This window comes from Oncorhynchus mykiss, chromosome 30, assembly GCF_013265735.2.
Source record: "Oncorhynchus mykiss isolate Arlee chromosome 30, USDA_OmykA_1.1, whole genome shotgun sequence".
Lineage (NCBI taxonomy): Eukaryota > Metazoa > Chordata > Actinopteri > Salmoniformes > Salmonidae > Oncorhynchus > Oncorhynchus mykiss.
Window position 1 is genome coordinate 38,829,573 of NC_050570.1, and position 72,089 is coordinate 38,901,661.

The window sequence follows — 72,089 nt, forward strand, 5'->3', positions numbered from 1 at the left end:
GAGGCCGGTTGGATGTACTGCCAAATTCTCAAAAACAACGTTGGAGGCAGCTTATGGTAGAGAAATAAACATTCAATTATCTGGCAACAGCTCTGGTGGGCATCCCTGCAGTCAGAATGCCAAATGCACGCTCCCACAAAACTTGAGTTACCTGTGGCATAATGTTGTGTGACAAAACTGCACCTTTTAGAGTGGGATTTTATTGTCGCCAGCACAAGGTGAACCTGTGTAATGATCATGCTGTTTAATCAGCTTCTTGATATGCCACACCTGTCAGGTGGATGGATTATCTTGGAAAAGGATAAATGCTCACTAACAGAGATGAAAACTAATTTATGCACAGCATTTTAGAGAAATAAGCTTTTTGGAACATTTCTGGAAACTTTTATTTCAGCTCATGAAACAGGGGACCAACACTTTACATGTTGCGTTTATATTTTTGTTCATTGTACAGTACCAGTCAAATGTTTGGACACACCTACTCATTCCAGGGTATTTCTTTATTTTACTATTTTCTACATTGTGGAATAATAGTGAAGACATCAAAACTATGAAATAACACATATGGAATCATGTAGTAACCAAAAAAGTGTTAATCAACATGAAGGTCAGTCAATGCGGAACATTTCAAGAACTTTGAGAGTTTCTTCAAGTGCAGTCGCAAAAACCATCAAGCGCTATGATGAAACTGGCTCTCATGAGGACTGTCACAGGAAAATAATACCCAGCGTACCTTGCTGCAGAGGATAAGTTAATGAGAGTTAACTGCACCTCAGATTACAGCCCAAATAAAAGCTTCACAGAGTTCAAATAACAGACACATCTCAACATCAACTGTTCAGAGGTGACAGTGTTAATCAGGCCTTCATGGTTGAATTGCTGCAAAGAAACCACTACTAAAGAACACCAATAAGAAGAAGAGACTTGCCAAGAAACACAAGCAATGGACAATAGACCGGTGAAAATCTGTCCTTTGGTCTAACGAGTCCAAATTTGAGACTTTTGGTTCCAACCACCGTGTCTTTGTGAGACGCAGAGTAGATGAACGGATGATCTCCATATGTGTGGTTCCCACCGTGAAGCATGGAGGAGGAGTGATGGTGTGGGAGTGCTTTGCTGGTGACACTGTAGCGATAAGCCATCCCATTTGGTAAGCGCTTAGTTGGACTATAGTTTGTTTTTCAACAGGACAATGACCCAACACACTTCCAGGCTGTGTAAGGGCTATTTGACCAAGACGGAGGGTGATGGAGTGCTGCATCAGATGACCTGGCCTCCACATTCACCCGACCTCAACCCAATTGAGATGGTTTGGGATGAATTGTAACGCAGAGTGAAGGAAAAACAGCCAACGGTGCTCAGCATATGTGGGAACTCCTTCAAGACTGTTGGAAAAGCATTCCAGGTGAAGCAGGTTGAGAGAGTGCCAAGAGTGTGCAAAGCTGTCATCAAGGCAGTGTGGATTTGTTTAACATTTTTTGGGGTTACTACATGATTCCATATGTGTTGTTTCATAGTTTTGATGTCTTCACTATTATTCTACAATGTAGCGGAAACACTGATACTGTTTATATAACCGTGTGTGTGTGTGTGATGGGAGGGGGGGTTCAGGGAATTTATGTAAATCACGAAGCTCATCTGCATTTTCTCAGCAACAAAAGAGTGATCAAATTAAGATCCCACATCTGTACCTGGCAAATGTTTAGTTTAGTTTTTAAACTGGATTGAGCTACTTACGTTTCATGAGTAGTTAGTAGGGGCCAGGGGTTAGTTAGGGCAAATAAATGGTTGTAAAATATTTGATTTCACCTCACTTTCTATTTGTCAGTGTGCTTGTTGTTGTGCAAATTTGTTATGCAATTTGGAACATGTATTTTCAGCATCCAAAGCAGAGTCCTGTCTCAGAGTGGATGATGCTGGCCAGAGTTGCTTGCAAGGTAATTGGTACTCTAATTGTGCAATGAACTTATAAATAGTGTTTAGGGGAAACAATACTTTATTGACACAATTATATTGTCTCAGAATATTTTCTTCAAAGATTGTTCGGGGGGCTGTTTACAGCTTTAATTAACATTTTATGATCAGATGATATGTTCTGGGGAAGGACAGTAGGGCCAAATCATTAGCAGCATTTTCAAATAAAAAATTATAACAGTGTGTTGGCGCCTCTCCTTTTGACCAATCAGATAACAACACCTATAACATTAATAGTTGCATTGTCTCTAATGTTCTTGTCCATGACATTCAGATCAGTTACGTCCTTTACTGAATTGGTTCAAATTAGATTGTTATTATGATGGTGACCTGATTCCATAAATGAGGGGACAGTGATTTTTTTGGGGGGGGGATTCCACTGACTGATGACAGGGGTGTGATGGTTTCGAATGCAGTCAACTGGACAGGCTGAGGTTTCCAAGACATGATCTACTGGGCCTTGATCTGATCTATTACTTGGCTCAGTATTAATTTAATCCCAGTATGTGTTTTTCCTTTTCCAATAAAAAAATAATCTTTGGAGAAAAACAATATTTTGTTTTCATAACACAAACAAGTAATTTGCTGTTTGTCATTGTCGATTTCCCAGGCAGATAATTCATTTGGTTATTAGGCACACATTATATTATGCCTCCGGAAAAGCTATACTTGTGCTCCAATCACATAATGGTGATTTGTGGAAAATGAATAGGGGGATTGTCAGGGAAGTCAGGCTTGTTTTCCGATAAGGTCATTAGAAATTGTTTTAATTATTAACAGTGAAGAAGTCTAACATACACTGTATACACAAAAGTATGTGGACACCCCTTCAAATGAGTGGATTGGGCTATTTCAGCCACATTCATTGCTGACAGGTGTATAAAATCAAGCACACAGCCATGCAATCTCCATAGATACAAACATTGGAAGTAGAATGGACTTACTAAAGAGCTCAGTGACTTTCAACGTGGCACCGTTATAGGATGCCACCTTTCCAACAAGTCAGTTCGTCAAATGTCTGTCCTGCTAGAGCTGCTCCGGTCAACTGTAAGTGCTGTTATTGTGAACTGGAAACGTCTAGGAGCAACAACGGCGAAGTGGTAGGCCACACAAGCTCACAGACCGAGACCGCCGAGTGCTGAAGCACGTAGAGTGTAAAAATCGTCTGTCCTCGGTTGCATCACTCACTACCGAGTTCCAAACAGCTTCTGGAACCAACATCTGCACAAGAAGTGTTCGTCGGGAGCTTCATAAAATGGGTTTCCATGGCTGAGCAGCCACACGCAAGCCTAATATCACCATGCTCAATGCCAAGCGCCGGCTGCAGTGGTGTAAAGCTCCCCGCCATTGTACTCTGGAGCAGTGGAAACGGGTTCTCTGGCAGTCAGACGGATGAATCTGAGTTTGGTGGATCCCAGGAGAACGCTACCTGCCCCAATGCATAGTGCCAACTGTAAAGTTTGGTGGAGGAGGAATACAGTTTGGGGCTGTTTTTCATGGTTCGGGCTACACCCCTTAGTTCCAGTGAAGGAAAATCTTTACGCTACAGCATACAATGACATTCTAGACAATTCTGTGCTTCCCACTTTGTGGCAACAGTTTGGGGAAGGCCCTTTCCTATTTTAGCATGACAATGCCCCCGTGCACAAAGCCAGGTCAATATAGAAATGGTTTGTCGAGATCTGTGTGGAAGAACTCGACCGGCCTGCACATAGCTCTGACCTTAAACCCATCAAACACTTTTGGGATGAATTGGAACGCGAGCCAGGCCTAATCGCCCAACATCAGTTCCCAACCTCACTAATGCTCGTGGCTGAATGGAAGCAAGTCCCCGCAGCAATGTTCCAACATCTAGTGGAAAGCCTTCCTAGAAGAGTGGAGGCTGTAATAGCAGGGGGGGCCAACTCCATATCAATGCCCATGATTTTGGAATGAGATGTTCGACAAGCAGGCGTCCACATACTTATGGTCATGTAGTGTATGTGTTGCTTTGTCAAATGTAAAACAATAAATATATCATATGGTGGAGCATGACGCTTATTGTTTGTGCATAAACCCCCTTATAAACAACAAAGTTTACAACGTCAGAGTTGATAGCTCAGGGAGGAGAATCGCTCCTCTGTTGCCTTGAGACACACATTTAAAATAAACAAGCTGTTATTCAAGTCAGAGGAAGAGGAGTGCTGGCACATATCTGTGCTGTGGAGAGAGCATGAAATCCAGACAGATGATGGTGATCGTGTCATGGAGCCTGCCTGACGGAGGCATCGTTCTGCTGCCCAATGTAAAATGTTTGTTTAGACTTGACGCTTGTGGCATTCAGGCGCTGGGTTCACGTGCTAAATGCATGGAGAGGTGTAAGAAGCTGTGTTGAAAAGGGTAACTGCTTTGTCATGCTGACTGCGTTCTTCTGGACCTGCATCACATCTATAGCTATTTTTACTTATTTAGCAGACGTGACTGACAACTCAGTTATGACCAGTAGGCTACATTTAAGAGTGCACTCAAGCGCTTTATATTTAGTCAACTGGGCAAAACTGGTTGAATCAACGTTGTGTCCACATAATTACAACAACAAGAATCTACGCGATGACGTTGAATCAACGTGGACAACCAATTGGATTTGCAAAAAGTCATCAACGTAAGGGCCTTTCGTCTTTTTATCACCCAACTATTAACCTAAGTCCAATTTTGTTTGTTTGTTGTTGATTTCACATTGAATATTATGTTAGTTGACAAACTCAACCGAATGTAAATCAAATATAGGCGTTGATCTGACGTCTGTGTCCAGTGGGAGAGATGGCAACTGCTGTGACAGATTGTTAACTTGAGAGCCTCTCACGAACATCCTTTCTTGGGTTACTGAAGGTTTGCGTATTTGTTTTTCAGGAAGAGATGGGTAAAACACAGTACTTATAGCAGTAGTATTAGCCTGGCAAGCCACTGATCCTGTAAGCTTACATGAATGTTTTCTGCATGGATATCCACGCGGCGAACATTCATGTACGCTTGCGGGATCAGCGGCTTGCCAGGCTAGGTGAGTAAGTCAATGTGACGTAATGTCAGCTTTCCCTGAGGACCTCGCCAGAATGATTGATCTCCTCTAATTACCTGTCAGCCTTTCATGTCGTCAGTTAGTCCACAATGAATACAATGGCATACAAATATGATTTGGTGAACCGATTATTCCGCCTGCACTTTCCAGGAGAAGCTGTTGGGCTGCTATAAAGCAAACAAACAGTTCTAGTGAAGAAGAAGAAACGGACCCATTCGGGTCAAAACACACGTTCCGTTAACTCTCGGACTAATTCACATAACCGAGGGCCATATTGGGGCTAGGAAATGCCCACTGAGTTCAGTAAGCTTAGTTAGCTCCCTGTCTTATGTAGGTACACTGAGTGTACAAAACATTAAGAATACCTGCTATTTCCATGACACAGATTGACCAGGTGAATCCAGGTTAAAGCTGTGATCCCTCATTGATGTCGCTTGTTATAAATCCACTTCAAATCAGTGTAGATGAAGGGGAGGGAGACGGGTTAAAGATGGATTTTCAAGCCTCGAGACACGGATTGTGCCATTCAGAGGGTGAATTGGCAAGACAAAAGTGCTTTTGAATGGGGTATGGTAGTAGGTGCCCGGGCGCACCAGCTAACTTGACACAACTATGGGAAGCATTGAAGTCAACATAGGCCAGCATCCCTATGGCACGCGTTTGACACCTTGTAGAGTCCATGCCCTGATGAATTGAGGCTGTTCTGAGGGCAAAAGGAGGTGCAACTCAATATTAGGAATAAGTATATGTTTGATATACTCAGTGTATATCTACAGTGTGACAGAGAACCCTAGCCAGCCCTGGAGACGAAGAGTCACCTCAGTGTTACCTGAGCCGTGTGGAGATGACACAAGCTCTTCTTAGATCTGGACTGTAAACCCTGACACTGTCTAAGGGGCCAAGCGAAGCCTCAAGCAGCTCAGTGCCAGGGCAGGACATACATACTGCCATGGCAGCCGGGTCAATCGACAAGGATATTTTAGCATTGACGGCCAAAACCTCTGAAGCCACTTCACTTCCCCCATCTGGTCCATCCTCCTTCCCTCTTTAGTTACAGACAGTAGCAAGCAGCACCCTTTAAAAAAAAAAATCTTTCTTCAAAGTGCCCCGGGCCCGTGGTGTTGAGAAGCGCTTAACGGCCATTCTTTTTAAAAGGTTAAAGAAAGTTTCGTAAGCACTCTGGAGAAGTCACTTTCCGTGAGCATTCAGGCTCTGCCCAGTCTTTTACAAATACACCAGGAGGAGGGACACCTGCCTGTACTGTATGTGCTGACAGCTACAGAATTGAAAAGAGAAGGCCATAATCATGTTGAGATAAGTTCCCCTCAGCAGAAGGTATTGATTATTTGTGTGTGGTTAGATTTGGAAAATTCAATTAAAGGAGTTGTGCAAAGGATGAATAAATTCTCCCCCTCCAACCCATACAGACACGTTGTGTTCTGAATCAATGTTGCACTTCACAATATATTTTCTTAGGAGGATAAAAAAATAAATAACATTTAAACAGTTCTGCTTACGACAGAAACACATTTTAGTTTCTCAGAAACATTTAGTCACGGGCAACCCCCCAACGTGTGGACATCTTCTGGGCAGTAACCGATTTTTACTGTCATTTTCCCCATAAGAAAACCCTATATAATATGAATTTTCAGATGACAAAATGAGGAGAAAGGGGACGGCTCAGCAGTATAAAAATTGATCAGGCCATAGATGGGTCCATGTTGAGGAAGATTTGTATGTCAGCAGTAAAGGGGTGTATTAAAGAAAGGATTCCCTAAATGTAATAAAAGCGATGAGATGGGCGGGTGTTTCCAGGCCCAGGCTTCACCACTATCTGCCACATCAATCCTCTCTCCTCCTCCTCAGACCCATGCCACCTGTTTGGGAGGAGTTTTATGCTTTTTGATTAATAAAAAGGCTGCAAAAAGGAGCAGAGCTGTATATTATTTTAGTGAAACTTTAAGCCTGCTTGCAGAGCTGTATATTATTTTAGTGAAACTTTAAGCCTGCTTGCAGAGCTGTATATTATTTTAGTGAAACTTTAAGCCTGCTTGCAGAGCTGTATATTATTTTAGTGAAACTTTAAGCCTGCTTGCAGAGCTGTATATTATTTTAGTGAAACTTTAAGCCTGCTTGCAGAGCTGTATATTATTTTAGTGAAACTTTAAGCCTGCTTGCAGAGCTGCAGCCTTTAGTTCGATCGCCCCCAGAGGCTTCAGGCTACGCACTCCTTCAGAGATGATTTCTGACACAGACGATGTCGTTGTATTTTCCAGTTCTCCATGTGAAGGAGAACTATGATTTTACTTTATTGTCAATCAATTAGGTGAGTATTTAAAAACAAAAAAATTAAGATATTTATCTCACTGCTAAATCAAACCACTTGGGCCCTCAGATTTGTCCGTTTGGGATGTGAGTTGCAGTGTCAGTTGTAATTTTCCTCTGAAAGCGGTAACTGTATTTAATCTCTAAATGTGAAGTAGTATCTAATAACTTTTTTGTTCCTTACAGATATTGTCTGGCAGCTCCTCTGATTTGATGAAATCCATAATGGCCTTATAAAAGTAAGTTATTATAGAGCCTACAACTTTATCTCAATGTGGTGATATTGCTGTGTGACAGACAGCAGGGTTACGCTCATGTTTTCCTCTCTGATATCCTCTTGTAGGTTACCGAGGGCAACTGGAATAGCTACTCTCTCCTCTTCCTCGGAGATGGCCGGTTGATGAATATAGAACCCAAGCTGTCAGTTGTGAGGCGGAGAGACGTCTCGGAGGTTGCCTGTCAGTCATTGGGGGAACGTGTCAGAAAGTGAAAAGGCAGCGTTAAGACGTCAGACACATTTACATTGAGCCCTGTCTGCTGGAGAAAGCCTCTCCCTCGCCAGTGACAAATGTTGATTCTACAATAACGGCCGAGACGCAGCGCTGCAAAAATCTTTTTCTTTCAGCGAGCGAACCCCCTCGTCCTATTAGACCTGATGCAGTGTGAAATCCACCCTCACCATTTCCTCTAGCTTCCTGGAAAAGTAAAGTAACATGAATATGGGCTCCGAGGAGAGGCTACAATTTTCACGTACGTGTACACACACTCAGGCACACACTTCAGTCTCCGGCTCTTTATTTGTCTGTGCCTGGGAAGGCCGAGGCCTCTTGCAGCCCAAGCGACCTAAGCAACAGCTGGTGTGCACAGACACATTTCCTATTTCTGCCCAAGGTGGATCATATAACTCTCACTTTATCACCCTTGGAGGCCATGTGAAGGACAAAATGAGCACGCCCATAAACAAAACTAATGTTTTCATACTGGCCCTCTGGAGGTGGTAGAAGGGGCCCTTGGCGAGCCAACACCCCCCCACCACCACTCCCGCTAATCCAACCCACCTCCGGCTTGGCTCCTACCCATATCAACCTAGACCTCGACCCCACCAGCCCTTTCCTCCTCGAGGGTCCCACTTTCCTTCGGTCTCACCCCCGTCTCCAGCCCACTACCCATCATGACACAGGCCACTTAGGCCAGCACTATGGCGATGCTTTGAATGTGGTGCCTGAATTTATGAATTTATACAATTTTCTATGTCATTTCTAGTCATAAATGCAATAGGCCTAGTATGCATTTATGAAAATGACAGCGTTTTGGTAATGGCCATAGACGTTTGTACTTGTTTTTTTTAACTCCACATCTTCATCTGTTGTCCCCTTCCTACCAGTCCTTCCACAGTAGTACTTCTAAAGGCACAGGCCTCTGGATATCTCGCCCTTCCCTCTCCTATCTCGAGTGTTATTGGCTGCAGAGCCAGCGGCTGCAGATACACAGCATAGCAGCCGGCCCTCAGTGACCCGATAACATTTATCGTTGTAATGGATTTTTTTTTATGCCTGTCATTAACTCACAGGCAGAGGGGGAAAAAGATTGCTTGTACCATTTTTTTTCTGTGGTATTTCGACTTTATGACATTATGTTCAGATATGTAATCTTCCATCATCCTAGTTTTAGGGCCTGTCTGACCTGTCACTGCTTTCTGTGTTTAAATGCATAGCCCTTTGTGTGCTGTGTGGACTCTCCTTGTATCTAGCTATTGTAATGAATATTTTATGAAGCTAAATTAAAATGGTTGAAAGACATGGTTTGGCTAATTATTGTCTGGCTACGACACAGTGCAACACTATTACCGCCAGTGATTTAGCTAGCTGAAGACTTGGAGAAGGTGGACACTTTACGAGGGGCTTATTTGAAACTGCTTCCGACGGATCTAATATATGTGCTGGCAATACGGCTGTAAAAATCGAGGTTCATCGAAAAGTCATATGAGGTGATTTTATTTTTCAAGAAAAATACAATTTGTACAAAATAATTGTAATGATGGAACAAACATTTGGAAATATTGAAAAACAATTAAAGTTAAAAAAAACAACATAAAAAATGTAAGTTTGATGTACATAATTAGGCATTGACAAAACACCAACCACTCATGTTGACAGGAGGGTTATCCCTAGAATAAAGATTATAGACTAGTAGCATTTCTCCACGAGTCCTATTGGTCCTTGGTGGTCAGTGACTGAGGCACTGTGCATAGTTTGCTTTTCAGTAAGTTTTCTTTCTACCGGGTAGCGACTACTCTGATTCTTACTCCCAGGTGGAGGCGGCTCGGCAATCTGGACAAGGTTGAAGTAGAAGAGGAGGCCCAGGAAGTGGTGGAAAAGAACACTGACACCAGGAGGGGAAACAAATCAGGCAGCCTGGCCAGAGGGGCCAGCGCCATGCTCATAAAGCACAAACCAGCCATGGCCACGATGGAGATGTAGAACTGCAGGAGAGATTGAGAGAGAGAGAGAGATGGAGAGAGATTTTTCAGGTCTACAGTTTTCTAAGAGAGTTAAGCCGTAACAGTTAGACCACGAGCCAAGGCCCTCTCATAGCCCAGTCAAATCAGAAACTGAATTTGACATGCCATTCAAATTGATAATGTCCTAATGACATTTTACATGAATAGATTTTAGATTAATTAAGGGCTGGATTCTATCAGATCCGCGAAAGCCGATACCAGCATAGCAAGGTTTTTTTGGGGTAGTGTTGGAGGTGGAACTGGGTTAGAGCGGTCAAATCTACAAGTGGCACCCTGCATTATACCTAAAGCAGACATCGCAATTGGCTGCACGGAGTAAGTACCACGAAGAGAAATCTCCATTCCAGTTCGAACACTGGAAGGTGAGACGTAATCTACAACTTGATTAGGCTGGTAGACATCCTCATTACTTCATTTAATGATTTTCAATTTCAAATATTTCTGTATAGCCTACACTTTCTCGTTCTGAACTGCTAACGTGAGTGGGATGGGTGTGGCTTAGTCATAATAACTATGCAAAGTAGACAAGATCAAAAATAAAATGAAGAGGCATCGCATGACGATCCCGCATCACAGGACACTCCCTCATCACAAGCTGACATTTATGTTGCCTCGGCCGGTGCGTCCCGAACAGAAAGGCAAACAGTGTTGGTAGCAGGATCAACATTAACATGTCTATTTGGGACCTACGGGCCAAGGGATCAGTGAGGGTAGGTTGCGTAAGCGCCTCCGTATGAGACCAACCCTATTAAACCCTAGCCTCCTTATTTATGCCTCTTGTGTAAATAAATATATCTAGGCAAAACTTGTGTTAATGACTCTATAAAAAGACACCACTTCCTTCTCATGATCTCCCACACCGCACAGCACCGCCCAGTAGCGGTGTCACTGGCTACGTCCCAATCTCAAATGGCACCCTTTTCCCTATACAGTGCACTACTTTTTTTTACCAGAGCCCAATGGGGCCTGGTCAAAAGTAGTGCACTATAGGGAATAGGGTGACATTTGGGATGCAACCCATTTCTGTGGCTAAGGGAGGGGAGGGTGCAGCTGTAGAGCTGGGCAGGGCCAGGAAGCCATGTCAGACGCCTGTATCTTAAATAAGTGATAAATAATACGTGGGGCCTGGCAGTGGCTTTCATCCCAGGCAGCTTACACAGCTTACAGTCCGTGGCACATTATATTTATTTATACAGTTGCAGAGATATGCATCTTCTCACGTTGATGCAATTCAGGCTATGAAATTACTGTAGCTAGGTTTCCATCCAATAGGTGACAGATTTTCATGCAAATGTTTAAAAAAATCTGCATAAAGTTCGGTGCGTGATGACGTAGTGCACACAACATGTACTGTTTCACTTCATTTGTCATGTACGGAAAAAAACTATGTAAAGTTCAATGTGTTTCCATTGGACCAAAACATTGTTAAATAGCAAATGTGCCTACTCTGGTCTTGGCATGTGCATTCTAGCCAACAGCTTGCTGATACTGTGCGGGTAGGCTAGTCTACATGATGAGATTACTATGGATAAGAGACAGAATATTTTTTATTTGTCAAACGGCAGTCAAGCATCGATCATCATGTCACCAGAATAAGACCCACCAATCTTCCTGTTTCCGTCACAGCTGTCGTGATTTTTTTTGTTTTATACGGTATGACTCTACATAAAAACTGTGGATGGAAACGTGGTTAGCGACAACAACCTTCTGAAATTACTATGAAATCCCTGTGACAAAAACCTCCAGCTCATCTTCGCACCGGGTGGCTGTGAATTATTTTTTTTTTACTTATCTGAAGTAACTTGAGTAAGGTAAAGAAAATATTGGGCAACCCCTGCCCTACCCACTACTAGAACAGACAACATTGCAACTATCTGCCTGGTAAAGAACGCAATCTGTGTTGTCTTTGCAATCGGATAAATGTTTTGCGATGAATTAATACTTTAGCCTTTCCTTCTATCACAGAGAGACATAGAGGTGGTGCAACATGAAAGGGTATATGTTTACACCTCTAGGCTACGCTTACTTTCCACTTGGTGACCCTTCCGAGGTCCATGCTGGGCATACGGATGGGGCGGTGGTAGGGCCCCAGACGCAGCTCGTCTTCTGAGCAATGCTCCAAGGGTGGAAAAGCAGGTATACGCTGACGAACAGGAAGGCCAGGGAGGTGACCACGTACGGCACCAACAGACCATCCTTCAGTAACAATGGCAGCATACTGCGGAGGAAAGATAGAGGGGGAGGGAGCGGGGGAGAACAAGAACAATGTAGTCTCTCAGAAACACATCTCTCCATCCAATAAACTCTGACTATGCCACATAAAGACGTGTGTTTACAATTCAGACAGCCGTAGTAGGGCCTTCTTAAATCCAACAAGACCCCATCTATTCATTGGCAAAATAAATACCCATCACATTTGTTTTTTAAATACATACTTCGCCAGTTCAACAAAGCCAGTACATTCAGACTCTCTTACAATAACTGTGCTTAAGAAACCATTTGACTAAATTACGCAATTATGTCTTCAATTTACCCAAACAAAAGATGTATGTCTCCATCAATGGGTGGAGTGGAGATGCACAATGCGGGCCCTGTCAGTTAGACTGTACTAGAGTTGATACACAGAATACCTTGCTGTCCCTATACAAGACATGCTTAGAGGAGAGGTATGCTGGCAATGCAGTGTAATCCACAGACATCCCTATACTAAACCACACGCACAGCAATTAGTCCTGCTGGAAGAAGTTAATGACAGCTGGTGAAAGTTAGTCCGTTTCGCTTCCTCTCCGACTGTTCCCTTCATACCGACTTCATTTGAATCTGTACATGACTCTTCCGGGAATAAAACCGTCCATAGAACATCAACACAAACATTCATCTGACAAAGCATCCTATACTTTCCGAGGATTTGTCCAACAGCGATGTTAGGAGTTTAAAATCAATGGACAGGATTGTACTTTTTTTTTTTAATAGTCCTATGACCTTTAACCTGGTCTGTTGGTCTGCTATTATTGGCCAGTATACTTTCTGCATCAGTGGGTCCCCCTACTGTAGCTTCTTACGTGAACAGGGAGACCTGTAAAAAACAGATGGCTGGCAGAGGGAGGTCATTCAGTAGTAGGCATACTTGGTCTAGGGGAAGACAGAAAGAATTGGAGGAGAAAAGGTTAAACACCCCTAAATTATACACACTTCATTGAACAATAAACACCCTACCGTCCCTGGTCAAAAGTAGTGCACTACATAGGGATTAGGGTGCCCATTTGGACGCAGGCCATCCCTCCCCGATTGTATAACCACAGTGGTACTCTTTGCGTATCCAGTTACACTCCTTCCTATAGCCCCGAGAATTGATCAACCACAAACAGCGGCCCTCCTCTGCTCCACATCCCGGCGTTCCTCCCTAAGCCATGGACATTGCATTACTGATTGATCCGGGGACAGACAGGTGGGAGATAGAACTCAATCGTTAACGCAGCAACAGATCAGCAAAATCTGAAACCAAATCCCACTGTGCAGTAAAACCTAGATAACCTAGCGCTTACAGTTGCCTGTTTCTTTTTATATACTGCACTGCGGTTGGTGAGGTTAATGATTAGCAACCGCATGCAGGCAGGAAGGCACACACACACATGCATGTGAGCACGCACACCCCTACTCCCCTCTACTCACAAGGCAGGCAGGATGATTGATTTTTCGTGAACTTGGAAGGAGAAGAGGAAGAATGCCAGAGAGGAATTTACCTCAAATGGAATCAAACATCAGAAGACAAGAATACTCACTTACCAAGGGAAGTTTGAACTGCCATAGAGTAGGGTTCACCAATAGTTTGATTGACATAGGTAGGATAGCCAGGAGAGTGGTGGCCAAACTGAAAACAAAACAACAACAGAGAAGAATGAAGTAATCTATCATCATTCATAGAAACAATGCTATGATAAATCGGACCAAATAGTGAATGGCCCAGCCCAGAAACCTAAACCTCATGGTGAAACCGAACTGTGCGGCTGCTGGCTCGTTTTAACCCCAGCATGGTCCACCCATAAGACCACCAGCTATGTGGGAAATGTATCAAATACTGGCCCGCTTAGGGCACCCCAGCATTAGTTTAACCCTTCAATTGTCACTCACTGGGGATAGACAGAGAAAGGGAGGGGTGAGAGGGGAGGGGACCAGAGGGGTACCTCCACTCCGGCTGAAGGGTTAGGGATAGGGTAAGGTAGGGCAGCACATGAGTGAGAGGTGAGGGCAGCTGTGTCATGGGCCCCATTAAGGCCTAAAGGGCCCCCAACATGGGGCAAGAGGAGTGCTTAGAGGGGTAATGGATGGGTGGGCTATGGAAGTGGGCTGGAGGGTCAGGGTGATTTAGAGTACAGTTCACAGATCATTTTCTGGGGTTGTTGAGAACCATTTAGTGGTATTCCACATCCATAAATAGTCAGCACAGTAGTTCACATCAACTGTAACAGTAAGGTGACCAGTGATACCAGGCCATAGAAAGACGTATACCCTTCCTCCCCTCACAACATACAGTTATTATAATATTCACCCATGACCAACAATATCTAGTGTTTTCATTTGTGTTAAATACGCTGCAGTCACAGAACTCCCAGTTAATCCCTGGTCTTAACAGTCTGGCAGGAACTCGTCCATCCTGTTCAGAGTGCACACCCCTAAATATAGCCCCACGGGTTATTCAAGCACACGCCACCATGACGATGAGAGAAGGGTTCTATGACTGACTGTAGCCTCTCCTCATTCATGTGGACCTTAGGGGAGAATAGTCTTTGACTGGCATAACATTTCATGTCGCCACAGAAAAGTTAGCTGTATCTTGCTCCCCCCCCCCCAAACAGAAATGGTTCAAATAGTTTATTGTGGATTTCCAAATCTGAAATCTCATCAGCAAATTGCCAACAGTTGTCAGAGGGCCGATAAAAGCCCATAGCAGCTGGTAGTGCTCAGTATTCAGAAGCTGCTCTCGCATATTATTACAAGGGATAATCTTCATTTCACTCTGCTATAACACAGAGGCTCTCGTGTGAGGCTTCTCAGAGAGCGAGAGAGAGAGAGAGAGAGAGAGTAGGGACAGAATGAAAGATAATGAAATGGAGTGAGAGAGAGAACGATAAAGAGATGGAGAGGGGGATTACCCGAGGTAGAGCTGGGTATCAGTGGACAGGATGGTCTTGATCTTTATCAGGCCGTTCAAGCTGCACCCATGTGTTGGCCACTTGATCCTGTCAACACACACACACACACACACACACACACACCTTTAAATACAAAAATAGCTCACTTCCTATACTGATATACTTTAGATTTTTAATGAAGTGTTGATAATCCATGTGAATCAAATACAATGTGTTACAAAACTCATCACAAGCCAAGGGTTTCAAATGTAGAAACTCACATATATGGTATTGCAGTATGCAATGTTTTGAAGAGAAGCAAACAAGTGGCGTTTCTCCAAGTAAAAATGGCCCAACTGAAAGTGCAATAAAAATCCCTTCTGTGCATTCCACAGTGCATTGACACAGGAGCGCTTCGGGAAGCATTACCAGCCTCATAAATCGCCCCTGCCAGGGTCCAGGGAATGGGATGTCACTAGAAGCAATGCACTTATTTGTACACTTGGGGACAGAGGGTTAAATGTTCAAAAGATAATCACATTACAACAACTTCTGCATACTTCGGCACATTCACATTCAGACCACCCCATAGAAGACCACTGTAGTGTCACAGTGTCCACCCACCACACCCACCTAAGGCAGATGGAGTTAGGACCGTTGTGATTTAAGTGCCCTAGAAGTTGTTCTGGGATCAGATATTAAGGCGCTTCGGTTTCTGTGATATGAAACAATGTAGAAATGCAATGCATAGATCAGTGTAACCCAGGGTTGACCAAACCTGGTCCTCTAGTACCCCAACAGCACACATTTGTATTGTAACCCTGGACAAGCACACCTGATTCAACCTGACAAGTAATCATCAAGCCCTCGATGAGCTGAATGAGGTGTGTTTGTCCAGGACTACAACAAAAGTGTGTACTGTTGGGGATACTGGAGGACCAGGGTTGGGAAACACTGGTCTAACCATGTCTTGCGATAGTGTGGTCCCTTCTATAATGTGAATTTCTACAAGGTCCTCTGGGCCTTGCTACAGCTGCTCAGAGCACAGCTGTGTGTGTGGAGGTTACGGACAGGCCCAGTCAGCAGGCAGGCCGTCCTGCCGACATCTAGGCCTCATCTCTGCTCGAACACCCCCCTCCTATAGTCTCGCCAAATAAGTACCCTACCGGAATGTCCCCCCAATGCCGCCTGGGCTGAGTTCAACACATGAACCATGGGGTTCGGCAGCAAATGTGGGTTAGTGCTGTTGGTGGCGCTCCTCACCTATAAGCCTCTGTGGAATGTCACAGGCTGCAGCATTTGGTGCCATTTTTGTGAAGCAGGAACACTGAGATGGCCAGAGTGCTGTTTGATGGGTAAACGTACAACTTATCCTCCCGCCCCTCCCCTTCTCACCCCCGATCCCCTCCTCCTCACCCTCCCACCACTTCTCGCCATGTCCGCTTTTCTTGGCCCGGCTTCCGCTTACACAATTTCACAATTAGTTCAGAGAGGCTTCACCTGGAGCCCCTGGCACCGCGGCCCGTAGGGCTATGGAGTCACTCACACCCTGTGTATTATGTTTGTATCGTTTCATAAACAAACAACTGCCATGCATACTGCCATCCTGACCAGCCTCACAGAATTTTCAATTACTTCTCACTTCACCGCACCTTGGGTGCCACCTCCGGGAATGGGTAGGTCTACAGGACACGGCGGGCATAGGGGAGGTTTCAAAAAGCTGAGCCGCGAGCCTTGGCCTCAGCTGCCGACCCCCTCTACACCCCCGACCCCCCCCCCTCATCCTCCTCCCCCATAACAGTGTTACTTTACCTCAGCACCTCGATCATGACACGCTTTCAACGGTGCCGCGGAAGTGTTTGCGATGCTGCTCTCACTAATGTCCCCTGTGTGATCCATCATTGTCCGTTCATCTTTAATTTCCTCCCCTCTCTCCCGCCCGCCCTCCCTCGTTCTTTCTCCCTTCTCTTCCAGTGTGGCCTCGCTGTGTGTACATACACACGTGTAAGTTCACTTATCAAGGACGCAGCGGTTTGGCTGACAACATTTTGCACAACGAATGGATGAACTCTGACACGGATAGCATTGGACCCTGGCACCACATCACATCACATGGCCCCACAATGATGTGCTGAAATGACCCTGGCAGTAAATTAGCTAGATTTATCTGTATCCTCCCCACCTAGTCACAATGACCCCCCCCCCCCCCCCCCCCTCATTCAACATTGTATTCCTCTGTTTTCTACAATCCTGCATGGGATCCATTTCCAATTGGCTAAGCACAGAGGAATTGAGCGTGTGTGTGTGTGTGTGTGTGTGTGTGTGTGTGTGTGTGTGTGTGTGTGTGTGTGTGTGTGTGTGTGTGTGTGTGTGTGTGTGTGAGAGAGAGAGCATGTAGGCTGTGCTTTAAAGAACTGGGGGCACAACGCACCACTCCTGTCTATAAGGGGCAGCACTGTGTTAACTACCTTAGCCCCCTCGTCTTTCTACCACCAACTGATTTCAACTTGGCAGATATTGTGGTCCCTCAGGTAAAAAAAACGCAGTTATCACTGTAGATCACGACGGTCTCCTAAACGATAGGTAGGCATCCTCTACATCCTAAATCAGGGCTATTCATACAGGGGTGGAGCAGCAGAGGTACTGCAGGGCCTCCTCAAATTATTATTTTTTGATTGAATATCACTAGCGACAACAGAATAAATAGATTTTGAATGACATACCTACAGTAGAAAACAGGAAAATATTTGATATTTCTAATGATGTCAACTTAATAGCTAATTACACTGGAGTAATCTGACATAGTCGTGGCAAGTGCTGTTGCTTTCTCGACCAAAACATGGCTAACCTTTATTTAACCAGCCTAGCGGCTGCTATTAGCTAGGAATGTGTTTGGCGTTATATTACCTTTCTAATAGGCTATGTTAGAGACTACACTTCATCTTCCGATTACAGAACTGTGGGGATGTCAAAATAATGAAAAGCTATCTACCAAATATAGTCATATTAAAATGTTGATTACTTCTTCCCATTATCCTTCACCTGATGATGATACACGATGTTAAAAAAGTGTTTTGCTAACATATGATGGGGGGGTCCCTGTGTTACCAGTTTGCCTGGGCAGGGGCAGTGTTGTAAATTAACTGAGTAAAAATATTTTGAAGTACTACTTAAGTCATTTTTGTTGGGGTACTTTATTATTCATATTTTTTTTACAACTTTTACGCCACTACACTCCTTAAGAAAATGCACTTTTTACACCCATACATTTTTCCTGACACTCAAAAGTACTTGTTACATTTTGAAGGCTTAGTAGGACAGGAAAATGGTCCAATTCACACACTTATCAAGAGAAAGTGTGGTCATCACTACTGCCCCTGATCTAGCGAACTCAAAAAACTGAAATGCTTGTTGTGTAAATTATGTCTGAGTGTTGAAGTGTGCCCCTGGCTATTTGTAAAAAAAAAAAAAGGAAGAAAATCGTGCTGTCTGGTTTGCTTAATAAAAGGAATTTGAAATTATTTATAGCATTTACTTCTACTTTTGATACTTATGTATATTTAAAAACCAAATACTTTTAGATTTTTACTCAAGTAGTATTTTACTGGGGGACTTTCACTTTTACTTGAGTCATGTTCTATTAAGGTATCTTTACTTTTACTCAAACATGACATTTGGGTACTTTTCCCGCCACTGGGTGGGGTTCCCTAGGCAACAAAAGTCTGAAAACTCATGTCTTTGTCTCATGTCTTTATGTCAAAAGACTGGGCTGTGGGATGAAGAACCTGGTTTGGTCACCATAACATTGGTTGGTCACCATAACATTCCAGAACAGGGATCTAGATTCAGCCGTGGGACGATTTTGGTTGGAGAACCGGAACATAATTATAATTATTTGTGCACTGCAAATTGCCCAAAAATAGATTGTACTTGAAAATAACAATCATTTGATACCTTGATTACATTGAGACACGATCATGTCTCCTGCTTTATTTGTGGGAAAACATGGTGAACAGACTTCCTAAATTAAACACGTTTAGCTGAAATCCTGGTGAATTTAGTAAAAAAAAATTTTTACTAAAACTTTGGGGGGCCAAAAAACACAATTTACTGTTGTCGACCCGTTCTAGAAACTTTAGGTGACTCATGTCGCAGGATATTAGGGAAAGAACTTGACCCTGTTGGTAGAGCATGATGCTTGCAACGCCAGGGTTGTGGGTTCGATTCCCACTGGGGACCAGTACGAAAATGTATGCACTCACTACTGTAAGTCGCTCTGGATAAGAGCGTCTGCTTAATTATGTAAAACGTAAACTTGAGAGTATGACTAATTGGCTTGAACACTGAAAAATGTTGGGGACACTATCAATTACACAGTATGTACCTCGAAGAGGCCCCACTCCACAGGAAAGAGGCAGTACAGGGCCTGGCTGGGGTCAGACAGGAATGGCAGCCAGCAAACGTCACCAGGACTGTTACATCGATCTTTACTAGCAGGAACAACCTCGGTAGAAGGTGGGTGAGAAGACAAATGGTAAAGAACACCGAACCTTGAAATGGAACCCTTATCTACTGCACCAGAGTCAGATGAAATCCTTACAAGTCCTTAACCATTATGCGCTATAAATGCACTTGTAAAGCAGTAAAACATTTAAATTCATATTTTCAACAGTATGCATGGGCTGAATCTCAGCTCTCTCTGTTGTTCTCTCTCACATGTTCCTCTGAGAATTAAGATTGATGTAGCGGACTCCAAAAAGACAACAGCTGTGTACCATGACTGTCCGTGCATCCCAAGTTAGTCAATGTATGTTGTGAAGACCATGCATCAGCTAAAAGTATTTCACAGTAGGTCAGCTGTAGAAGTTGTGTGGTGGTAAAGTTGCACACACAGGAATAGCTGAGGAGCTTGGGCATGGCGATAGTGTCATCTGGACATATCTTCCCCTACCCATCTAATCCAGCTATCCATTTGCTACCAGATGCCCTTGGTACATTGTTACTAGATAAACAAATGTGAGGACACTAGTAACAGTCATCCAACCGGATTGCCTCGCCTCAATAACTCCGCTATTGTGTGTGGCAGAGTGGACATAGTATAGGCTACTTCATGGGGCCATGTTTTGTCCACTGGCTACAGGAAGTTGTTGATTCAGAGTATTTCTTTAAAAATAATCATTCTGACTGTGATTCAGAGTTAACGAAAATAATCTGATCTTTGATGCTTTTTTCCCCATCAGACTTGATGGTAAACTGATTGTCTGATTGATTAATTTTACACAGTGAAATCATACATTCTCTGCTGGCTCTCACACAACATCTTTCCACACACACAAACCTCCTTAGCCAGGGCTGTAAGTCTAAGTCGGCTAACTCACCCTCGGCCTGCCAGGCCCTGCTTGAAACACTTGCCCAGTAAGTAGCAGAAGAAGGGCAGGGAGTGGTAGAGCTCCATCTGTTTGTAGTTGAGGGGCCAGGACGAAGGCCAGAGAGCCTAGCATGTCCCAGCCCAGACCCAAACCCACCACACCCCATAGGGCCAGCCCCAGGCTTACACTGTTGTATTTGACGCCCGGTTAAAGAATATAGACATGACGATACGGTTAACCCCGAAAACACGTGGACATTGGTCTATATGGATAGGGCCAAATTGAAATGTTTCCAACAGAAGAAACTATAAAAAGCATACGCATGACCATGGTAGTAATTGAAACAGAACACTTTGGAGATTATGGAGAAAGGATCAGTCCAAAGAGGAAGACACAACAGTTCACCTGACACAAGCCTGAATCCCAAACATTATACACGGTTGATTGTTTGTGCATTTTACATTTACTGTACTTTACACAGCATTTGTCAATAGCGAAATCGGAAAATACTCCTGATACATTCAGAAACATTTAAAAAAATATGATTTGAAATGTTGGAGTGGGTGCAAGATAAGAAGGGGGGAAAACGATGACAAGGGTTTGAATGACAAGTCTAAGTGGTGTTTCCAAGTGGCCACACACCTCTCCAAAGTGTCCCCAGAACCTAAGTCCTTTCAATGCACTTTTATGACTCAATGAAAGAGCCTACAACTATCAGATGCTTTTTTTGAGCTCACCTAGCTTTGCCATTGAGGAACTAAAGGAAGCACACTTGCCGTTTTTTTTTGGTCTGGAACACAGCCCTGTGTCCCCAACATCCCAAAATAAATCACAATCTTTTGACCGCTTATCCTATTGCCGACATGCTATAAAATACAATCTTACAGCGTTAGGCTTTCCAAAGGCACATCAGACAAACAGATTGTAATTTTGGTGCGCATAGAATGGAGTCACGAGTGCATTCAAGTGCGTGTTTGGCGGCTCATTTTCCTCACAGTACGACAAACACAGGCTCATTGTGTTCAGGACAACCCAGGGTATAACACCTGTCATCCTTATCACTGTAGATCCATCACAGTGATGATAAAACGTTGATCATGTAAATGACATGAGTTTTCAAATATGGGACTGTTAACATTTGGGCTCAGGGGTGTGTGGTTTGCTTGTATGACATCAAAGCAGTATTTATTATACTCCTCAACGTCTGCAGCAATTCGCTCATTCAGACAAAAAAAGAGTAGCCCGATTAGAGGGAGGAATGGGGGGCATTTTCTTGTCGTGAGCGGTGCTCAAGTTTATAACGGTTGTCAGTCAAAACCCCTACAGAACTATGAAGTGGAGAACCTGACCTCTGATGTCATGTACTGTACACCATGTTGCTGTACAGCCGCTGCGTTCCAACTTAGGCGCTTATCAATGACAACATTTTCAACCCGTATATGGGATGACAGGGGCTGTGAGTGGAAAGGGCTCCAGCTCATAGAGTTTCTAACGCTGGTCAGTCAGAATCTGTAGTGCAGTGACAGAGACAGCTTTGGTTTTTAAAAGACAACTGGAAATGCCCGAGGTCGATGAGAATAAGGCCTGGATAGAGCAGGATACAGGACTGTGCAGACCTAGTATCTTCATTTTTCTAGTTCTACAGTATATTTGCTTTTCTAGTTTGAGTATCTTTGTTTTTCTAGTAACGTTTTAGTTACAAGCAAACAGAGGACATGTACATGACAGAATTCTGCCTTACCTTCTCTTGTTTGATCCTTCACTGAGGTAAAAAAAAAAAGAAAAAAAAAATGTAAAGCACAACAGCAGGAACATATATCAGCAGATCTGCAACAGGAACTGAGAAAAGATACATATATTATTCAGTCCCAAAAAAATGAATAATAAGTGAATCATCCTATTCATTGTCTTCCGACAGGTGGCGTCTTCCAACAACTCTTTGACGCTCGTCCCTCAACCGACAGTTAATGCCGAGGGAGTCGTAATGCTATCTGATGTAAGACATTGCTTCCTCTTGTGATAAATGAATGTCATACAGTACAATCAGTATATATATATTCTCAAACAGGATAGGAATGTGCAGAAAGAAAGCAAATTCTTCATATCGAGCCATGAAATGAGTCCCTTTTGCGTTCCGTTGATATTTTTTGGTAGAAATAATGCACCAATTATGTATTTTAAAAGCTTGATATACAGTCTGCTCCAACTGTATTGGGACAGTGACACATTTTCGGTTGGTTTTGTCTCTGTGCTCCAGAACTTTGGATTTGAAATGATACAATGACTATGAGGTTAAAGTACAGACTTTCAGCTTTAATTTGAGGGTATTTTCATCCATAACGGGTGAAACGTTTAAAAATGACATCCCTTTCGTACATAATCCACCCATTTTAGAGGACCAAAGTATAGGGACAAATTCACTTACATGTGAATTAAAGTAGTCAAATGTTTAGTATTTGGTCCCATATTCCTAGCACGTAATGATTATATCAAGCTTGTGACTCTACAAACTTGTTGGATGCATTTGCTGTTTGTTTTGGTTGTGTTTCAGAGTATTTTGTGCCCAATAGAAATGATTGAATGGTAAATAATTTCTAAACACTTCTACAGTGCCTTGCGAAAGTATTCGGCCCCCTTGAACTTTGCGACCTTTTGCCACATTTCAGGCTTCAAACATAAAGATATAAAACTGTATTTTTTTGTGAAGAATCAACAACAAGTGGAACACAATCATGAAGTGGAACGACATTTATTGGATATTTCAAACTTTTTTATTCAAAAACTGAAAAATTGGGCGTGCAAAATTATTCAGCCCCTTTACTTTCAGTGCAGCAAACTCTCTCCAGAAGTTCAGTGAGGATCTCTGAATGATCCAATGTTGACCTAAATGACTAATGATGATAAATACAATCCACCTGTGTGTAATCAAGTCTCCGTATAAATGCACCTGCACTGTGATAGTCTCAGAGGTCCGTTAAAAGCGCAGAGAGCATCATGAAGAACAAGGAACACACCAGGCAGGTCCGAGATACTGTTGTGAAGAAGTTTAAAGCCGGATTTGGATACAAAAAGATTTCCCAAGCTTTAAACATCCCAAGGAGCACTGTGCAAGCGATAATATTGAAATGGAAGGAGTATCAGACCACTGCAAATCTACCAAGACCTGGCCGTCCCTCTAAAATTTCAGCTCATACAAGGAGAAGACTGATCAGAGATGCAGCCAAGAGGCCCATGATCACTCTGGATGAACTGCAGAGATCTACAGCTGAGGTGGGAGACTCTGTCCATAGGACAACAATCAGTCGTATATTGCACAAATCTGGCCTTTATGGAAGAGTGGCAAGAAGAAAGCCATTTCTTAAAGATATCCATACAAAGTGTTGTTTAAAGTTTGCCACAAGCCACCTGGGAGACACACCAAACATGTGGAAGAAGGTGCTCTGGTCAGATGAAACCAAAATTGAACTTTTTGGCAACAATGCAAAACGTTATGTTTGGCGTAAAAGCAACACAGCTCATCACCCTGAACACACCATCCCCACTGTCAAACATGGTGGTGGCAGCATCATGGTTTGGGCCTGCTTTAATTCAGCAGGGACAGGGAAGATGGTTAAAATTGATGGGAAGATGGATGGAGCCAAATACAGGACCATTCTGGTAGAAAACCTGATGGAGTCTGCAAAAGACCTGAGACTGGGACGGAGATTTGTCTTCCAACAAGACAATGATCCAAACATAAAGCAAAATCTACAATGGAATGGTTCAAAAATAAACATATCCAGGTGTTAGAATGGCCAAGTCAAAGTCCAGACCTGAATCCAATCGAGAATCTGTGGAAAGAACTGAAAACTGCTGTTCACAAATGCTCTCCATCCAACCTCACTGAGCTCGAGCTGTTTTGCAAGGAAGAATGGGGAAAAAATTCAGTCTCTCGATGTGCAAAACTGATAGAGACATACCCCAAGCGACTTACAACTGTAATCGCAGCAAAAGGTGGCGCTACAAAGTATTAACTTAAGGGGGCTGAATAATTTTGCACGCCCAATTTTTCAGTTTTTGATTTTTAAAAAAAGTTTGAAATATCCAATAAATGTCGTTCCACTTCATGATTGTGTCCCACTTGTTGTTGATTCTTCACAAAAAAATACAGTTTTATATCTTTATGTTTGAAGCCTGAAATGTGGCAAAAGGTCGCAAAGTTCAAGGGGGCCGAATACTTTCGCAAGGCACTGTACATACATGTGGACGCTACCATGATTACGGATAGTCCAGAATGAATCGTTAATAATGACGAGTGAGAAAGTTGCAGACTCACAAATATCATATTTGTGCATAATCATGGTAGCATCCATATTAATGCCCCTGAACAAGGCAGTTAACCCACTGTTCCTAGGCTGCCATTGAAAATAAGAATTTGTTCTTAACTGACTAAAAGGTCAAAAATCATATATATATTTTTTTTGTGTAGAAGTGTTTAGAAACACATTCTATTCTTATTTACAATAAAAGTGACTCCAAAATGACACAATACATTATTTACCATTCATTTCTATTGGGCACAAAATAACCTGAAACACAACCAAAACAAACAGAAAATGCATCCAACAAGTTTGTAGAGTAACAATCTTGATGTAATTATTGCGTGCTAGCAACATGACACCAAATACTAAGCTTTTGACTACTTTAATACGCATAAGTGAATTTGTCCCAATACTTTTGGTCCCCTAAAATGGGGGGACTATGAACAAAAAGTGCTGTAATTTATAAACGGGTTTCCCCGAGATGGATGAAAATACCCTCAAATGAAAGCTGACCGTCTGCACTTTAACCTCATAGTCATTGTATCATTTCAAATCCAAAGTGCTGGAGTACAGAGCCAAAACAACAGAACATGTGTCACTGTCCCAATACTTTTGGAGCTCACTGTATTAAATGAAGAGTAAGATTTGCTTAACTGCCCAAATTCAGCATTTTGACATGATTTTAACCCACTTAACCACAAAATATCCCCTAAGTTTTCACCATCATTGTAAAGCCATAGTTATTTTATTGCTTTGATAAAAGTAATTTCTGAAGACTATTATTTATTTAATGTGATTAGTGACTCATTTTAAGGTGAAATAAAACACCTGTCCCCCATTTTAAGGTCAACCCTGTTACGTCAACTAAGCTCTCCTTTTAATATGATGAAACTATTCCCCTTTAAATATATATATAAAAAAACAACAACATTGAACATCTAACAGTCTAATCATAGTGTAAAAGCAGGTGGGCTGTTTCTACTCTTTCTGGCCATTTTCTGGTATTTTGTGGTGGAAAACTGAGTGGGTCGAGCATAACACATCAACCCTGTTACCAATAGATAGACAGGCTAGAAATGTCTTAACAATTGCATTTTTTGTTGTTGTGAAGCTTGCATTCAATTGCTCCTCCCTGTTGCACACAAGCTTCCATTCCCCCTGTCACAAGGGGATTTATGGCTGATTTTAAGATAAATCGTCAACCTTGTTGCAGTTAACCTGTTACTTTATTTGGCACATACTAAAACAAAATGTAACCTCTTGATATGGGAAAACATGTTTTTTTAATTCAATTGAACATGTGACAGAATGTAATAATTTGGTGAAATACATTTTTTTCCCCCCCACCAAGTTACACTACCCAAAAGGGACTCATTTCGTGGATAACCCAGTAAACAAATAATCACCTATAGAACTTGTATGTAAAATGTATCTTCTAAAATGTATCGTAGATGATGTGCAACGGTTTAACAACTGTTTGATACCTGTCCTTCAGTTGTCTTAGCTGTGGTTCTCGTAAACATCTTATGGGCTAAGCTTTCATAACCTTGAGACGTGTGCAGTTCCACCCACTCTGGGTTTATCCGCTTGGCTCTGCAGGGAAGCACATACACATGGTGACATAGTGTTAGAAATAACTTGTGTGTGTGTGTGTGTACAAACAGACTTAGACATGAGCACAGAGTAGGCTATGTTAGGCTGTTAGGAGGGAGGGGGGGGGTCAGTCTAAACCCCAGCATTTCAAGTTGTTGAAGTACCTGGATGGATAAAGAAAAAGTTGAGTTCCTTAGCTAAAAACCCATACAAATGCAAGACAATAGCATAGGCTATTGGACAGGTGCATCTAGACCAGCCTACCATTCATAAACAGGCAGATTATATGTCACTTCTTGCCAGTGCCGTTGAGTTTCGCCCCTTACATAGGGGGTTTGCCAGCCCCTGGAAACAAGATAAATGTGTGAATATGCTGCTAAATGATAATATCTACTAGCTAGCTACAGCAATAATATGCAGAGGAAGAGAGCACAGTCATGCTGCTGAAGAGTGGCAGCAAGATGACTCTCATATTTTTGTTCGTCTAATGGCCATAATAATTGCACCAAAATACCGGCTGCCTTTCACCACTCAAAAATCAGCAATTTGATACGTTCACAATGCCACGCTAGCTAGCTAGCTATGTTTGAAACTGAGAGCTGTCAGTGAGCACTGCAGGTGCAGCATTAGCACAAATAAAGCTAGCTAGTCCACTTCCTACCTGAATACGAGTTCAAGGATTACAGCCCATCTCGCCGTAAAACCGAGCAAAACACAAAGGGATACAAGACTCCAGTTCTCCATGCCCGCGAGCATAAAATAGCTTTATTATCGGCAACGAAATGCTTTAATTTTCGGTGCATGTTGCAGATTCCTGCAGGATTGTTGTTTACACCCCATGAACACGTCAGAGCAGGCGCTGGGTGATGACGTACCCCTCTTTCTCTCTGTGCCTTTTGGATTAGAGATGGATGATGCTGAATGAGGTCGATATATAGAATATTCGATCCCCATCAAAAGTGGTATAAACCGACATGTTCACATCATGTGTCAAATATGCACAGGTAAGAGGTGAAAAAGCAGAGATAGTAAAGGATGTATCCATTTTGTTTGTTCATTTGTGATTTGGAGATTTATGGAACCAGTTTTCCACAAATGTCCTTTTAAAATGGCAGTGGTAGGCACACATGAGTTTGAACGCTTAGCAACCGTTTCCAGGTGTTGGTCTAAATGATAAACGAATGCCTAGTCTGAACATTAGACTGACTTATTTTCATACAAATGATTAACCTGAAACGTCTGTGATGAGTGCTATGAAAGCCATGATTCTCTCTGGAGGATTGACATAAAGGAGAGAGGCTATAGACTAATCACAACAATATGTGACAACAATATGAGGTCATTTATGAATATCAAAATACTGTAGCAGATTATACTGTGTCACCAAGGTGCTTGTTGTCACCTTCAGTCCAGTTACTTTCTGCCAGAGGCACATCCTGTATGACCTTTCAATCCAGTGACATCTACATTACAACCATGTCTCTGTTTCCATTCTGAGGGGTAAGAAGGTATTGGATAAAACACATCACTTCTTTGTGGTTCACGCATCAATTATTTATAAATAATAATAACCTCGGACAACTGCTGATTTGCAATGACTTTCATTACAATGAGAAGCCTATAACTCATTGATGGCCATTAGTTATTAATACCCTGGTGTGCCAGCTTTACTTTGTCATTTATTGCTTAATCTCTGTGCCTTTTAAATATTCAGTAACTGCTGTATCTACATTTACTGTCTATGATCTGGCCTGGCTTGTCACCCCTGCTATAATTCTATATTGAAGGCTTTCCAGGTCTTGCCTGACCATGCACTGTGTCTGAACTGGCACCATATTCCCTAATGCACTATATAGTGAATAGGGTGCCATTTCAAATGCAGACCCAGTCGTGGGTTATTCCTTTACCCATGTTTTGAATGTATAGAATAGAGTAGGCAATGGTTGTGGAGAAAGAGATGAAGCAATGCAGCCTTGTTCTTTGCTTGCCAATGCCACATGAGTGTATATGGTTTTTACTATACCTATGTTTTCTACCAATCCAATAGAGTGGGGAATGGATGTGGAGCAGGAGACCAAGGAACAGAAACAGCTTAAGCTGGGGTACTCTTATCATCATCACCAATGACTGAAGGTGCTGCTACTGGACTCTAGTGGATGCTTGTCTGTTTGCCCTTAGGGGATGAAGGGATCAATTAAGTAATGAAGTAACTCTATCCAATAGGTGACACTTGTTGTTGCTACAACACAGTATTATGGCAATAACAACATTGTAATGGCACAATGGCAGTGGTAGCTAAATGCAACAACCAGGTATGCAACCATATTATTAATAATAATAATGTAATAATAAAAATATGCAACCATTTTGTTTTGTTTGCACAGTTAATATAATTATTGACCATTTGCCATAGATCGTAGGAAATTATTGAAATGTATTTGTAGATTTCATTACACACACACACACACACACACATACACATTCCCAGTAAATTGCACTTTGGATAAACTGAAACACCTTGGAAATGGATCAATAAAGTATTCTCATTTTTAAGAAACAGTGGGAAATAGGCCTACAAAACAGATATTATTTTGGGAATGTCACCTGGAATATTAGCTATGTGTCACCTGGAAAATGGATCAATAAAGTATTCTTCGCGGCCTACATTCCCAACTGAAACACCTTTTATAGCTAATAAAGTAGGCAGTACAAAACAGAGTGATCATCATGGGAATCTGTCATTTGCAATATTAGAGGTCCGAGTTCCATATTAGAGAATTTATTTCATATGGTGAATCAATTTGTGTCAACCAGATGACATAGGCCAGTATAAGGCCCTTTTATGTGCAACTATATGGGGAAATGTGTTCCTTGTTTTCTCTGTTGTAGGCCTAGTACATGTCAAATACAAACATTTAGAACACATTTATACACAGACACAACTGTAAATAAACGTAAATAATAGGTGAGGCTATACTGTAATATTGCTATTAGTATTACTCAATCTTCACTCAAAATGCCTTGCTATATACTGTATACTCAGCTAAGCTTTCATTTACAGCCCGATTTTGATTTTATATCTACTGTATTAATGCAAGACTCTTTTTATTTAATTTATGTCAAGTATACGAGAGAATCTCTGTGGTGTTCCATGCTGACTGTGCTGTCAGTATTGAGAGTGTGTTAAAGGGTTGTGGGAACCGCTTGTCCTCGCTATCCATACACCCCACCTGTGCAGGGCGCGAGAGCAGGTGCAGCTGCAAAGGTCAACGTCGTGTGTGATTGTGAGCCCCGCGCAATCTACTAAGCGCAGCAACTTTCAACAGAGCTCTATAGGATTTTTAGGCCACCCGAAAACGGAAACGCGTCCAAACATTTGTGCGCAGGTGATCATTCTTCCCGTGTTGTAAGCCGTTTCGTTGGACAAGACGTGGCTATGTCAGTATGAATATTAGCCTATTCATCATATTTGACATATAGTAGCTTACTATATACCCTATCTATACGGCAAAACCTTAAAACCTTCAAAATGGCTAAACCAGGCGTCATTTCCATCCAAAAACGTATTTGATCGAGACCTGTAATAAATATGAATGTTTAAATACCAATTTGAAGTTTATTCATATAAATAATATCTATACATATTATCGTTATTGTTGTCCATAAATAGGTTATGCTTGTTTTTTCGTCTTAATTCAAGTCAAAATAGTTTTATTATAGTAGCTTATTTTTCATATCGGCTCCGATTTGTTTTTCTAAGAATATATTATGGGAAAGACAATTATTTCATTGTGCACAATATGAAAATACTTACATATTGTGCTCAACAATTCATCAAAGCAACCTGAGACTGCAACAAGAATAAAAAAGTATATTAACTTTGTCCTGGTATTTAAGCTTACATTATGCAGCCAATTATTTTGAGGATTGTGATTGTCAAAACGAGTTGGCAGCCCCTGTCAGTCTGCTTAAGGAGCTCTGGTGGTCCACGGTTGCAATACCCATCGAAGGTTACTACTTGACGTCAGGTATATTAAAAGCATGGGATCTATTATAACCTTGCACTTGTTAAAGAGTCAACTATTTCCCACCAGCTGCCCCTAAAATAGACACACTATTAAATCCCGTTGAATCCAAACAATGTCACAGTGTCCCTATTCCAAGATAAATAAGATCTACCAAATCCCTCCAGTATAGGAACCTACTTATTCTAACAGAACAGTAGCCCCTGATGAAAGTCACCCATATAATGCCCCAGGGCAGATATTTAGGACTTGCCTTGTGTTTCTCTGTGTTTAAATTGCTTTGCACAAGAATACAGGTGTCAATAAACGCCACCTAGCGATGTTCACAAGTCATTGCTGTTACGCGGTCATGTGTGTGTTATTTGTGTGTTACATCGAATAAAAGCCATATTCTTATCAAACTAAAGCCTACCGGTATTGCATGACAATATAGACTGTAGACCTATGTAGGCTTAAGTGTTCTCAATTGCTGATGTTTTTGTTTAGCTAGAGATGAATTGTTATACTGCCTGCTTAATTAAAATGTATTACTCTTACTTAAGACATAATAGAGAACATGGTAATAATTATGATACACATACCCACATTGCGTCAGTTAGAGTTTTTTGGAAAATAACCAGCTTGCCAATTAAAAATAAACGTTTTAATGAATAACCGTCGGTTGATAAGAGTTCGTTTATTAATGCACAAATTTCAATTAGACATTACAGCCTAATATACCATCAACAATCGCCTATCGAAGTGATTGTAGGCCTTACAAATCTCCCCTCACAACGAAGTCCCAAGGTCTACATTTTACTACAGTATTTTTCCTCGAAAGCCAGTAGACCTGGGCTTATATGGCATCATATTAGATATACGTCTTCTAAGAGAAGCCTCTGCATCGCTACGTCCTGTAAATCATCGGTGGTATGTGATATCAAATCTGAGCAATGCGCATAACAATGCAGTCTCATCTGAATGAATAAGAAGTCAGTCGTGGAATGGGCGCCCCGTTATCCAGTGTCATTGAGAAGCACTGCCTCAGCAGCTTCTTCAGACTGAAAGGGAATTCAAGTAGATAGCCCTTTCTCTGTTCACATGAGTATCCGTTAAAAAATACCCCCCCCCCCCCCCAACCCTTGTGCACTGCACCGGCCACACACACCATCCACCATTTGCTGTTTGTGTAAAACTGATTAGCCAGACACAACTGTGAAACTAAGTGTTACTTTTATAGTAGCGACATGCAAACATGTTTATATCTTCTTAGTTTTTCTTGTAATAGGACACCTTAATGTCTCGACATCTGCACTGCATAAGCTTTCTCATTATGAAATCCAGTTTCATTTTCAAGTTAATAATGTCAGTGAAAACATTAGAAACAACTTATTTGATAATATAGTATTTTACTATTTTGAGACATCAAAATCATTTGCATACCGGCTCTAATGCTTCTATGTTTGTTTCAAGTTTTACCTTTATATAACTAGGGAAGTCAGTTTTAAGAAGAAATTCTTATTTTCAATGACGGCCTAGAAATAGTGAGTTTTTTACCCTAGCTCGGGGATTCGATCTTGCAACATTTCCGTTACTAGCCCAACGCTCTAACTACTAGGCTACCTCCCGCCCAAGGAGGCAGAATGTTGAATCGAGCGTTCTGTGGCCTTATAATTTCAAGACATCAGAGTAGCCTAATTTCTGATTTGTGTTTAGGCCTATATTCTATTCCTGTTCAAATATATTTAATTGTTTTCACATCTGTAAATAAGCCATCATAAGGCACTAGCACAAATAGGCTATAATGATATAGTTATTGTCATGCGAAATTCTAAGACGATATCATAATAACAAGCCACAAACTACTTTTAAAGACAGTTGAATTTAGGCCTAACTGTAAATTGATATTGATAATGAAGGGATATTAAATGAAATATGTCCTCATTTGTAATATCAATAGGCATATTTTATATCGATATTACATTTTAACTTTAGGAAATTACCTGTGTTTTAAGTTACTAATTTATTACTTGCTCGCGGTAATAAACACGTCACGACCCTCTCACCTAATTATCATAAGCATGGCAGTAGAAATATTGAAAGGATAGAGGCCTACCTTAATTATTGGCCTTAGATTAAATGCACCGGTTTGCAATCTGTTTTAATTGTTAAATATGTTTACATTTTTATCTGGGCTATTTGCTTACAAATCCATACTGGTAGTTTGTCATATCCAAGTCTACTTTCAGATTATTTCCAACTATTAAAATGGTTTCAATTAGAGACGTTTCAATAGTAATTATCACACAGCAGATCTATATCAGATAATTCAAAAACTACATAAAGAAAATGAATACTGTTAATGCTTATTTTTTGGTGGATTTATTAACAAATGAATCCATTTTACAACACAATAGAGCTACATAGAATACATATATTTGAATTTATAAACAGACTATTTGTCCAGACTTAGAATAAGAACATGTTGTATCTTGTATGAAAAATCAAAGCAAAATAGTTGATCATTTTGAACTAACAGTGAGCTCCCATACAAAAGAAAATATAAAATAATATCAGGAACACTCGTATAACTACAACTGTTGTACAGTTCAAACACCAAAGAGAAAATAGGTAAAAGGTCAAACAAGTCAAATTCTTTATTTTTTTACAAATATGTACAAATATTACCTGTACAAAAAGCATTCCTTTTCTCTCTTTTTGTTGTTTTTACATGGCTACAGATTGGCGGACGTCAGAGTCCAGTGCTGCTTATATCGTGCTGTATACAGTCCCTCCAAGTCTCTAGAAAAATGTAAGTATTTTATTGAGAAGGCCATTTGGACACTGCTGACGTTACTGAGGGTAAAAACTGTCCCGACATGATATTAGATGGCATGCTAAGAATTGGTGCAATAGCTGCCGTTGTCCTGGTTAGGCCATGTGCGCTCAACAACGCAGACTGAACAGTCACCGGAGGCCGCATGAAAGTCTGTGCACTCGAGGACGTGGATACCCCGATGATGTTTTCTATACTGAAAGACGGTCTGCTGGAGGGCTCGGACTTGATCATAGACGCTGTGCTAAGGCTGTTAAGCTGCATCTGAAGGCTGGGGCTGAGCTGGGAGTTGAAGGCTTTTCTGTTCAGCTCAGCGGAGGACAAAAGAGGGACAGTCGGGGGGAGCATGGGACCTACCGGGTGCATGTAAGGGTACATCCCCGCTGGATGGGTGTAGGCTGGGTGAATTCCATAGTGACGTCCGTAAGGATTCCCAATACTGTAAGCCCCAAAACTTTGCATCATGAGGGCTGTCTGGTCCCTGAGAATATCTGGCTGGTGCCTCTTGAAACGTTTCCTCCTCCGGAGGAAGCTGCCGTTGTCAAACATATCTTCCGATTGTGGGTCCAGGGTCCAGTAGTTGCCTTTGCCAGGGTTGCCCGGCTCCCGGGGGATTTTCACGAAACAGTCGTTCAGCGACAGGTTGTGGCGGATGGAGTTCTGCCAGGCTGGAAACTTCTCCCGGTAATACGGGAACCGGCTACTGATAAACTCGCAGATCCCGCTGAGTGTGAGTTTCTTCTGCGGGCTCTGGAGTATAGACATGGTGATGAGCGCGATGTAGGAGTAGGGTGGCTTCACCAGGCTGTTTTTTGGCTTGCTGCTTATGGAACCCGACGCGCTTTCCGCGCCGTCTGCTTTGGTCTCTCCCTCCCCGGCGCTCTCGCAGGGACTCCCGGACCTCTCCTTCACTTCTATCTCCTCCACCTCCTCCGAGCGGTCGTGCATGCCCCCCTGGCTGTCGCAGTCGCTGTCCCGCTCCATTCCATCATCGCATTCGCCGACCACGTCGATATCCACATCCTCGGCAGTGAGCACTGTCTGACCGGACATGTCGTTGGCACTGTTGCCACCAGACAGGGTCATCACAACTTACTTTACCGAGAAACAACCAGGGATCTAGGTGCGTGGGTGCGCACGCGGCACGTAGTGGTTAGATCAGATGTCGCCGGATTCTAAATGCAGGTCGGACAGGCCTGCCAGAGAAACTTAAACGTCTGAAAATATTTATCCAGTCTACTAGTCTTCTTCTTTAGGGTTTGGTGTGGGTGCGCTTCACGCCACGATGTCCTTCAACCGCTATTTCATAGTAAGAGTGATTTTTGAGTGCGAAGTTTAGATGACAAGTGCTTTTAAAGCCAATGTTAAGGACTGTCTGAAAGATTACTTTTTCAGTTTAAGATATACTATCAGTCCTGCCACGTGATTGGGTGACGTCACACGTCCCCCTGCTAAGCCATGCAAACTGAAGTTGTTTCATGGATTTGTCAACAAAGGGACAACAGTAATGCTGCTTTCCACTTTCTGGCTGTGTTCGTCCGTCATAGACAATTTAACCGTAGCTGGGGGAAGAAAAAAATACAATTGGCCTGCGTGATTGGAAAATCTGATGCGCATTAACTCGGGGCTGCGCTAAATCCAAATCTTAACATTGCTTAAAACAAATTGCTTGTGTTGAAAGCTGCTGAATGAAAACGTCGACAGCTAAGTTAATTGAATCTCTTCTAGTTATTGTTGTGTATGCATTGAATATAATAATGTTAGTTAATTGGGAAATAGGCTATAGGCTAGTCTATAATGTTTGCTTGCTCAGTACTCACATTACTTTACGCATAATTATTACTTTAGGCATAAGACTAATTTGGTAAAATACATACTTATTTTACTGTCTATAAGAAAAACTAGTATAGGCCTACGAAAAATATCAAGTTTCACTTTCACGCTGGATTTTGCAAATATAACCAGATAATGTATGGCAAATATTCAGTCGATTAATTCAGTGGATTTGTCAAAGGTGAGAAGGGTATTAGGCAACAACAATGGAAAATAATAAATAAAGAATTGTTAGCCTATTTTGCCAGAGGTGTTAAGACCTAATCATTGTAAGTGTTGTCATTTGAATAAGTAGGAAATACGGGACCGGGTGAACGCAGAAGTTTCATTCACAACCATGAAGATGCGCCAAAAATGTGGGCTGTTCTCATGAAAGAAGGTAGAAACCAATAGAGAAGTTTCCTGCGTCTTATGAGAAAATGTTGCCCTATGTCATTGTAGCGAGCGGATGGGGCTGATCAGGAGAAGTATGTATTATTTCCATCCACGTTCTGATAATAGCGTGCAAACAGCCTGATGATGGTCGGACAAAAAGCACTGTTTATCTTTTCAAAAGAGGAATGGTCCATTGCTCATTTATTAGGTCTGCCGTTGCATGGTTTGTTTAGAATAAATTGAAAAGGAGAATCTTCCTATCTTACATGTTCTATGTGCACAAGCAATATAAAGTCCTATTGATTCGGTCTGAAACCCACCTCCTGCCTTAATGAAAATATATTTAATTGACAACAGAATCAATTATTCTTACCACCCCTCCATTAGAACTAACAAAAATGTGTAAATTACTTTACGATGGGAACGGAGTAGCAGTTAACCATGACAAGGTCTATTTCGCTCAGTTCAAAGCCCCTCGTCTGGCCTCCATTGAAAAGCTAAACAGCAATTGGCGTTGCAACTCCCTCAGACAGCACATAGCCCTAATAATTTGATTATTTGCGTATAAAACACTATTATGTAGACAACATCATCTTTATTTAGGTCTTAAAATGAAACTATTATTAATACTCAATTTGGCCTATTGTTAATAATAATATACCTAATTATTATTTGAATGTTATAATTTTGCAATATTATTACAATATTATAACCATTATATTTATAGGCTATATTTTACATTGTTATCGAGAAACCGTCCAAATTATTTTATTTCAAACAATATGCTCTCATAGGCTATACGTAAATCGAAAATAGACCTTTACCAAGGCATAAAGGAAACCTATTCTACAATTTGAGGATCTAATATTAGGCTACATAATTTCTGGCATCATTAGATTCCTCATTCCCGAGCCTGTATTTTGTTATCGAGGGTTTGGATGATATTTAATCTGAAAACAGGCGCCTCGCTGCCGCGACCTCGGTCTTCTCTCCCTGGCATTCTCCCTGGCACGTGGGGCTCGTGCCTAGTGCTGCACCTATGACGCGGCTGCTCCTTTTGTTGAATAAAAGTCGTATTAATTCAATCGTATCGTTAATAATTGTGTCATAGTGAAAAGGGACAAGGCCCTCCGATTAGACATGCATTCGGCTAATATTTTGCTCTTGCAAGCATCCGGTGACCTGTGTGATGTGTAGTCTATCAATACTGGGCTACTTAGCAGATGAAATCACAGCACACCAACTCCTTTCCATAGCCTATCTAGCTACCAATGACACCACACAACTATTTGCGTAACATGTTTGTTTCCCTTTTCACAAGGTAGTTTTTATGTTTATATCATATTGTTTTTTTGTTTTTTTTTTTGGGGGGGGGGGGGGGGTGGGATACTTTTCTTTTTATTTGTGCATTATTGACTAGATTTGGGCATCTTAGAAACATTTAGAGACCGGTCTAGGCTATCCTAAAAGGCTCATTTAAAAAAATCCGACGTGCAGCATGTTGTGAAAGACGGGCAGCGTAAATGGGTTATTACGATATTACACCAAAAAGGGGTTCAAACCCCTCCTTGCTGTGATCTTTCGAAGCCTCATAAATCCGCTTTTATTCCTTCGCAGTTCAATAATAAAATGTAGCCTACATTTAAAGCACATGCACGGCTTAGCCCGACAAAACCTTTTTAGAATAATAAGCTAACTCTCTCACTATGAACCATTAGAGGACGCAGCAGCGATAGCAGATAGCAGTTGACAGACCGTATACAGTCGACGCGTCGCTGCGTTGCAATGTGATTACCAAGCAAGGTCAGAAACAAATGCCACCCTATACGGCAAAACCGTATAGAATTTCTGCCTAATTAAATTGCTTAAATAAAAAAGATAAGGTTGAAATTGAAAGGTGTGGCAGAGAGAGAGGGAGAGAGCGAGAGAATGTGTGCTCTGAAGAAAAATACATTCCTAGAATGGAAACGGGAAGGGGTGTAGAAGGCTGCACTTGAAGCAAGAACGGCGCGTAATAGTTACGCACGGCTACATATTTAATTACGCACAGCCATATATTCCCGCACTGTACTTGTATACGCCATAATGCTCCATTATTTTCACTATTATTACTACTACTATCATACACAATTAAAACATCCTAAACATCGAATAATGTGTTATTGTCTGCAGAGGAAAAATAATCAGAAGACTCGGCGCGTTCTTGGTGAACTGTGCATAATCGCTTTAGTGGTGGCTACAGAATCAAAGGATGCTCTCTCCTCTGTTTAAACCCTTCCCTTCCAGGAAAATGTGGAGCTGGAGCTGCCGCAGATTAAGGGCTATGGCTCCTGGTATTAGCCTGATGCTTATGAGTCTGTTTGGCGTTGACCACGTTTCGTTTCAGCGTTTCAGACTGTATTTTTAGATTTATTTTATCCAAGGTTGAGATTACTGTAACCAATCTAATCAAGATGGGTTTTATATATCAATCTGACGTGGACATGTTGGTTTGGCCCAACGACTCGTTTCAAAATATTTCCAGTTGGTGTTCTGGTTGATATAGCAGTGTATTGTCGATAAGGTTCATTTAACGATTTGTGCAACTTGACTAGGCCACTGATCTTATATATTTTAAAATGGGTCCATTTCGCTAATAACATGAGGGGCCTTTTGTCAGAGTATGATACCACAAGGATGTAGGTGTTCAATGGGTTCACAAAAGGTGCAGGAAATAACCATTTTTATAATGAGGAGGATTGACAGCAAAAATGCGAAGTTAGAATTTGTTCAAGTGTGCAAAGAGCTGCTCCTGAAAAACAGATTTTTGAAAGGCAACTGATTTAATTAATTATCGGAGAGCAGTTGGGGGCAGTAAGCGAGTAAAACGGTATGATAAATTAATGCCATTGTTAGCGGTCTTTTAATTACGGCTATTATGTTAATTATTTTACATCACTGCCGAGTGATCAGCTCGTCACGTGCCATTCTCTGGAAAACTGTTCTTTTCATCTAGGAAAAGGAAAAAGGAAGGTGCCATGGGAGGTGTCATGTTATAGGCTACTTGAGTGAGAAAAAAAAACTTTTAATTTAAACGCAATCTCAAATTAGATTTTTTCACGGTAGACACGGCGATTCCCTCAAGGCTATATATAAACTACCCACCAGAAGGCAGGATCTCAGCCGTTCCTTTTTGGGGGAATTCGCCATTTCACCCCGTTGAAGAATCCACTCTATCAAGCTGCAACTTTCTGTCAAACAATATGATGTAGCCCATTTTTAACCGTCCCTTTTGTAGAATCATCGCAGAGCCTCGCACCGTCATAACAATGCATTAAAGTGGCCAAAACAGAGAATGTGTGTCGCGCTCTGCAGATGCGCCGGAATGATAACGACAAAATTGCTTTGGTAGGCCTATACAAAATACAAAATGACAGGATGATACTGTTAAAAGCCAAGAGGAAACAACATGGACTATCTGTAATATCACGGCCTGTAAACTGGTCTATGGCTGATTTATCGAATGGACACCTGAGTTAGAACACCTTAAATGTAGAGCTGGCAGCACTGATGATGGAAATGAAAGTGATTTGCTATGGACACATGATCAATTGATCACGATAATATCACACATTACAATATGATTCTAGGCCTTCACTTTCGATGCATGAATTTGCTTCATATTGCTCTTCTTCCATACCTTTTGATAGATAATATCCTCCTGGTCCCTAAAATAACAATTTTAAGTCGCATCATATTTTCAGTTATTTAGTCAATATTGTCTGAAATTGAAGTTAATTTCACTCAATTTGTGTGCATTGAAAAAGGACATTTGAGTGTCGTTTTTCGTTTTATCCCCAACATTTGACAAATCCATTGACAGATTTTTGTAACGAAATATACAGTGTACAAAAAATTAGGAGCACCTTCCTAATATTGAGTTGCACCCACTGTTGTCCTCAGAACAGCATTAATTCATCGGTGCGTGGACTCTGCAAGGTATCGAAAGCGTTCCCCAGGGATAATGCCCCGTCTTCACTCCAATCCTTCCCACAGTTGTGTCATGTTGGCTGGATATCCTTTTGGGTGGTGGACCATACTTGATTCACACGGGAATCTATTGAGCGTGAAAAACGTAGCAGCGTTGAAGTTCTTGACACAAACCATACCACTTTCAAAGGCACTTAAATATTTTGTCTTGCCCATTCACCCTCTGAATGGCACACACATACACACACACACTCTCCATGTCTCAATAGTCTGAGGCATAACATCCTATATTTTGTCTCCTCCCCTTCATCTACACTGACTGAAGTGGATTTAACAGGTGACATTAATAAGGGATCACAGCTTTCACCTGGACTCACCTGGTCAATCTGTCATTGAAATCAGGTGTTCCTAATGTTTTGTACACTCAGTGTACTCAAGGTTATTGTTATTCATTTTTGACTTCATTGCTGGGTAATCATTATTTTATTTTTATTTACCCAGCAGTGGGTAATTTCGTACTCTCTTGCTGGGTTATATTTTTTCTACCTTCTTTCTATTACAGAACCTGATCATTTGTAAAAGTACAAATACTTCTAGCAATAACAATGTTGCAATGTTAACACACAGTCTAGAAGAAATTCATAATGACATATGGCCAATCATGACAAATTGTAGGTAAAACACAAACATTTACATTTTCAGCTATTAATTTCCAGCTACAAACTGAAGTCGTGCAAAAGATAAACAACAAATAAGGGACACACAAATAAGCAAACAATTTAGAAGCACAATTCATAATTTAAAATCACAGTAGCCCTGCCAATTAAAGCTGAGGAATGGGGCTGAAGAAAAGTAAACTTTCATTTATGTAAAATAACAAAGAAAACATAATGTCTTCTGCTCCAGAGCCTGCCCATTCATGATGATGAATGCCAGTGAGTAGTAGCGATTGTCCCCGGGAGTCAGAATGAATGATTGGGGTTAGAGGTCTACACCGGTACACGCGAACCCGAATACCCGAAAACCGACCTGGGACCCGAGCCGGTCTGGGTCCAAAATTAAAACCTGTCCCTCAGGGGTGGATCGGGTCCTGTTTGATTGTCATGGGGTCATGGGTCTATTTAACTACAGCTGATAAACCAGAGTGGACCCTAATGGCCCCGACCATGGCTCTGCATAGCCTACATCATATTTATTTTACACTAATAAGGTGAATTTATTAACTTATAGAAGACCCATCCAACATATAAAGACCTAGTCTTTAACCAGAAGAGCAACTTGGCTCATAAAGATAATTATTTGGTCACTCGGTTCCCATCGGGTCTGGTCTAGACCAGGAACTGTTAGGGTACAGGTCGGGTCTAGGTCGGGTTGTCCTCGGGTCAGTTCTGGTCTAGGTACACATTTTTGGACCTGATAAAACCTCTAGTTCTGGTCTCTAATTTTTCTGGTCGCCTGGTGGAGATATTCAGCCTTGTTGGTTTCAAACCAGCGATTAGAGAATATGATTACAACATGTTGAACAATAATCAAGACACACAGCACTTTTTGCGCAAGCCTGCGCGCACGCACACACACGAATTGTGGCCTTTCCTATTGCTCAGGGCCTCTTTTCCCAGTTGCACTGTAACTTAAGCATTATGAGAATCGTACCAGGTGTATCGTTATTTACAAGCCAACTTTGGTTTCCCAAACAAGCAAGTAGAGTGAACATTCGCTAGGTTCGTCGTTATACCACGTGTCGATATTTATAGGATCAAAAGAAAAACAGCAGATCAGCTGTCTCCATTCAAATCTTACCTAGAATTATTCCACAATAAGTCTACTGTCGACGGATCAGCTCCTAGAGAGATATTAGGCCTACCACCTATGGCTACAAATAGGTTATTGAGGCTGATTATTACGCCTACCCAATAATAATGCACCAAATCACAGATTGGGCACATCATTGCGCACATTTTATCAGACATCATGAAACACATTGAGGCAAAAAAATTACAGACAGTAGCCTAGTTACGCAATACAACTCAATTGATTGAACATGACATTGACTTCAATATGATTGAAATAGCCTATGTATCTTTTAATGTGGTCATCTCGGTTTTCATTTGAAGCATCATTTTACCCTTCACTTGTTTGTAACCGTTGCAAATACTTTGGCAACTTTGTGATCGTAGACAACTTCTTTCTGAAGTTATCGGCAGTCACAATCAGACAGATAGCCTAAACATCTTGATTCTATGTTTAGCTGAGAGATCATCTATGAATAAAGTGACATGGAAATGCAAAAAAAAAAGCATGTACTGAGGTTCTGCACTTTGGCTGCCCTAGGCGTGGTCTGGATCACTCATAGATGTGCAAATGTTTTTAAGAGCCCAGCACGTTACTAACGAAGACTCCGGGAAACACATCGGCTACTGAAGATACATCAGAAGAAGATTCGGTAACACGTTACTTGACTTTCAGCGTCTGTTGTGACATATATTGCATTACTTTATGGCTGGTTATGACAGCTACATAAGAGCGCAAAAACCAACGTAACCTACCACACAAGGCAAAACATTCCATTACACTATAGTCTAAAGGTGTCAACAATATGTTTATGTTATATATACAGTACCGGTCAACATTTTGGACACACTTACTCATTCCAGGGTTTTTCTTTATTTGTATTATTTTCGACATTGCAGAATAATAGTGAAGACAACAAAACTATGAAATAAAACATGGAATCATGTAATAACCAGAAAAAGTGTTTAACAAATTAAAATATATTTTAGATTATTCAAAGTAGCCACCCTTTGCCTTGATGACAGCTTTGCACATTCTTGGCATTCTCTCAACCAGCTTCATCAGGTAGTCACCCGGAATGCATTTAAATTAAAAGGTGTGCCTTGTTAAAAGTTAATTTGTGGAATTTATTTCATTCTTAATGTGTTTGAGCCAATCAGTTGTGTTGTGACAAGGTAAGGGTGGTATACAGAAGATAGCCCTATTTGGTAAAAGACCGAGTCTATATTATGGCAAGAACAGCTCAAATAAGCAAAGCGAAATGACAGTCCATCAATTTAAGACATGAAGGTCAGTCAATGTAGAACATTTCAAGAACTTTTAGAGTTTCTTCAAGTGCAGTCGCAAACAACATCAAGTGCTATCATTTAACTGGCTCTCATTAGGACCGCCACAGGAAAGGAAAACCAAGAGTGATCTCTGCTGCAGAGGATAAGTTCATTAGAGTTACCAACCTCAGAAATTGCAGCCCAAATAAATGCTTCACAGAGTTCAAGTAACAGACACATCTCAACATTACTGTTCAGAGGAGACTGCGTGAATCAGGCCTTTATCAGCCTTTATGGTCGTATTGCTGCCAATAAACTACAACTAAAGGACAACAATAAGAAAAAGAGACTTGCATGGGCCAAGAAACACAAGCAATGGACATTAGACTGGTGGAAATCTGTCCTTAGGTTTGATGAGTCCAAATGTGAGATTTTTGATTACAACTGCCATGTCTTTGTAGGTGAACGGATGATCTCTGCATGTATGGTTCCCACCGTGAAGCATGGAGGAGGTGTGAGCCAGTTAAATGATAGCACTTGATGGTGTTTGCGACTGCACTTGAAGAAGCTTTCAAAGTTCTTGACATTTTCTGCATTGACTGACTTTCATGTCTTAAAGTAATGATGGACTGTCGTTTCTCTTTGCTTATTTGAGCAGTTTTTGCCATAATATGGACTAGGTCTTTTACCAAATAGGGTTATCTTCTGTATACCACCCCTACCTTGACACAACACAACTGATTAGCTCAAATGCATGAAGGAAATAAATTACACAAATTAACTTTTAACAAGGCAAACCTGTTAACTGAAATGTATTCCAGATGACTACCTCATGAAGCTGGTGGAGAGAATGCCAAGGGCGTGCAAAGCTGTTATCAAAGCAAAGTGTGGCTACCCCCCTACTTTTTTCAATTTCCACCTGAAGACATACCCAAATCTAACAGCCTGTAGCTCAGGCACAGAACCAAGGATATGTATATTCTTGGTACCATTTTAAAGAAAACACACTGAAGTTTGTGTGAATTGAATGTAGGAGAATGTAACACAATAGATCTGGTTTCGATAATACAATGAAAAAAAACATGTTTTTTTCTTTTTATTGTTGTATCATCATCTTTAAAATGAACAAGATAAAACAAACATTCAGATAGGATGATGGGGATAATTTCAGTGAAAAGCATAAGAGGGCAACAGTACTTGTGCAAAGTTTCAGAATGATAACTTCCAAAATGAGTGTGCTACATGACATTTATCATGAAGTCACCCAGGTGTCCCACAGAAGTAGCCCAAATGTACCCAAGTGGCCAAATTTGTGAAGTTATACATTCTGAATGGAATAACTATATACAAAATACCAAAATGGTATTCTAACACCCCCCCCCCCCCCCCAAAAAAAAATGGAGAAAAGCATGAAGAAAAAATATATATACATTTACAAAATAACACTTTCAATATTTGGAAGACCCTCAGTCCTCTACACAATATTATGCTGCTGATGTCAGGTGCCATAGCACATCCATGCCTGCAGAAATACATTTGGGCAGATGAACACCACTTGTGGCGGGAGCTGGATGAACCAGCTTCAGTGGGGATGGACACCTTGGCACTGAGGGCTGCCATTCGGAGTCAGTGTCACTGTGAAAGAAAATGTTCAGTTAGAATAGTTTCACATATGAGCCCTGTATCAACAGGTATAATAAACAGATATTTATATATATATATATATATAGAGTACAGGGAACATAAGGTTGAATATATTATTATAGACCTGCTAGATGTCTCATTTATATTATGATATTTCAGCTAGATCTACTGTCTCTATTATATTATGACAGACCAGCAAGATCTACTGTCTTTATTATATTACAACAGACCAGCTGTATCTACGGTCTCCATTTCACTTTGGCCATTGTTGTGGGCCTGCCCTCCCCTCAACAGCCTCAAATAGGCTATTTAATTTCACGAATAATATTTTATATTATTAATTTCAAACAACAGCATTAGCATGAGAAGAACTTACCAGTCCAAAACGATGTCCTCTCCGTTCAAAAAATATTCCTCCATTTGGGAATCGCTAAATTAATCGTCCTCGATCAATATCTTCGAAAATTGTGTGTACATCTGTATATCTAGACTTAGATTTAGCTTTCCCTGACTTAGTCGCCATACTGATTGATATATAAACAGCTGAATATGCGCTTTACCAAAACAACGCTGTGCACAACATGCTTTGCTCCTTCCGGTATGAAACTTCAATGGCGAATGACCCTCGTTACGCCAGAGTTTACTACATGGGTTGGTCTTCCAACACATAAACATTACATATTGCCATTTACCTCAGCTCATTGGCTATCTACCCAGCTAGATTTCAAGATGATCAGTGGTCATTGGGTTAAAATACAGTCAATCAACGAAACAGCGGGCAAATCATTGGTGCACAATGATGTCATTATTTGTTGTCTTCAAATTGGTTTCTTTCAGTCAATACGTCCCGCGAAATGACCCATCAGGTTTGGTTGTGTTACAAACAAACCAGTTGATTGCAATGAAACCAAACATGACTGGAAAATTCACATTCCGTGTGTGTATTTACCTCGAGTGTGTTGTCGAAAATGGAATGAGACTGAATTAACGACAAGCGGTTCACAAAATGTTTCGTTTTAGGCTATAAAAATTGATTTGATCAAACAATAGACCATTCATTGTGTAACAATGAGCATTGGGATTGCAAACAGAGGAAGATCGTCAAAGGTAAACAATTTATTTTATTGCAGTTTGTGATTTTGTTACGCCTGTGCTGGTTGAAATAGTTGTTTTTATGGGGCTCTATCCTCAGAAAATCGCATGGTATTCTTTCGCAGTAAATCCTTTTTTAAATGCAGTTGGATTAGCAAGATTCTAGGCTTTCGAAACATGTGAGACACTTGTATTTTCATGAATGTTTAATATGACTATTTATGTAGCGATCACCGTATGTTGTCGAATTTCATCCCGCTACCGGGTTCCGTGCGCAGAGAGGTTAACAAGGCAAACCTGTTAACTGAAATGTAATTCCAGATGACTGCCTCATGAAGCTGGTGGAGAGAATGCCAAGGGCGTGCAAAGCTGTTATCAAAGCAAAGTGTGGCTTCTTTGAAGAATCTCAAATATAAAATATGCTTGAATTTATTTAACACATTTTTTGGTTACTACATGATTCCATATGTGTTATTTCATAGTTCTGATGTCTTCACTATTATTCTACAATAAAGGAAACCCTGGAATGAGTAGTTGTCCAAACTTTTGACTGGTATTGTTTATATACAGTGCATTTGGAAAGTATTCAGACCCCTTTTACAAAGCAAAAAGTTTAAAAAAAATGTTTGCAAATGTATAAAAAATAAACTGAAATAGTATATTTACATACATATTCAGACCCTTTACTCAGTGCTTTGTTGAAGCACCTTTGGGTAGCGAATTCAGCCTCAAGTCTTCTTGGGTATGACGCTACAAGCTTGGCACACCTATATTTGGGGAGTTTCTCCCATTCTTCTCTACAGATCCTCTCAAGCTCTGTTAGGTTGGATGGGGAGGGTCACTGTACAGCTATTTTCAGGTCTCTCCAGAGATGTTAGATCGGGTTCAAGTCCTTGCTTTGGCTGGGCCACTCAAGGACAGTCAGAGACTTGTGGGGGATGGTGCAAGGTTTCCTCCAGATGTGACGCTTGGCATTCAGGCGAAAGAGTTCAATCTTGGTTACATGGCAAACTCCATGCGGGCTGTCATCTGCCTTTTACTGAGGAGTGGCTTCTGTCTGGCCACTCTACCATAAAGGCCTAATTGGTGTAGTTCTGCAGAGATGGTTGTCCTTTTAGGAAGGTTCTCGCATCTCCACAGAGGAACTCTGGACCTCTATCAGAGTGACAATCGGGTTCTTGGTCAACTCCCTGACCAAGGCCCTTCTCCCCTGATTGCTCAGTTTGGCCTGGCGGCCAGCTCTAGGAAGAGTCTTGGGGGTTCCAAACTTTTTCCATTTAAGAATGATGGAGGTCACTGTATTCTTGGGGACGTTCAATGCTTCAGAAATGTGTTGGTACCCTTCCCCAGATCTGTGCCTCGACACAATCCTGTCTCAGAGCTCTACGGTCCATTCCTTTGACCTCACGGCTTGGTTTTTGCTCTGACATGCACTGTCAACTGGGGGACAGGTGTGTGCCTTTCCAGATCATGTCAAATCAATTGAATTTACCACAGGTGGACTCCAATCAAGTTGTAGAAACATCTCAAGGATGATCAATGGAAACAGGATGCACCTGAGCTCATTTTTTCGAGTCTCATAGCAAAGGTTCTGAATACTTATGTAAATAAGGTATTTTTTAACATTTTTTTTTATACATTTGGAAACATTTCTAAAAACCTGTTTTCAATTTGTCATTATGGGGTACTGTGTGTAGACTGATGAGTAACATTTTTTATTTAATCCATTTTAGGATAAGGCTGTAACGTAACAAAATGTGGAAAAAGGGGAAGGGGTCTGAATACTTTCTGAATGCATTGTATGTATTTAATTGACCTTAATAAATGATCATTGTAATTGCGCACACATTAATGTCAGACATGTACTTACTCCGATGCTCTGTTGCTGATGAATGGGATGAATGCAGGAGCAGATTTCAGGACCAGTACAAGACACCCTATTTTTGACAGATGATTGATATATGGGCATGTACGTGATAGGCCTATCTGGCTTATATGATTATGACATTTATAATGCTTCATGACAGTGTGTTAAAATGTATTTTCCTAGTCCAAGTAAAGTGAAACAGGATGGTAATAATGCTTCATGACAGTGTCGTATTTTATACAAGTTATACAAGTTATTTCAAATATGATGAAAAAACATGACTAAAGAATTCATTAAAACTTCAAAGGATTTAAGAAACAAACTTTTAAACAATAGGAAACCTCTTGGCAGGGACAAAACTAATTTGAATTAATGTGGGTTTTGACACTTACATAGGTGTCATAACCAGCCATGAAATAATGCAATATATGTCGCAACAATTGTAAATATATGGGTCATGAAAATGTTATGACCATATTATGAGAAGTTATGTCAGCTGTTATGACATATTATGACATGGTTATGAATATGTCATAACGTGTTATGTCAAGTAAAGTGTTGCCGAAGATTCTAATGACATTCTTAACGCTATTTTAAGAAAACCTTCCATAAAAAAAACCACTAGAAAACTTTGGTAACATTCAGAGAACATCTAAGAATGTTATTTTAAAACATATACAGTGCCTTGCGAAAGTATTCGGCCCCCTTGAACTTTGCGACCTTTTGCCACATTTCAGGCTTCAAACATAAAGATATAAAACTGTATTTTTTTGTGAAGAATCAACAACAAGTGGGACACAATCATGAAGTGGAACGACATTTATTGGATATTTCAAACTTTTTTAACAAATCAAAAACTGAAAAATTGGGCGTGCAAAATTATTCAGCCCCCTTAAGTTAATACTTTGTAGCGCCACCTTTTGCTGCGATTACAGCTGTTAGTCGCTTGGGGTATGTCTTTATCAGTTTTGCACATCGAGAGACTGAATTTTTTTCCCATTCCTCCTTGCAAAACAGCTCGAGCTCAGTGAGGTTGGACGGAGAGCATTTGTGAACAGCAGTTTTCAGTTCTTTCCACAGATTCTCGATTGGATTCAGGTCTGGACTTTGACTTGGCCATTCTAACACCTGGATATGTTTATTTTTGAACCATTCCATTGTAGATTTTGCTTTATGTTTTGAATCATTGTCTTGTTGGAAGACAAATCTCCGTCCCAGTCTCAGGTCTTTTGCAGACTCCATCAGGTTTTCTTCCAGAATGGTCCTGTATTTGGCTCCATCCATCTTCCCATCAATTTTAACCATCTTCCCTGTCCCTGCTGAAGAAAAGCAGGCCCAAACCATGATGCTGCCACCACCATGTTTGACAGTGGGGATGGTGTGTTCATGGTGATGAGCTGTGTTGCTTTTACGCCAAACATAACGTTTTGCATTGTTGCCAAAAAGTTCCATTTTGGTTTCATCTGACCAGAGCACCTTCTTCCACATGTTTGGTGTGTCTCCCAGGTGGCTTGTGGCAAACTTTAAACAACACTTTTTATGGATATCTTTAAGAAATGGCTTTCTTCTTGCCACTCTTCCATAAAGGCCAGATTTGTGCAATATACGACTGATTGTTGTCCTATGGACAGAGTCTCCCACCTCAGCTGTAGATCTCTGCAGTTCATCCAGAGTGATCATGGGCCTCTTGGCTGCATCTCTGATCAGTCTTGTCCTTGTATGAGCTGAAAGTTTAGAGGGACGGCCAGGTCTTGGTAGATTTGCAGTGGTCTGATACTCCTTCCATTTCAATATTATCGCTTGCACAGTGCTCCTTGGGATGTTTAAAGCTTGGGAAATCTTTTTGTATCCAAATCCGGCTTTAAACTTCTTCACAACAGTATCTCGGACCTGCCTGGTGTGTTCCTTGTTCTTCATGATGCTCTCTGCGCTTTTAACGGACTTCTGAGACTATCACAGTGCAGGTGGATTTATACGGAGACTTGATTACACACAGGTGGATTGTATTTATCATCATTAGTCATTTAGTTCAACATTGGATCATTCAGAGATCCTCACTGAACTTCTGGAGAGAGTTTGCTGCACTGAAAGTAAAAGGGGCTGAATAATTTTGCACGCCCAATTATTCAGTTTTTGATTGTTAAAAAAGTTTGAAATATCCAATAAATGTCGTTCCACTTCATGATTGTGTCCCACTTGTTGTTGATTCTTCACAAAAAAATACAGTTTTATATCTTTATGTTTGAAGCCTGAAATGTGGCAAAAGGTCGCAAAGTTCAAGGGGGCCGAATACTTTCGCAAGGCACTGTACATTCCGTTCTCAGTAACAAAACTCTCTCTATGCTCTATCTTGTTAAGTGTGTTCAGGTGTGTTGGCCGCGCCCACTAATTGACCCCACCTGATCTTAATGAGTGCTTGTTTCCTTTGAAATGGGGTTTGTTTGAATAGACTAAAATGAACATCTTTGTATTTGTAAAAAATAACATGGCATGCTAGCTTCATCTTGGTGGCTTAGTGGATTAATTCCAGCAAAAGATTATAGGGTCGAATCTCACTGATGACATGTCACAATAAAAAATAAAACAAAGTGTTTGCATGAGTAATGCCTAAGGAAATTAATTTCCACGTGTCCTATCTGTGCTTGGAGTTAAAAAAAAGTGAACCCCAAATAAGCTAGCAGTGTTAATACAACTTCTTATTGAAACAGTGAGGGAAAGTTAAGTTATTAAAAACACCTCAAAATAAAACCCTCATTTCCGTTCTCACAGCATTAATAAAACCTTACAGGAAAACTTTAAAGAGTAAAGAGTAAAACGTTCTCAGAACCTCACTGCAGGGGGGTTTGAACAGACCCACTGCTGTTGGAGATCACACTTACTGACTCATGGTAGTTTGGGGAATGGGTAGGGGAACTGGACAATAATAATGATGATACTAATAAGGATGTTTCCACTACCTCTATGCACTGGCGACCCGTCATTCAGGACAAATGGGACAGAGCCCCACCTGTTTTAAACCCAACATGTTTTCAATGTTAACTTGGCATTAATACGAGTCACTCATCAGTTTGCAAACAATCTCCTTTTTTGCATTCTTGAGTAGGGCAGCTCCAAAATGCAGGTGTTTCAGCCCAGCTCAGTGCTTTCTGTGATGGAGGGGAAGCAAGCAGAAAATACAGAGCGTAGGGGTTGGTAATCTCTAGTTGAATGGCTCAGTGTTCTGTCACTCATGGGGACACTACGTTACTGCAAAATCTACAGGGAGAGCTAGAAAGTTCAAACCCCCTTGGGTGCTGCCATAGATATACATTAGAAGTGCCTATCCATGAAGGCTCAAGGTCATTGGCCACAGATAAAATGGCGTCAAATCAAGTTATATCTACCGTAGCTTTGATTGGACTGATGTCAACATCATACTTTCAAAATCTCAGCTAGCAAACTAGACAAGCAGTCATCGTACTTCATGTCGACAATCTACTGGCAAATCCTTTTCAATCCTTGTCATGTGAAGAGAAATTATAGATAAAACGTTATTCATGCTCATCAGCCATTGTACATAAACATAACACAACAAGTTGGAAAATCACAAATTCAACAATGCGTGGTTTGGAAGGAATCAGTGGCTAACTTTAAGCATTGCAAAGCAATCACTATTTTTGCAAAGCAATCACTATTTTGCTTCCCCTGGTATTCGGTGGAGAGGGTTGTGGTTCAAGTCTGGGTTTAAGGGTCTCTTTTCGAAGCTTAAAAAGATAAACATTCTGCCGCGTTCAAAACAACTGGAAACTCGTAAATCTCAGACTTCAGTGAGACAATTGGGAACTCTGAAAAAATTGAGCTCCGACTGGGAAAATATACTTTGAACAGTCATCCAACTCTGAATTCCAAGTCAGAGTTCCCAGTTGTCTTGAAAGCACCATAAATCCAGAGAAAGCCAGACTTTGATGACAAAGTCTGATGACAAAATGTACCCACAAGAAGGACAGAAGTGCCACCTTCCTGTTCAAGTGGGGCAGAGATCAAATTCTTTTCAATAAATAAATAAATAAAATAAAAATATATCAACCCCAAACATTTTTTGGGGGGGCTTGCCTGTTTTACATGTTATTTTTCCATTAATACATGTCACATACACAAACAGGCAGCTCCAAAATGTAGGTGTTTCAGCCTAGCTCAGTGCTTTCTGTGGTGCACCGTGATTGGCTCAGCATTGCACCGTGATTGGCTCAGTATTCTGTCACTCATGGGGACACTACGTCACCCACCTTTAGAAAGGGTAGACATCAAGAATGTGAGCCCTTTGGGTGCTGCCATAGAGTTACATTAGAAGTTCCCTTCCAAGAAGGCTCAAGGTCATTGGCCACAGATTAAATGACATCAAATCACATTATATCCACAGTAGCTTTGATTGGACTGATGTCAACATCTATTTTTCAAAATCTTAGCTAGCAGTCATCATCATAAACTAAGTAAACAATCTACTGGCAAATCATTTTTAATCCTTGTCATATGACAAGAGAAATAATGAAGATAAATTATAGATAAAATGTATCGGTGCTCATCGGCCATTGGACATAAACATAACACAACAAGTTGGAAATCGTGACAGTGGCTAACCGCAAGCATTGCAACTGGGAAGTCAGACTGGGAAAATATGTTTTGGCCATGGTCATCCAACTCGGAATTGTAAATCCTTTGCTTTGATTACATACTTTGCCAATGAAGGCCCGCTGCTCAAAACAAGGTGAGTCCAAAAATGTCTTATATGCTTCTGCATAAATGATGCAATATGCAAGAGAGATATGGTCAGCCATATCAGCTATGTTTTTAAAAAAGGCAGTAAACGTGGCTGAATTATTTGTTTTGCTGCCAGACAAAGCTCCGCTGATAGCTAGGTGTAGTGGTGGTAAGGATTCACTCCATTGTGCTGAAAATAAAGCTCTGCTGTTGGGACAGATTTATGTGGACCCTAACAGTTTGTGGGCACTGCTTGTCGCCTTTATGGAATCCATACATTTTTAAATATTTTTTTGCCCCACCAAGATTTACATGCTAAAATCGCCACTGCCAGAGCGATACAGTGGGGAGAACAAGTATTTGATACACTGCCGATTTTGCAGGTTTTACTACTTACAAAGCATGTAGAGGTCTGTAATTTTTGTTATCATAGGTACACTTCAACTGTGAGAGACGGAATCTAAAACAAAAATCAAGAAAAATCACATTGTACTGTATGATTTTTAAGTAATTAATATGCATGACATAAGTATTTGATACATCAGAAAAGTAGAACTTAATATTTGGTTCAGAAATTTTTGTTTGCAATTACAGAGATCATACGTTTCCTGTAGTTCTTGACCAGGTTTGCACACACTGCAGCAGGGATTTTGGCCCACTCCTCCATACAGACCTTCTCCATATCCTTCAGTTTTCAAGGTCTGTCGCTGGGCAATACGGACTTTCAGCTCCCTCCAAAGATTTTCTATTGGGTTAAGGTCTGGTGACTGGCTAGGCCACTTCAGGACCTTGAGATGCTTCTTACTGAGCCACTCCTTAGTTGCCCTGGCTGTGTGTTTCGGTTCGTTGTCATGCTGGAAGACCCAGCCACGACCCGTCTTCAATGCTCTTACTGAGGGAAGGAGGTTGTTGGCCAAGATCTCGCGATACATGGCCCCATCCATCCTCCCCTCAATACGGTGAGCCGTCCTGTCCCCTTTGCAGAAAAGCATCCCCAAAGAATGATGTTTCCACCTCCATGCTTCACGGTTGGGATGGTGTTCTTGGGGGTGTACGCATCCTTCTTCTTCCTCCAAACACGGCGAGTGGAGTTTAGACCAAAAAGCTCTATTTTTGTCTCATCAGACCACATGATCTTCTCCCATTCCTCCTCTGGATCATCCAGATGGTCATTGGCTAACTTCAGACGGGCCTGGACATGCACTGGTTTGAGCAGGGGGACCTTGCGTGCGCTGCAGGATTTTAATCCATGACGGCGTAGTGTGTTACTAATGGTTTTCTTTGAGACTGTGGTCCCAGCTCTCTTCGAGTCATTAACCAGGTCCTGCCGTGTAGTTCTGGGCTGATCCCTCACCTTCCTCATGATCATTGATGCCCCACGAGGTGAGATCTTGCATGGAGCCCCAGACCGAGGGTGATAGACCGTCATCTTGAATTTCTTCCATTTTCTAATAATTGCGCCAACAGTTGTTGCCTTCTCACCAAGCTGCTTGCCTATTGTCCTGTAGCCCATCCCAGCCTTGTGCAGGTCTACAATTTTATCCCTGATGTCCTTACACAGCTCTCTGGTCTTGGCCATTGTGGAGAGTTTGGAGTCTGATTGAGTGTGTGGACAGGTGTCTTTTATACAGGTAACAAGTTCAAACAGGTGCAGTTATTACAGGTAATGAGTAGAGAACAGGAGGGCTTCTTTAAGAAAAATGAACAGGTCTGTGAAAGTCTGAATTCTTACCGGTTGGTAGGTGATCAAATGCTTATGTCATGCAATAAAATGCAAATTAATTACTTAAAAATCATACAATGTGATTTTCTGGATTTTTAGATTCCGTCTCTCACAGTTGAAGTGTACCTATGATAAAAATGACAGACCTCTACATGCTTTGTAAATAGGAAAACCTGCAAAATCGGCATTGTATCAAATACTTGTTCTCCCCACTGTATTTACATGCATGTTATTATCCATATTGGCATATACTTTATGTGTGTTACAGGCTTATACTCTTCTAAAGCAACAACACATGTTGAGTAACAAAAGGCATTACCTAAACAGTTCTATATAGAGTCGAAAGTCACTCACAAGAACATCAGCATTTTACTTCACCCCAGCTTTCCCTTCAAAGATGCAATTCACGACTTTAAGGACCAGACATTTAAATGGGTTTAGAATATTTACTGAAGAAATTGAATGGATGTGAGAATGAGGATTCAGGAGGGGAATGAGAATGGACCGGATGAAGCAGAGGGCTGCAGATTAAAAGCCAATTTATGCTTGATCTGGAAATGTGGAACAGAGGCTCCATATGGAGGGTGTGAGGCAATCGCGAAGACTCCAGAGGCTTGCTGTGGCCAAATCAAGCATTGCTGTGCGCCTTCCACATTTTGTAACAATGCTGAGGGCTCCATATAGCTCTGTATAGCTCTGCATTGACATGATTGGTTGAAGGTTGACGCGGGTGGCTTACATCCTGTATAAAACACAAACTCACTTCCATGACAAACATGGATAATTTTGTGGGAAGGATAACAAGTTTACAAAAAAAACAAAAACATTTGATACCTTGCGTAGGCATTTCAAAGACACATAAATTAGTTTGAACTCCTGGAAAGAGATCGGGGACGTAATGGTGATACATGCTTTATAAACAAACAAACTCCTGTATAAACAGAAACTCACTACCTTAAAATTATAATTTTGAGGAAAGGCTACCAGAAAAAACATCTTTATGATACCTTGTGTAGGGATTTCAAAGACAACAATTTGTTTGAACTCCTGGAAAGAGATCGGGAAGGCAATGGGGATAGATGCAATAAAGAAATCAATGGAGTTAAATAAACGTTAAAGAAAATATAAATAAAGAATGCAGACCATGGGATAGAAAGATGTTGGATTGGCTCACATTGAACAAATTTAATCTAACAGTGGATATTTGTCAAATCCGTCATTGTAACAGGCCCACAATGACATTACTAAAAAAAACGATTTGGATATATTTGGCTGTTTTTTGATGCGTAACATTTAGAAGTTTTTCCAGATTTAAAAGTCACTACTAAATGCTAAGTCCCATTCATATAAGCTGGTAGCATAGCTAGCATACAGAAATAGGTGTTGGTAGTTAACTGTAGTTTAAAAAAAAAACTGTAATGCAGTTGATTAATGACATGAACATGTATTGGAGTTGACATCCGTACAACCATTATACTCCTATTTCTACCCCAACATGTGAAATACACATATAAACAGCCTAAATGTAGGCTCATTTTTCTGGGGAGCAATGGTTAGATTTGCGATGGGATGCTGGTGGGAAAACGGTGCAGTCCTCCTACTTCATGCGCTCTTGGGTGAGCTCTTACGTCAAGCACCAGGAAAATGACACCACATCTCAGATGAGGTAAGGTCTTGTCTTTTAGCTAGTTGTTTGTAATTAGCTGGATGGCTATCAAGATTAGCCCTGAATCACTACGAGGGGTGCGGTGCAGACAAAATTATTGGATGTTTAGGACAACAGGTAGGTCCCTCCCTGTTTGCTCAACCTGTCCAATAGAAACTTGTTTTTTTCGTTGCAAAATGGAACTGTTTGGAGTAAAGATTACACCCCTGACCAAACTAACAGTCCTCTCTTTTGCATTGCAGGACACTGCAAGACACATAGGCTCTGCAGAGCCTTAGGCTCTGCATGGTCAATCTGACATCGCAGTGGCTGTACAGAAATCGAAGAGCGCATAAGTCTTGTTTGGTCAGGGGTGTAATCTTTACTCCAAACAGTTCCATTTTGCAACGAAAAAACGAGTTTCTATTGGACAGGTTGAGCAAACAGGGAGGGACCTACTTTAAATCTCTCCAACAGAAACGTGAGTAGAAACTGTTTGAAATAATGCTTACATTTGAAATGTAAATCATTTAGCAGATGCTCTTATCCAGAATGCCTTACAGGACCAATTAGGGTTTGCTCAAGGGCAGAGCGACAGATTTTTTTCACCTAGTTGAATCAGTTACTGATCCCATTGCTCTTAACCACCAAGCTGGCTACCTGCCGCCTTGGGTATGAGGTTTAAGTAAGGCGCCCCAGGTTTAAGTAAGGCGGTAGTTGTGATTAAGGAGAGTGAGGACAGGTGTGGAGGCTGATTAGCAATGAGCTGATGTTTGTTGAGGAGCTCTGTTCAAGTCAACTAGTTAAAGTGTTGCAAACAGGCATGGAGGCTGATTGGCAATTAGTAGCAGCTGGTGCTTGTTGAGTTGCTATCAAGCTGTGTTCAAGGCAACTAGTTAAGTGTTGCTTTCAAGTCTGGCCCTCTCCTGAATTTTTGTTCATTCTTAACACCATTCAATGATCTATTCAACACCCATGTGTATGTCTTCTATGGCCTTTGTCATTAACCAATAATTATACTCTATTCAGTCCCATATAACTTCACTGGCTCTGTACTTTTACAAATTCCTTTAGGCTATAAATACTAATGAAATCTCTTTGCTTAATTAGATTTTGCTGGTACACTTGCAGTTATGGCTGAACTTTCCCACGAGAGCAGCTGATTGAATGGCTCTCCAGTCCGTATGGAAGCAGGAAAACATTCTGCAGAACCGGGGAGATCATTTCCATAATTACCCCTGTCTATCGGCCCTAACGACCTTTGCAACAATAAAAAAAAATCTATTGTTAATTCCATCTCATACTGCTGACATGCAAGTGATTCCTATCTTTTACATGTTCTGAGGGGTTCACAAGATAACAAGTGTAGGCCTACTTCTTTTTCTTCTTTCTCCCCCATTTCAGCTCCAAAGAGCAGTCGATTCAATTAGCTCCGACACTTCACAGCCAGGGTCGAGACTGGGGCTGCTGACGGAGGGTATAGGCAATGAAAGAGATCCACTTGTGCCTCCCCATCCACGCCTCATCCCCTATATGGACCAAAGTTGTATAATTTATGGGCCTGGGAGATTTTTTAAAGATGGATCTTCATAGCAATCCATATTCATGTTGCGTTTTGAATGGTGGGATAAAAAATGAAGTACAGAATAATTAAAAAGATCACAAGTCCCCCCTCGCAGGTAATTATGCCGAAGTCCCAAATGGCACCCTATTCCCTATTTGGTGCACTAGTTTTGAATAGGGCCCAAAGCAGAAAGTAGGCTTACTACACTGAGGCTGCAGATGTTTCCCTTTCATAACACAGAGCACATTGGCCAGTGTTAATTAGTGTTGCTTTTTCAGTGTAACATTTCTCCTGTTGATTCAGGTGTTAAATTATTACTCAGTGGTGTAAAATAACCGCAGTGTTGGTGTTAATAACCAGAGTTGAATCAAAACCACACCCATCATTGTCATATTTCCCAGCGTGCTCTATTGTAAGTTGGTTTTAAAAAATAGTTTGTTCCTGTTTACTGTCTATCCTGCTGCCTAGTCACTTTATCCCTACCTACAGTGCATTTGGAACATATTCAGACACCTTAACCTATTCCACATTTTGTTACCTTAAAGCCTTATTCTAAAATGGATTAGATTGATGAGGGAAAAAAACTATCTACACACAATACACCATAATGACAAAGCAAAAACATGTTTTTACAAATGCTACCAAATGTATAAACCCCAAAAATGGAAATAGGACATTTACACAAGTATTGAGACCCTTTAATCAGTACTTTGTTGAAGCACCTTTGGCTGCGATTACAGCCTCTTGGGTATGATGCTCGAAACTTGGCACGCTTGTATTTGGGGAGTTTCTCACATTCTTCTCTGCAGATCCTCCAAAACTCTGTCAGGTTGGATGGGGAGCGTTGCTGCACAGCTATTTTCAAGTCTCTCCAGAGATGTTCGATCGGGTTCAAGTCCAGCATCTGTACTTTCCGTACTTTGCTCCATTCATCTTTCCCTTTCCTGACTAGTCTCCCAGTCCCTGCTGCTGAAAAACACCCCCACAGCATGATGCTGTCACCACCATGCTTCACCGTAGGGATGGTGCCAGGTTTTCTCCAGACGTGATGCTTGGCATTCAGGTCAAAGAGTTCAATCTTGGTTTCATTCTGAGTCTTCAGGTGCCTTTTGGCAAACTCCCAGCGGGCTGTCATGTGCCATTTTACTGAGGAGTAGCTTCCGTCTGGTCACTCTACCATAAAGGCCAGATTTGTGGAGTGCTGCAGAGAGGATTGTCCTTCTGGAAGGTTTGCCCATCTCCACAGCGGAACTGGAGCCCTGTCAGAGTGGGGCAGCAGGGTAGCCTAGTGGTTAGAGTGTTGGACTAGTATCCGGAAGGTTGCAAGTTCAAACCCCTGAGCTGACAAGGTACAAATCTGTCATTCCGCCCCTGTTCCTAGGCCGTCATTGAAAATAAGAATTTTGTTCTTAACTGACTTACCTAGTTAAATAAAGGTAAAATAAAAAAGAGTGACCACCTTGGTCACCTCCTGAAAAAGGCCCTTTTCCCCCGATTGCTCAGTTTAGCCTGGCGGACAGCTCTAGGAACAGTCTGGGTGGTTCCAAACCTCTTCCATTTAAGAATGAAGGAGGCCACTGTGTTCTTGGACCCTTCTGTGCTGCAGAAATGTTTTGGTACCCTTCCCCAGATCTGTGCCTTGGCAGAATCCTGTTTTGGAGCTCTACGGACAATTCCTTTGACCTCATGGCTTGGTTTTTGCTCTGACATGCACTGTCAACTGTGGGACCTTATATAGACAGGTGTGTGCCTTTCCAAATCATGTCCAATCAATGTAATTGACCTACAATCAAGTTGTAGAAACATCTCAAGGATGATCAATGGAAACAGGATGTACCTGAGCTCAATTTCTAGTTTCATAGCAAAGGGTCTAAATACTTATTATAAGGTATTTTTTTATTGTATTTTTATACACTTGCCCCAAAATAAAAATAAAACAGTTTTCGCTTTGATATTATGGGGCATTGTGTGTAGATTGATTTTAGAATAAGGCTGTAACGTAACAAAATGTGGAAAAAGTGAAGGGGTCTGAATACTTTCCGAATGCAATGTGTATGTACATATCTATCTCAATTACCTCGTACCTCTGCACATCTACTCAGTACTGGTACCCTTGTATATACAGTAGCCAAGTTATCGTTACTCATTGTGTATTTATTCCTTGTGTTATTATTTTTCTATTATACATTTTTTTTTCTCTCTGCATTGTTGGGAAGGGCCAGTAAGTAAGCATTTCATTGTTAGCACATAGATTAAGTAAGGGAAAAACACATACGTTCTGTACATTACCTTTGGAAATAATAGACGACGCAGCTGGGCGAGGAGGACCCGAGTTCATTTTTGTACAGAACGGGGTCATTTTTCCCACTTATACTCCGGAGTGGGGCAGCGGTCTAAGGCACTGCATCTCAGTGCAAGAGGCGTCACTGCAGTCCCTGATTTGAATCCAGGCTGCATCACATCCGGCCGTGATTGGGAGTCCCATAGGGCGGCTCACAATTGGCTCAGCGTCGTCTGGGGTAGGCCTTCATTGTAAAAAAATAATTTGTTCTTTAAAAGGACTTGCATAGTTAAATAAAGGTAAAAAAAAAAAAAACACTGTTGTCAAAGAAAACAATACTAAAGCGCACATTTACTGATAGAAATATAAGCAAAATTGTTATATGCAAATTCATACTTTCTCATCTTTTGGTTGCTAAAGATGCAACCCAGTTGTTTGTTCGATTAGTTCGATATTTATGGAAGTCATTTGTCCTTTATGGGCAATGTTTTTATCCCTTGCTAGCTAGCTAGCCAACTAGCTAATGTTACAGCTACACAGTCACAACCTCTGCAGCCAGAACACAAAAAAAAAATTCTCAAATTTTGTGCACAAAGTTCTTTACATTCATGTTAGTGAGCATTTCTCCTTTGCCAAGATAATCCACCCACCTGGCATATCAATAAGCTAATTAAACAACGTTATCATTACACAGACGCACCTTGAGCTGGGGACAAAAGGCCACTCTAAAATGTGCAGTTTCACACAACACTATGCCACAGATGTCTCAAGTTTTGAGGGAGTGTGCAATTGGCATGCTGACTGTAGGAATGTCCACTAGAGCTGTTGCCAAAGAATGTGATATTCATTTCTCTACCATAAGCCGCCTCCAACGTAGTTTTAGAGAATTTGGCAGTACGTCCAACCGGCCTCACAACCGCAGACCACATGTAAGCATGCCAGCCCAGGACCTCCACATCCGGATTCTATCACGTTTCAGGTATGACTCAAATGCAGACAGTGTCGAAGAAACAAATGCGTATTTCTTATACAGGAGCAAGAAACAGACAGGCGCAGGGGAACAAACACTGGTAGGTTTCACAAACAAAACAAACTGGCAACAGACAAACAGAACACAAGTCTAAATACACAGGGGATAATGGGGAAGATGAGCGACACCTGGAAGGGGGTGGAGACAAGCACAAAGAAGGGTGAAACAGATCAGGGTGTGACAGCTACTTCACCTGCGGGATCGTCTGAGACCAGCTACCCGGACAGTTGATGAAACTGAGGAGTATTTATGTCTGTAATAAAGCCCTTTGGTGGTGAAAAACTAATTCTGATTGGCTGGGACTGGCTCCCCCAGTGGGTGGGCCTATGCTCTCCCAGGCCCACCGATGGTTGCACCCCTGCCCAGTCATGTGAAATCCATAGATTAGGGCATAATTCATTTATTTCAAATTACTGATTTCCTTATATGAACTGTAACTTAGTAAAATCATTGTAATTGTTCCATGTTGTGTTTATATTTTTGTTCAGTATAGTTTGTTGCTAGCAAACTTGCCAATATGATAACCAAATTAAAAAATACCAGTTGCTGAAAACCGCTGTTCAAACTAGAAACATGGGTGGATTTGAGAGCATAGCACCATTTGCATCATGACTGCAACAGTAGGGACCAGAGAAATGTATTTTCATCACTAGGTCATCAGATGCTCCCAAAAAATGTTTCTGAAAAGACAAATACACTACATGACCAAGAGTATGTGGACACCTGCTTGTCGAACATCATGGCCATTAATATGGAGTTGGTTCCCCCTTTGTTGCTATAACAGCCTTCACTCTTCTGGTAAGCCGTTCCACTAGATGTTGGAACACTTATTTCCATTCAGCCCCAAGAACATTAGTGAGGTCGGGCACTGATTTTGGGTGATTTGGCCTGACTCGCAGTCGGCGTTCCAATTCATCCCCAAAGTGAATGGACCTCGATTTGTGCACGGGGACATTGTCATGCTAAAACAGGAAAGGGCCTTTCCCAAACTGTTGCCACAAAGTTGGAAACACAGAATTGTCTAGAATTTCTTTGGATGCTGTAACATTAAGATTTCCCTAAGGGGTCTTGCCCATACTATGAAAAACAGCCCCAGACCATTATTTCCCCTCCACCAAACTTTACAGTTGGCATTATGCATTCAGGCAAGCAGTGTTCTTCTGGATTTGACAAACCCAGATTCTTCCGTGAGTGATTCGTCACTCCATAGAGCGCATTTCGACTGCTCCAGAGTACAATGACGGTGAGCTGTACACCACTCCAATCGATGCTTGGTATTGCACATGGTAATCTGAGGCTTGTGTGCGGCTGCTCGGCCATGGAAACCCATTTCATGAAGCTCCCGACAAATTATTATTGTGCTGACGTTGCTTCTAGAGGTAGTTTGGAACTCAGTAGGACAGACAATTTTTATTGTCACCTTTATTTAACCAGGTAGGCCAGTTGAGAACAAGTTACCATTTACAACTGTGACCTGGCCAAGATAAAGCAAAGCAGTGCAATAAAAACAACACAGAGTTACACATAAACAAACGTACAGTCAATAACACAATAGAAAATAAAGATTTTTCTACTTACGTACAGTGTGTGCGAATGTAGAAGAGTAGGGAGATAGGCAATAAATAGGCCATAGAGGCGAAATAATTACAATTTAGCATTAATACTGGAGTGATTGATGTGCAGATGATGATGTACAAGTAGAGATACTGGGGTGCAAAAGAGCAAGAGGGTAAGTAATAATATGGGGATGAGGTAGTTGGGTGTGCTATTTACAGATTGGCTGTGTACAGGTACAGTGATCGGTAAGCTGCTCTGATAGCTGATGCTTAAAGTTAGAGAGGGAGATATAAGACTCAGTTTCAGAGATTTTTGCAATTCATTCCAGTCATTGGCAGCAGAGAACTAGAAGGAAAGGCTGCCAAAGTAAGTGTTGGCTTTGGGGATGACCAGTGCAATATACCTGCTGGAACTCATGCTACGGGTGGGTGTTGCTTTGGTGACCAGTGAGCTGAGATAAGGCAGGGCTTTACCTAGCAAAGACTTATAGGTGACCTGGAGCCAGTGGGTTTGGCGACGGATATGTAGCGAGGGTCAGCCAACGAGAGCATACAGGTCGCAGTGGTGGGTAGTATATGGGGATTTGGTGAAAAAACGGATGGCACTGTGATAGACTACATCCAGTTTGCTGAGTAGAGTGTTGAGGGCTATTTTGTAAGTGACATCGCCAAAGTCAAGGATCGGTAGGATGGTCAGTTTGACGAGGGTATGTTTGGCAGCATGAGTGAAGGAGGCGTTGTTGCGAAATAGGAAGACGATTCTAGATTTAATTTTGGATTGGAGATGTTTAATGTGAGTCTGGAAGGAGAGTTTACAGTCTAACCAGACACCTAGGTATTTGTAGATGTTCACATATTCTAGGTCAGAACCGATCAGAGTAGTGATGCTAGTCGGGCGGGAGGGTGCATGCAGCAATCGGTTGAAGAGCATGCACTTAGTTTTACTAGCATTTAAAAGCAGTTGGAGGCAACGGAAGGAGTGTTGTATGGCATTGAGCTCGTTTCGAGGTTTGTTCGCTCAGCGTCCAAAGAAGGGACAGATGTATACAGAATGGTGTCGTCTGCATAGAGGTGGATTAGAGAATCACCAGCAGCAAGAGCGACATCATTGATATATACAGAGAAGAGTCGGCCCGAGAATTGAACCCTGTGGCACCTCCATAGAGACTGCCAGAGGTCCGGACAACAGGTCCTCCCATTTGACACACTGAACTCTATCTGAGAAGTAGTTGGTGAACCAGGCGAGGCAGTCATTTGAGAAGCCAAGGCTATTGAGTCTGCCGATAAGAATGCGGTGATTGACAGACTCAAAAGCTTTGGCCAGGTCAGTGAAGACGGCTGCACAGTACTGTCTTTTATTGATGTTGGTTATGATATTGTTTAGGACCTTGAGCGTGGCTGAGGTGCACCCATGACCAGCTCGGAAACCAGATCGCATAGTGGAGAAGGTATGGTGGGATTCGAAATGGTGGGTGATCTGTTTGTTAACTCGGCTTTCGAAGATTTTAGAAAGGCAGGGCAGGATGGATATAAGTGGATATAGGTCTAAGATTGTCTAGCCCAGCTGATTTGTAGGGATCCAGATTTTGCAGCTCTTTCAGAACATCAGCTGTCTGGATTTGGGTGAAGGAGAAGCGGGGTAGGGGGGGAGTTTGGGCAAGTTGCTGCAGGGGGTGCTGAGATGTTAGCAGGGGTAGGGGTAGCCAGGTGGAAAGGATGGCCAGCCGTAGAAAAATGCTTATTGAAATGATTGATCATCGTGGATTTGTCGGTGGTGAAAGTGTTTCCTATCCTCAGTGCAGTGGGCAGCTGGGAGGGGGTGCTCTTATTCTCCATGGACTTTACAGTGTCTCAAAACTTTTTGGAATTAGTGCAACAGGAAGCAAATTTCTGTTTGAAAAAGCTTGGCTTAGCTTTCCTAACTGACTGAATATATTGTTTCCTGACTTCCCTGAAAAGTTGAATATCGCGGGGGCTATTCGATGTTAATGCAGAACGCCACAGAATGTTTTTGTGCTGGTGAAGGGCAGTCAAGTCTGGGGTGAACCAAGGGCTATATCTGTTCTTAGTTCTACATTTTTTGAACGGGGCATGCTTATTTAAGATGGAGAGGAAAGCACTTTTGAAGAGCAACCAGGCAACCAGCGTTTTAGGGAGCGTTTGACTGTGATGAGTGGTGGTCATTTGACCGCGGACCCATTACACATGCAGGCAATGAGGGAATGATCGCTGAGATCCTGGTTGAAGACAGCAGAGGTGTATTTAGAGGGCAAGTTGGTCAAGATGACATCTAAGAGGGTGCCCATAGCTACGGATTTAGGGTTGTACCTGGTAGGTTCCTTGATCATTTGTGTGAGATTGAGGGAATCTAGCTTAGATTGTAGGACGGCCGGGATGTTAAGCATGTTCCAGTTTAGGTCACCTAACAGTACAAACTCTGAAGATAGATAGCGGGCAATCAATTCACATATGGTGTCCGCGGCACAGCTGGGGGCTGAAGGGGGTCTATAACAAGCGGCAAGAGTGAGAGACTTATTTCTGGAGAGGTTAATTTTTAAAATTAGAAGCTCAAATTGTTTGGGCACAGACCTGGATAGTATGTCAGAACTCTGTAGGCTATCTCTGCAGTAGATTGCAACTACTCCCCCTTTGTCAGTTCTATCTTGTCGGAAAATGTTATAGTTAGGGTGGAAATGTCAGGATTTTTTGTGGACTTCCTAAGCCAGGATTCAGACAGCAGACAGTTCCCATAGCAACGATTAAAACATTCCCTAACCAGAAACCGTGGATTGATGGCAGCATTCGCGTGAAACTGAAAGCGCGAACCACTGCTTTTAATCAGGGCAAGGTGACTGGTAACATGACCGAATACAAACAGTGCAGCTATTCCCTCCGCAAGGCAATCAAACAAGCTAAGCGTCAGTATAGAGACAAAGTAGAATCTCAATTCAACGGCTCAGACACAAGAGGCATGTGGCAGGGTCTACAGTCAATCACTGATTACAAGAAGAAATCCAGCCCAGTCACGGACCAGGATGTCTTGCTCCCAGGCAGACTAAATAACTTTTTTGCCCGCTTTGAGGACAATACAGTGCCACTGACACGGCCTGCAACGAAAACATGCGGACTCTCCTTCACTGCAGCCGAGGTGAGTAAGACATTTAAACGTGTTAACCCTCGCAAGGCTGCAGGCCCAGACGGCATCCCAAGCCGCGCCCTCAGAGCATGCGCAGACCAGCTGGCCGGTGTGTTTACGGACATATTCAATCAATCCCTATACCAATCTGCTGTTCCCACATGCTTCAAGAGGGCCACCATTGTTCCTGTTCCCAATAAAGCTAAGGTAACTGAGCTAAACGACTACCGCCCCGTAGCACTCACTTCCGTCATCATGAAGTGCTTTGAGAGACTAGTCAAGGACCATATCACCTCCACCCTACCTGACACCCTAGACCCACTCCAATTTGCTTACCGCCCAAATAGGTCCACAGACGATGCAATCTCAACCACACTGCACACTGCCCTAACCCATCTGGACAAGAGGAATACCTATGTGAGAATGCTGTTCATCGACTACAGCTCGGCATTCAACACCATAGTACCCTCCAAGCTCGTCATCAAGCTTGAGACCCTGGGTCTCGACCCCACCCTGTGCAACTGGGTACTGGACTTCCTGACGGGCCGCCCCCAGGTGGTGAGGGTAGGCAACAACATCTCCACCCCGCTGATCCTCAACACTGGGGCCCCACAAGGGTGCGTTCTGAGCCCTCTCCTGTACTCCCTGTTCACCCACGACTGCGTGGCCACGCACGCCTCCAACTCAATCATCAAGTTTGCGGACGACACAACAGTGGTAGGCTTGATTACCAACAACGACGAGACGGCCTACAGGGAGGAGGTGAGGGCCCTCGGAGTGTGGTGTCAGGAAAATAACCTCACACTCAACGTCAACAAAACTAAGGAGATGATTGTGGACTTCAGGAAACAGCAGAGGGAACACCCCCCTATCCACATTGATGGAACAGTAGTGGAGAGGGTAGCAAGTTTTAAGTTCCTCGGCATACACATCACAGACAAACTGAATTGGTCCACTCACACAGACAGCATCGTGAAGAAGGCGCAGCAGCGCCTCTTCAACCTCAGGAGGCTGAAGAAATTCGGTTTGTCACCAAAAGCACTCACAAACTTCTACAGATGCACAATCGAGAGCATCCTGGCGGGCTGTATCACCGCCTGGTACGGCAACTGCTCCGCCCACAACCGTAAGGCTCTCCAGAGGGTAGTGAGGTCTGCACAACGCATCACCGGGGGCAAACTACCTGCCCTCCAGGACACCTACACCACCCGATGTTACAGGAAGGCCATAAAGATCATCAAGGACATCAACCACCCGAGCCACTGCCTGTTCACCCCGCTATCATCCAGAAGGCGAGGTCAGTACAGGTGCATCAAAGCTGGGACCGAGAGACTGAAAAACAGCTTCTATCTCAAGGCCATCAGACTGTTAAACAGCCACCACTAACATTGAGTGGCTGCTGCCAACACATTGACACTGACTCAACTCCAGCCACTTTAATAATGGGAATTGATGGGAAATGATGTAAATATATCACTAGCCACTTTAAACAATGCTACCTTATATAATGTTACTTACCCTACATTATTCATCTCATATGCATACGTATTTACTGTACTCTATATCATCGACTGCATCCTTATGTAATACATGTATCACTAGCCACTTTAACTATGCCACTTTGTTTACATACTCACCTCATGTATATACTGTACTCGATACCATCTACTGTATCCTGCCTATGCTGCTCTGTACCATCACTCATTATGTACATATTCTTTATCCCCTTACACTGTGTATAAGACAGTAGTTTTGGAATTGTTAGTTAGATTACTTGTTGGTTATTACTGCATTGTCGGAACTAAAAGCACAAGCATTTCGCTACACTCGCATTAACATCTACTAACCATGTGTATTTGACAAATACAATTTGATTTGATTTGATTTGATTTGAGACACGGCTAGGACATCCGGGTTGGCGGAGTGCTAAAGCAGTGAATGAAACAAACTTAGGGAGGAGGCTTCTAATGTTAACATGCATGAAACCAATGCATTTACGGTTGCAGAAGTCAACAAATGAGAGCGCCTGGGGAATGGGAGTGATGCTGGGAGCTGCAAGGCCTGCGTTAACCTCTACATCACCAGAGGAACAGAAGAGGAGTGGGATAAGAGTACGGCTAAAGCCTAAAAGAACTGGTCATCTAGTGCATTCGGAACAGAGAGTAAAAGGAGCAGATTTTTGGGCGCGGAAAAATAAATTCAAGGCATAATGTACAGACAAGGGTATGGTAGGATGTGAGTACAGTGGAGGTAAGCCTAGGCATTGAGTGACGATGAGAGAGGTTTTGTCTCTAGAGGCACCATTTAAACCAGGTGAGGTCACCACATGTGTGGGGGGTGGAATAAAAGGGCTAAGGCATATTGAGCAGGGCTGGAGGCGCTAAAGTGAAAGAAGACAAAAATCACTAACCAAAACAGCAATAGACAAGGCATTTTGACATTAGGGAGAGGCATGTGATCATAGTGTTCAGTGAGTAGCTAGGCAAGCTGGAGGAACGGCGATTCAGATAGCTAGCGGGGCCTTGAAGCCCAGGAATTGTCTGATGGATCTCTTCGGCTAGCCGGGAGATGGGCCTAGCTCCAGGCTAACTGGTGCTTGCTTCTGGACAGAGACATTGACCAGGAGTAGCCACTCGGATAGCAGCTAGCTAGTTTCGATGATCCGGAGTAAAGGTTCCGAGCTTGCGGTAGGAATCCGGAGATGTGGTAGAGAAAAAGCTACTACTACTAGCTAGTAGCTAATTAGCTGAAGGGGGTTCCGGTTCTGAAGTATAAAAAAATAGCAGATCCCTACCACATTGGGTGAGGCGGGTTGCAGGAGAGTGTGTTCAGTCCGTAGATGGAAATTGAGATTAAAAATATAAAAATTATATACAAAATAATACAAAGAAAAACAATATATTCACGGGAAGGGACAAGACAAACAAAACATAATCTGACTGCTACGCCATCTTGTAAATCTACATTTTATGCGCTACACCAGCCTTTCTTAAAGTATGGGTCGTGACCCAAAGTGGGTCGCAGACCTGTTAATGGTGGATCGCAACTTGTTAGAGTAGAGGTTAACCTCTCTGTGCACCGAACCCGTTAGCGGGATTAAATTCGACAACATAGGTGATTGCTACATAAATAGTCATATTAAACATTCATGAAAATACAAGTGTCTCACATGGTTCGAAAGCCTAGAATCTTGCTAATCCAACTGCGTTGTCAGATTTAAAAAATGATTTATTGCGAAAGAATACGCTGCGATTATCTGAGCACAGACCCCCATATCAAACTACTTATTCAGCCAGCACTTGCGTAACGAAATCACAGATTGCATTGAAATAAATCGTTTACCTCTGGTTGCAATCCCAAGGCTCATTGTTACACAATGAATGGTCTTTTGTTCGGTTAAATAAATTTTTTATAGCCTAACACAAAGCATTTTGTGAACGCTTATCTCATTGAATTTCGTGTCATTCAATTTTCGACGTAACATCCAACATAAAATAGACAGACTTTCCCTGACTTTATCCAGTCATGTTTGGTTTCCTTGCAATCAACTGTTTGTTTGTAACACAACCAAACTTGATGGGTCATTTTGCGGGACGTATTGACCCGGAAAAACCGATTGGAAGACAACAAGTGACGAGCCCATTGTGCACCAATTATGTGACCACTGTCTCGTTGATTGACTGTCTTTTAAAGACTTTGCAAGCATTGCTTGCAAGTACAAATCATTTTCTAAGATGTTTATCTTGTTGTATCAGAGAGTATTTGTACTAGATGGTTAGTAATTCAGGTTTTATGTCAAGTGTATCACCCTGCTAGCCTAGCATGTCTGTTAATTGATGTAACAGCTAGCTTTACTTATGTACATTCCTTTCATACATTCATGTCTTTAGGTAGCATACAGGTGAATTTTGTGCACTATTGGTGTTTAGAATAAGTTATTTTCACAGTTGTTGGCTAAGCATTGTGTTGTTTATTTACAGTGCCTTGCGAAAGTATTCGGCCCCCCTTGAACTTTGCGACCTTTTGCCACATTTCAGGTTTCAAACATAAAGATATAAAACTGTATTTTTTTGTGAAGAATCAACAACAAGTGGGACACAATCATGAAGTGGAACGACATTTATTGGATATTTCAAACTTTTTTAACAAATCAAAAACTGAAAAATTGGGCGTGCAAAAAAAAAGAGAGAGAGAGAGAGAGAGAGAGAGAGAGAGAGAGAGAGAGAGAGAGAGAGAGAGAGAGAGAGAGAGAGAGAGAGAAGAGAGAGAGAGAGAAGAGAGAGGCAAACATGGATATGAAATGAGTTAGACTAGATGGAGACGCTAGAAGCACTGAAACTTAAAAAACAAGCAGCTGCAGCAATGGTTGAGGCTGAAATACTTGAAGCAGCTGCAGAACTTGAAGTTGAGGTATTCAGCAACAAAATTAGCAGACCACTATCATGAAAAGACGTAGCTGAATGCACAGGTGAATATGTCAGGGAGTAAGCTGAGCTACACAACCATTTCCTACCAGACCTAGGACCAGCACATGATGACATCAGGTCACCCTCGCCTAACCACTCCGACAACACCCTAGCTACATTTGACGCACAGCAGTACGATCTCTCCCTTAACAACGTGCTGCTCACAGGTCTAGACCTAAACAAAAGCCTCCTTGGAGTTCTCATCCGTTTCAGGAAATAACCTGTAGCAATAACAGCAGATATTTCATTGTTTCCTTGTGAGAGAAGATCACAGAAACTAACCAAGATTCCTCTGGTACCGAGTCAAAATTGTCACAAAAGACATAATCGAGTACAGGATAAAGGTCCATGTCTTTGGCAACAGCCCATCTCCTGCCGTCGCCAAATACGGGCTCAGGCGAGTTGCACAAGAAGATGAGCAGGACCATGGGGCAGACACCCGACAGTTTGTGGAGAGTCACTTCTGCGTAGATGATGGGCTCAAGTCTCTGCCCACAGACAGAGGCCATCAACCTGCTACGGAAAACAAACATTGCTAGCAGAGTCACACCTACGACTGCACAAGATCGTATCGGACGTGAAACCAGGCCAATGCAACACAGTCTTGGATTATGCTGGGAAATAACAAAGGACACATTTTCCTTCAGAGTATCAGTCAGTGAAAAACCATTCACGCTTCGTGGAAATCCTGTCAACAGTCAATAGCCGTCTCGGCCTGGTAGATCCGATAACCACAAGACAGAGCCATACTGCGGGAACTCTCCTCAGACACTTGCGATTGGGATTCACCATTCCCCAAAAGGAAAGCTGAAAGAATGGGAAGCATGGAGGAATTCACTACAGCTTCTGAAGCTGCTTCATATATCACGCACCTTTACCACAAACTCCCTCTCGAAGGCAAAACGTACAGAGCTATATGTGTTTTCAGACGCTTCTAACAAAGCTATCGCCGCAGTAGCTTGCCTCAGAGCCACGGACAAAGATGTGGGCTTCAGTCTAGGGAAGCCAAGTTAACCCCTCAGTCTGAGCCTACTATACCCTGGCTCAAACTATGTGGAGCAGTGTTGGCAGCAATGTTCCCCAATTTTTATTTTGCCACTGAGCAAATTTCAGGTCTGCTGAGTGCAAATTTGAACATTGTAACAATTCTGTGCAACTTCCAGCGCGCGTTTACTGTGAACACTGAGGCTTTACCTGTTTTAAGTTAAATCTTTGACAGTGGCCAAGTAGGCTACTTTGGCTATTTGATTATAATGTAGGCCTACCATAAAAACAATGGATAAAAAGCATCCCGTAACATTTTAACATGGAAATGGCTGTTTTATCATTCACCCTACAGTAGCAGCCAGTGTGTGGTGTTCAATGTAGGACTATATTCCATGAGACTTAAAAAAAAACATGCAGGGCTTGACATTAAAACCTCTACAGGATCAGTGTCCCCCCGCAGGATGGTTGAGCTAACGTAGGCTAATGTGATAAGCATGAGGTTGTGAGTAACACAAATTGGGTAGAAAGCTTAAATTCTTGTTAATCGAACTACACTGTCCAATTTACAGTAGCTATTACAGTGAAAGAATACCCATGCTATTGTTTGAGGAGAGTGCACAGTTATGAAAATATATCAATAAACCAATTAGGCACATTTGGGCAGACTTGATACAAGTCTTGGATTAGTCTAAAACGTTGTACATACACTGCTGCCATCTAGTGACCAAAATCAAAATTGCACTTAACCTGGAATAATACATTGTGACCTTTCTCTTGCATTTCAAAGATGAAAAGAACAAACATGCATGTTTTTTCTTTGTATTATCTTTTACCAGATTGAATTTCTTATATTCTCCTACATTATTTTCATATTTCCACAAACTTCAAAGTGTTTCCTTTCAAATGGTATCAAGAATATGCATATCCTTGCTTCAGGTCCTGAGCTACAGGCAGTTAGATTTGGGTATGTCATTTTAGGCAAAAATGTGAAGAAAACTTGTCCTTCAGACAAGGAGATGACTGAAAATGTTGTGGTGTTTTGACGCAAGAAACCCCTTTACAAAATAGAATGCATTATTGTTCCCATACCATTATTACAGAGTCCAAGAAAAAATGGGTCGGAAACTTTCCGGAAAATTTCTGGACATTTTCCATAGGAAGGTAAGCCCTGGAATTTGGGGAATTTTGCTTAAATTCATCCAAACATTTGCTTATAACAGTGAACGTTTTTGTGGGATACACATAAGGCAATACTAGGTATTGTGCAACCCTCTCTGAGATGCTATTGAGCCCACACTACACTGTCTGAGCCAAGGACTACATGCTTTCTGGTAAGTTTTGATTCCAAAACTGGGTGGGGGGAATATATTGTATATGACATACATGATCATACATTTTTTTTGTTAACTAGTAAATAGTAGCCGGCAGCAAAGTGTGTTTAAATGATTTGTAACTTAACAATTTCTGCTAGTTAGTGTTTGCTACCATGTGGGTTTTAGCTTGCTTGAGCCTGCTAACTGAGGAGTGTTAATTCACCTGTGTCACGCCCTGGCCATAGAGAGGCTTTTTATTCTCTATTTTGGTTAGGCCAGGGTGTGACTAGGGTGGTCATTCTATGTCCTTTTTTCTATGTTTTGTATTTCTATGTCTTGGCCTGGTATGGTTCTCAATCAGGGACAGCTGTCCATCGAGTGAGAACCATACTTACTTTCCCCCCACCTGTTTTGTGGGAAGTTAACTTTGACTTTTTTCAGGGCACATAGCCCAAAGCTTCACGGTTTGGTTTCAAATAGCTTACCTGGTTAAATAAAGGTGAAATAAAAAAAGATTTAAAAAACCTGCTACGGTGAGTAAAATGATCAGAATGAGGTGTTCTCTCATTTGTGTCTGGAAGTAGCTAGAAACTAGCCAACTTCAGCCAGTTAGCTTGGGTGCTTGACTGCCATTGTGAGGAATGCTGAGATCAACCATGCTCCTCGGCCAGAGCGTCCAGTGTCAATAGTGCAATGTGTGCT

General features: G+C 41.8%; 1 protein-coding gene, 1 long non-coding RNA gene and 1 other non-coding gene across 4 annotated transcripts; 1 reads left to right on the top strand and 2 right to left on the bottom strand.

Moving 5' to 3' along the window:
* The first annotated feature begins 4,211 nt into the window (after positions 1–4,211).
* Positions 4,212–9,153, top strand: LOC110521807. 2 transcript variants are annotated; one of them, XR_002473217.2, is made up of 3 exons: positions 4,212–4,615; positions 7,541–7,593; positions 7,698–9,153. It is a non-coding gene; the product is annotated as an uncharacterized LOC110521807 (long non-coding RNA). The 2 variants fall into 2 exon arrangements; XR_005040978.1 differs by lacking the exon at positions 4,212–4,615 and adding an exon at positions 6,966–7,355.
* Positions 9,154–9,331: 178 nt separating this feature from the next.
* On the bottom strand, positions 9,332–27,121 carry LOC110521806. The gene is made up of 10 exons (XR_005040882.1): positions 26,932–27,121; positions 26,535–26,615; positions 26,162–26,270; positions 22,118–22,215; positions 19,392–19,511; positions 15,029–15,115; positions 13,658–13,746; positions 12,938–13,007; positions 11,902–12,093; positions 9,332–9,836 (listed from the first exon to the last, which is right to left on the bottom strand). It is a non-coding gene; the product is annotated as a dolichyl pyrophosphate Man9GlcNAc2 alpha-1,3-glucosyltransferase (transcript).
* Positions 27,122–32,908: 5,787 nt separating this feature from the next.
* LOC110521808 (forkhead box protein D3-B-like) lies at positions 32,909–34,491 on the bottom strand. Its single transcript, XM_021599685.2, has one exon. The coding sequence runs from the start codon at positions 34,194–34,196 to the stop codon at positions 33,096–33,098; it is 1,101 nt and encodes a 366-aa protein (XP_021455360.1). The 5' UTR covers positions 34,197–34,491; the 3' UTR covers positions 32,909–33,095.
* Positions 34,492–72,089: the final 37,598 nt, after the last annotated feature.

Coding starts and splice junctions, on each gene's coding strand:
- LOC110521808 (XM_021599685.2), bottom strand. CDS start 34,196: ATGACCCTGTCTGGTGGCAACAGTGCCAACGACATGTCCGGTCAGACA.